General features: G+C 33.8%; 1 protein-coding gene and 1 non-coding gene across 2 annotated transcripts; both read right to left on the reverse strand.

Annotated features, from left to right (window-relative positions):
• Positions 1-14,474: 14,474 nt before the first annotated feature.
• LOC111877813 (uncharacterized) lies at positions 14,475-19,422 on the reverse strand. The gene is made up of 14 exons (XM_023874320.3): positions 19,211-19,422; positions 18,239-18,412; positions 18,078-18,129; positions 17,884-17,991; positions 17,695-17,779; positions 17,100-17,604; positions 16,743-16,802; positions 16,475-16,573; positions 16,284-16,394; positions 16,138-16,209; positions 15,945-16,061; positions 15,581-15,730; positions 15,073-15,173; positions 14,475-15,002 (listed from the first exon to the last, which is right to left on the reverse strand). The coding sequence occupies exons 1-14, from the start codon at positions 19,271-19,273 to the stop codon at positions 14,675-14,677; spliced, it is 2,025 nt and encodes a 674-aa protein (XP_023730088.1). The 5' UTR covers positions 19,274-19,422; the 3' UTR covers positions 14,475-14,674.
• Positions 19,423-52,087: 32,665 nt separating this feature from the next.
• LOC111877827 (small nucleolar RNA R71) lies at positions 52,088-52,194 on the reverse strand. Its single transcript, XR_002845541.1, has one exon. It is a non-coding gene; the product is annotated as a small nucleolar RNA R71 (small nucleolar RNA).
• Between the last annotated feature and the right edge of the window lie 19,895 nt (positions 52,195-72,089).

Raw genomic sequence — 72,089 nt, forward strand, 5'->3', positions numbered from 1 at the left:
AAAGAACTTCTGCTGTCGAGGATTCTAGGGTTACAGATGATAAGAACGTGTACACTATAAAATCTCTATCAAAACATTACTTTCCAGAATGCATGCAAGCATCTTTATATAATAAACCCTATACGAAACTCAAGGATGGACAGGCCCATACCGGAGACAAAACTTGGACTAGCTAACGAGCCCAAAGACGCAACACTAAACTGGACCTAACAAATTTCATTCAAATACTTTTGTGATATTTCAAGGACTTTTGGAGGTAGGATATTGTTGGAGGAGGTAAATGAAAGTTGCAGACAAAATTTCAGGAATTACGGAGCATTGAGGAGCAAGATACCACAGAAATGAAGATTTTGGCTTTACAGAGATTTACACGGCCGTGTAAATGCAAGCCTTGTGTTTACGCGGGCCGTGTAAACGTAGATTTCTGCGCATTATATTTTTGCGTTTACGCAGCCCGTGTAAATGACAGTGTTAATTTACGCAGGCCGTGTAAACGTAAACGTGAGTTTTAAAGCAGTTTTTCACCATTCTTAAAAGGGGGAACCAACTTTTTACTTAGGGGGGGGGGTTCGACTTTTAGAGTAGAGAAGGCGAATTTCTTGAGGATTTTGAAGTTGATTAACACTTGGGAACATTTGATTTCATTTTGTAAGAACTTTAATTTCATATTCTAGATTTGTGATCTTGTTCTAGTCATGAGTGGCTAGAACCCTAGATTCTCCAACTTTATGTCTTGACTTCTAGTTGTGATTTCAATCATATGACTTGATGTTTTCTTTCAATTTTCTATCTAGTGAATTTGATTTTGTTTCAATCGAATGTTTGATTCTAATTGTGATTCTTATTGGCCATTTGAATTAGGGTTAGATCATTCAAGTTATCTAATTTCAAAATCCGTAATTGTTTTGTAAATTGGACTAGGTAACAAGCACTAAACTGATTTTTATTGAATGGATTTAGTGTAAATCTTATTCACACATTCTTATGCTCCCAAACTTATGAGGAGTATTGAGTGTTGTTGGGAACATTCACATAAAGTTTAATGCAATCTTTCAACCTAATTCTAAGAGCTTGTTTAGATTAGATTGGTAAGGTTAGGATTAATCAAAGAGCTTATTTTGGTAAATCAATATGGTGAATGGGAGGTGCTAGATCTTGTTAGCATTTCCATGTACCAATTTAGATAGAATTGAACAAGTATCGTTTCATCCTTGGAATCACATTGCTAATTTGTCTTGCATGGAGTTGGAGTCCTTACAAATCTTGAATCTACTTCATTAATCAATCATTTACTTATTGCTTTATTCTATAGTTTAAATCATTGCTTATAAATTCCCCCTATTCAGTGACCATTTTTGTACCTTACGCAAAAAGGTATAAACACTTGTCCCGTGTCTCTGTGGATCGACCCTACTTACCTTGTACTACATTATTAGTGCATAGTAGTAGTGTTTAAGGAGTCATTTGTACCCTTTATTTGTTGGGTTTGACACGCCCAACAAAGGTTAAGTTCATTACGATTACTTAATCTATCCTATGTTAGTCTAATGGGAGGAATTTTGGTACACCTAATAGATCTTAAACTTCTCAAGTGTTTATATCTCTCTTCGAATAACATGGTAGGTAAAATTCTTTTAGAGCTAAGGACTTTGACATTCCTTGCAGTTGTAAATTTTTCTAAAAATCAGTTTCAAGGAAGCATACATCAAAGGGGACAGTTCAAAAATCATTTTCAACTATATTTTATCTCTACTTTTATGCTATTATTTATGATATCAGTAATATTAAGCTATAACTATCATTAACATCAATATTAATTATATTCAAGTATAATTGTTATTATTAATAGTATTAGTTATATTCGACTATAGTTTCTATTAACAACGATATTAGTTATATCCAACTATAATTATTACTAAAAGTAAATTCAGTTGTAACTTCTCTCTACTTCTTACAGTAATCATTAATCTTAACTACCCATTGCACAATATAGTAATAAATAATTTTGATTTAATAGTTATTATAACTTACTTCTCCTTGCAACAATAATATGTTGTAAACTACAAATGTACCACACTACTATACTATACATCATAACACGTTAATACTCTCAACTGTATAAACTCAAGATATGATATAACAAGGATTAACTAGAAGTTGAACAATATAAACTCATTCTCTTTAGTTAAGAATAACTATTAGTAGTTTCTATAACACAGACTTATCATATCATACAACAATCAACAATAATAGTATTATTCACACTTCTTGGCCCCATTTCTTCTTCAAGAAACTGTAAGTGTATGGGGGTTAATATTAGTTGATTGTTTGAATTTATTACATTCACCATTCCTCCTTACATGTTATTTGTACACTAGATAAACTTATTGGATTAAGTGTCTAAGGTCTTAACTAAATTTGTATAATCTTAAAAGAATAAAATTAAAGTCTTTTTGGGTTGCCCTCATAACAAGGAAATAGCTTGGATTGATATTAAGAGAAAGATAAAATAATCTATTATTATATTACGTGATTAATATATTAATTGGAAAAAGTAGTAATTAATGTAGAATTTAATCATAATTAATTGTAATTAATTTTGGGTTAATTAGAATTAATTAAAAGGTGCAAGGGTTAAATTGCAATTGTTGAATAATTAAACAAGGAAGGCAATTCTAGAACCTTCCTTATGTATGGACAAATTTAATAGTCTATAGAAGGGTTCTAGAAGCCTCCTTGATCAAATAAGGAAATTAGATTTGAATAGGTACAATATACCAATATTTTAATATCCAAATATAGGGTTTTAGGTTATCTGGAAGCTATATAAAGGGTCCTAACCCTAAGCAAAATTGATCCCCATCCTTTCCTAAAAAGAAAACGGATTTATTCATCTCCCTTCTCTCCAAAATATCGATCATAAGGTTTTTTGGGGTTTTAGGTGTGACGCATTAGATACTACCATACTATTGGAGGTAGTATTTCCAGGGAGATCTACAAGAGGAGTTACAACAGGAATTCTTTATTGCTAAATGTACGGTTTATCCTCCTTCATTTCAATTTTGGTAGGTTAACTTGATGTTTCTTAAAGTATGTAGCTATAATAGTGAAAATGCCATTGAAGTTATAGGTTGCATGTGCCCGTAAGAGTTTATGAGTAAAAATACATTATGCAAATCTTATTCTTGTAACCTAGGAAAGCCATTAGTGGTATTAAATCCTAGGATTTTCAATTATTAGTGCATGTTATAAAACTAGAATCAAAAACCTAAAAATCGATAGTCTGTTAAGACCATGACGTGGTCAACCCATCTAACACGTTATGGTGATCTCCTATAATTAAAATTTAGGATTTTCTTGCCTTTTTCAAAATTTAAGATAATTATTAGTAAATAGATATTATTTTAAATTGTTAAAATCTTATCATTAAAGCTAGATAATTAAGAAATCATAATTTGAAGATTAAGGAAGTTATAAAAGGTAATTATCCAGTTATAAGATAATTAGATAATGGAATTATCCTTAAAATATGTAATAGAAAAATAATTATTTGTTTAATTAAAAGATTTTTTTTTAAATGACAAATCTAACCTACTCCTAAACTACTCCTTAAATCCACCTATGTCCACAACGGGATTCGAACCCTCAACCTCAAGGAGGGAGGGCAACACCGGATACCGCTGGGCTAGAAGCCCTTTGGTTTAAAAGATAAATATTAAAATCAAATGGTTTAAAAGATTAATTAATTAAATGTTAATTAAGATAATTAAATTTAAGTCTTATATTTTTAAAAGGTTTTAAAATACACTCTATACATACATACGTGTGTGTGTGTGTATATATATATATATATATATATATATATATATATATATATACATACGTGTGTGTGTGTATATATATATATATATATATATATATATATATATATATATAGGGTTCGGTTCCAGTGAGTACTTTTTTTTCGGTGAGGATTCGTGAAGACACCTTTAAATAACAGAAAAAACATTTTAAAAAAATAAAAATCATAAAATCGAGCATAGTATTATATTGGAAAGAAAAAAAGTTGACAAAAATTTTGGATCATTAAAATGGAATCATGAATCATAAAAATTAAATCATGGATCATAAAAATGATCCATGCTTCAGTTTTAATAATCCAAAAAAAAATCCTAATTTTTTTCTCTTCGATTTTATAATTTGTATTTTTTAATATATATATATATATATATATATATATATATATATATATATATATATATATATATATATATATATATATATATATATATATAGGGTTCGGTTCATATGAGACGGCCTAATTTTGTAAGACCGTGAGACACAATTTTTTATTTTTTTTAGTTAATTCATGTTCCGAAAATAATATTTAAAAAAAGAATTTTTGGATTTTTCCATTTATTTTGCATTTTAAAATTATTTTTTAGAATATGTACAGTGTAATATTCTATTAGAATATTTCACGTATTTTTAAAAAAAAATGAGATTTATTTATTATTTTTTTTAGTTAATTCAAGTTCCGAAAATAATATTTAAAAAAAAAAGAATTTTTAGATTTTTCCATTTATTTTGCATTTTAAAATTATTTTTTAGAATATGTACAATGTAATATTCTATTAGAATATTTCACGTATTTTTCAAAAAAAAAAAAAAACAGGATTATTCTTTTTTATTTTATTTTTTTTAGTTAATTCAAGTTCCGAAAATAATATTTAAAAAAAGAATTTTTGGATTTTTCCATTTATTTTGCATTTTAAAATTATTTTTACATTTGGTCTTACGGTCTCACAAAATTAGAATGGTCTCAAATGAACCTGAACCTATATATATATATATATATATATATATATATATATATATATATGAGGTATAGTATTATATGTATAACATATAGTTAGTTGAATAAATAGTATGCATTATTCACAAAGCCACACTATAAGAGATGTATAAGGAAACGGCCTGTAAAATGACCGTTAAATGGGTGTCCTTTTCACCCACCGCTTTATTGTGTGGAGGAGGGTCGTTAGCCGAAAGGGTTTACTAGGACACTAATCTCATTAAAAGTATAATATATAAATAGTATGACCTTCAATAAAATCTTACTCTAGTTACTTAAAGAGAAATGTGAAATTGTATATTAATCCATGAAAACGCACATTGTTTCTTTGTGGGTCATTAATGGAGCGTACATGGTTAACCAACACACTAATGTGGGACTACAAAAATGAAATGATGGTACAAACTCGAAATTTATGGTTGTTGATGGAGCATGTATGGTTAACCAGCACATCAATGTGATATCATAAATGACCTTAAGGGTGTCACTCAAGTTTGTATGGTTATTTTCATGTTGTTTGTGCTTATCGGCATCCCAGTCACAAATCGAAGAGCATAATATGAGATTAACCATGTCATTGAAAGGTTCAATGAATCTCGAAAGATCTAGGATTTCATAATAGGTTGAAATTGGTAAAGCGATTTACCTACCTAAAATAAATTCGCAATTAAATTATGGTATCCCCTTCTTAATTTTGAATTGTATTTATGGATCCTAGCCTTAGATATTAATTTGGGTTAAAATAATAAGGATTAAATCAACTAAAAAAACCTTATCTCTTGTTTTAGATGTCTAGAAAATGTGATCTTCCTCCTCCTCCACCGCTCACTCATGACTTCACTCTATTGTCGATTTTGTCAAAAAAGAAGCTTACTGGTCTAAACTATATGGACTGGATGCAGAATTTAAAGATGACACTTCTCTACAAGAATAAAGAGAATGTTGTTGATAATCGTGTTCCTGAAATTGATAAAGAAACTACCACTCCCGAGGAACTTGTTGAATACAACTAACACGTTGATGGCACTACTAAGGTTGCTTGCATTATGATTGCAATCATAGCACCTGATCTTCAAAGTCGTATGACAACTACTGCCAATACAAAATGAGCTTGGCTCTTGCTCAAATGTTCCACAAGAAAGTGAGGCATGAGCATTATTAAGTCATCAAGGACCTAACAGTGTACAAGTTGAAAGATGGATAATTATGTGTGCTTATGTGCAAAAGATGCAGAGACACATAGAAAGATTGGAAAAGCTCAATGTGAATATCGACAAAGAGCTTACCACTGACATGGTGCTCAACTCCTTGACAAGTATTTATGATCATTTTATCTTAACTTATCATTTGAACAATACTGAAACCACATTGATTGAGCTTCATAATCTATTGCAAACTGTTGAAGCTAGAATGAAGAAGTCTCATTCAAACAGTTCTGCTATTGCCCTAGTCACGGCTATTCAACAAGTCAATAGGAAGAAAAGAAAGGCTTATTTCCAACCTAAATGGAAAGGAAAAGCCCATATTTGAGAGTCCAGTGGTGGGACAAAGGGAAAGGTCAACTTTGATACTCCTCCTGTCGGTGATTCAAAAGAAGTTGTGTGCTTTCATTGTGGGCCAAAATGGACATTGGAAGATAATTTTCCCCAAGTACCTACAATAAGTGAGAGAATCAAAGGGCGAGGTGTTTGGCTCTACATTTGGTATATAATTCATCGAAATCAATAAAACTTATGTGTCAAACTCTTCAATCCTTGAACATGATGTTGTTTACACATTTGTTATGATATACAGGGGATAAGGGAAAGTGAAGAGGTTGAGCATGCAAAGTTGAACCTAATCATGAGGAATAGGAGTAAGTCGGCTGTTACCAGGATTGGAGTTTATGAGCTTATGTTTGATAACATTGTTAGGACAGATTTAGAAAATTTTTGTTACTTATCGGAAATGACAAGAAACATGAATTCATTTGACACAATATTTAAACACGGTTATCGTATGTGTTTGACAATAATGATGGTTCGATTTGGTTTATAAAACTAGTGTTTTTATTTTTAAAGCTAATCCTTGTAATGGCGTGTATGAAACTGTTGTGTGTGTGAATGAACTTGGCAATAGTGTCTTTAGTATTGATTCTTCTAGTGGTTTAGAAAAGACATGCTTATGGCATTGTCACCATGGGCATATTAACAAGAAACACATCGCCCAACTATAAAAGAATGGAGTGTTGGAATCGTTTAACGTAAAATCAGACGATGAGTGTAAATCTTGTTTATTAGGAAAGATGATCGTGTCACCTTTCACTGGTAATTATGAAAGATGATGAGTGTAAACCTGTAGAAAAAAACCCTACAATTGTCGTCTTTAATTTTCTTCCTCCATATCTCTGTTGTCTTGATGATCCCTGCGATTCTTCTTCTTACTCCACCACTAGCGCAAATTAGAGGACTCCACCACCGCCGCCACCCTCCTTCTTCCCTACGGTTACCACACCATCTTCTTCTTTCCTAGAGAAATAAGCCCTCTAATTTCTTCTATTCCTTCATTCTGCAAACCATTTGTTTCAATCCCCCACACAAACCATCTTCCCCCAAGCTCTCTTTATTTCATACTAGATTAAAGAAAGGCTTTTGTGTTTAAGGATTATCGCACCCTTCTTCCTTCTTCATCAGGAACCTTTAATTTGGTGAGTAATTGTTAATCTTTCTTCTACTTGATTTCTAACTCTAAACTCGACTTTGGGGATGAAGGAAAAAAGAAACCAGATTATGGGGTTGGTTGGAACTTTTTTTTTGTTTATGTTTTTAGTTTTCTCTCTAACAATAAATTTGAAGGATTTTTTCTCCAACAAGAAATTCAAAAAATTAAAAGTATAATTTTTATGTACAGAGCAGTGGTCTTGATTGGATAATTACCACAAATTTTTTATTATGGGTGTACCTGACAGCAATTCTGCCGGAATGGAAGATCAAATTCTAATTCTGTCATAATGGAATCTCGATTTTATAGCATGGAATCTCAAATTACTCGTTAGTATTTTAAGGTATGCACTCTTTTATTGTAAATTTAGTCACATTCATGTATTTATTAATTATATATGTTGTATGTTTCATCAAATGGAGTATAAAGATCTGAGCATCCGATTTTCCCCGCCAATTGTTTGATAAAATGCTTGAATCAAATATTTCAACCAATTTTTTTGTAATCTTTGAACTATCATATCTCTCTCATACTAGCTTGGAATGATTTAATTTTTTTTTCATGTTCTCATTTGTGTTAGCTATAAGTTAGGTTCGGAAGTCATTTTAATTGGATTAATATTGGTTGAGTTACAGTCCTTAGAACATTGGATGTTACAACAATATTTTTAGCACTTTTACTTTGTTCAGAAATTTTTGTGATCTTTGAACTGTCATATTTCCCACATTCTTGCTTGTAGTAATATGACCTTTTTCCAACGTATTTTCCTCTGTGTTAGCTTCAATGTAGGCCCTAGAATCATTGTAATTAGATTAAGTTGATTATTTGGATCAAGTGACTCGGGGAATACTTGATCAAGTGACCTGAGTATTACATTATGTTAGAATAAATTAAAAGCCTTTAATGTCTAACACATTCTGTTAGAATTTATAGTTTTATTCTTTTAGAATATACTAAAAGCTTTAATATTTTAAAGTTGATTATGTTTTCTTTGTGGATATAGATTTTTAAGAGGCTGTCATTGATGTGGAAAAAAAAACATGGAGAACAAAAGTATTCTAGCAGAATGTATTATGCCATAATGTATAAGGTGTTTCTTAACAATAATATTCTTTCAGAATGGATTAGTGTTTTTGTTAGATTTTGATGTTTTTATTTTTATTTTTTTTAACCATTCTTAGTTTTAATCTTTAAGAATAAATGTAATTCTTAAACCATTATTAATCATTTTTTTTTCAGAATGAATGTAATAATTGTTTAGTTTTATTCTTTATGAATTAATGTAATTAGTGATTCTTAAAAATTAAAATCTGTATTCTTTAGAAAATTTTATTCTTGATAATATGTTGTATAATTCTTTAAGCATGTTAATTATAAAAAATATATTGAATGAACCATATTCTGCAAGAATAAATCGAAAATATATTTACTAGTTTATGTTTGACTCTCTGTCATTCTGACAGAATAAAATCGGTTAGTATTAGAAATTATAATAGAATTAAATTTGAATTAATTTAAAATTTTCAGATTTAAAAAAAGAAAATTAATTATCCCTTAAAATCCGAAAATTTCATTTTTTAATGTACGTTAATTGACCAAAACATCCGTCTGCTGAAATTTGTGCGATTATATGGTACATGTTACCCTATTGTAATATCATAGACCCTCAGATCATGACCATTGTTTTATTCATCCATTGGTCCATAATTGTGCTTACGGGCACACAATAGATGTAATAAACAAAATAACCTAGCCCTATATATATATATATATATATATATATATATATATATATATATATATATATATATATATATATATATATATATATATATATAGGGATGAACATTTGGACATGTGGACCGAACCAAACCGAACCAGACTGTTTTTGGACCTTCGCATCGGTTCACATTTCTAGGATTTGAGCAAAACAAATACAATTTTTGTATTGGTACGATCCAGCTGGTTCTGTGTAAAAACCAGTTTTAGACCGGCTTATTTTTCAAAAAAAAAATTGTATTTTGTGAAACTTTTTAAACAAGCATATCTCATTCATTGTAAGTTGGATTGACATACGGTTTTTTCCAGCGTGTAATTGAGAGTTTGTATATGATTTTAGCTATAATTTTGTTATTTTGGGTGTTATATTCGATGAGGTATAATCCTTCAAATATAAGATATCAAAGCTGCAATATTTTAGTTTTTCAGCAAGACATTTTAACTTTTGTATTTTGTGAAATTCTTTAAACAATCGTATCTTATTCATTTTAAGTCGGGGATTGACATGTGGTTTCTTCCAACGTGTAATTTGTAGTTTGTAGATGATTTTAGATTATAATTTTGTAGTTTTTGGTCTTATATTTGATGGGTTATAATCCTTCAGAAATGAGATATCAAAGCTGAAATATTTCAGCTCTTCAGCAAGAAATTTAAACTTTTGTAGTCTGTGAAATTCTCTAAACAAGCATATGTTATTTGTTTTACGTCGAATTAGGATGCAGTTTTTTTCCAACGTGTAATTTAGAGTTTGTAGATGATTTTAGACTATAATTTTGTTGTTTTGGTGTTATATTCAATGAGTTACAATCCTTCAAACAAATGGTATAAAGTATAAACAATCAAAGTTTGACTCTAAAAGGAACAAGAAATGGAAACATATTCATTTTTCGAGTTGTACCGTATCAAACCCAAAATCCCAAAAAGTATTCATTTTAATGAGTTGTAATGTATCAAACCAATCAACGTATTCGTTAAACCCAAAAACATATTTTAACAAGTTGTACCATATGCATGTAAGCTTGTACCAGTCCAAACAGGCCCAAGAACTGGAAAACCCGGACATGGACATGAACATGGACTTGGACCCGGTAAGTCTCCTCTGGTCCGGTCCAGTCCATGGTCCAAAATATTCTCTGAAACCGGTCTGATCCAAATGCTCACACACACACACATATTTTACACTTTTACACTTCTATAAATACCTCATTACTTTCACTTTCAAATTCACACATTCTTCTATCAATTTCCCTCTATTTTCTTATAAAAAATGAATCCTAACATCCGATAGAAGAAGAAAATCCAATGTTTCGAGTTCAAGCACCCCAATTCGAAACATTTTCGCCATCAATCCATCTCAAGTGGTTTATCGTCCCCAACTGGATGCCCTCATTCAATCTCCTCCACAATTTCAATACCAATTTTTTATGCAATTCTACCCCATGCAACTGCCAAATGTTACTCCAAATATGTTCACAAACTTTGTCGTTTTTCCCGATCAACTTTCACCGAATTAACCCCAAAGCCAAACCCTACTCCATCAATCGCAAACTCAAAGCCAAACCAACCTCTCACTCTCAACCACTATACGAAAGCCCCGATGAGTCGGAGGAAGAAATTATACGGAAAACTCTACCTACACCACCCCCACCATACCACAAAGGAAAACAACCGGTGCAGAGACTACAAGGCAGAGGCTGACAACATGGAGTCCCCAAGATGAGCTAGTGTTGACAAAAGCTTGGGTTGACATTTCGGAGGATTCAACGAAGGGAAATGCACAACCATAGATCACTTTTGGGTTCATATTCTTGAGAGATTTCGCAAGGCGTTGGGTAAAGAAGATGAAGAGTACCATCAACTGAATTCAAAGTTTCGAGAAATAGCAAAAGTCATCTAAAAAAGGAACGGGTTGTACAACAACCTAAAAACTCAAAGGAGGAACGGTCAAGGAGATGAAGAAATTCTTTAAGAGGCTTTGCATTATTTTTCGCAAGGAAACGGGAAAGGCATTCAAGTCGTATGAGTATTGAAAATTTTTAATTCTTAGCCCAGGGTGGAAAAAATACGAACAAGATTTTATACTATGAGAAGAAAGATAATCAAAAAGAACAAAAACGGGCTCCAGTAGATGTATAACTTCTTCCGTTGCTCGTATCGGGCTAGATTTAAATAACGATGATTAACTCGAGTTAGAAGAAATTGTTCGGCCGATGGGTAAGGACAAAGCAAAACAAAAGGGGAATGAGACTTCTTCCGGTGCATCAGATTTCAGCATGGACGTAGATAAAATGCGGAAAATGACTACGACATTTGATCAATACAATCTGAATTTCTCTAAAAGTTTGCCATTCGACAAAGAAAAAGAATCCGAAAAAAAGGAACGGGCGGAAAGGCAAGAAATGAAGGATATGAAGTTTTTGATGGAAAACACCGATCATCTTTCGGGACCGACCATCAAGCTAGTTTTGAAGAATAAAGAGATCATAAGAACATATATATTTCTTATGGATCGTTTCGTTTTTTTTAATTTAGGTTATGTTTTCTTAAATCTTGGTTGTTTTCTAGGGTTTTTTTATTATTATTAATTTGTTTTTATGTAATTTTTATTTTAAGTAATGAAGTGTTTTTATTTTAATTAATTTTTGTGTTTATTAATTTTTAAAAAATTATGTTTATCTTTTGAATTATAAATCATAAAAACCAATTATTTTTATTTAAAAATAAAAATAAAACTGAAAGACAGTAAAAAGTGAAAAGTCATTATTTTCCGTTTTTTGATGAGGAAAAGGAAAGTGCAGAAAAATTGTTTTTTGACGAGGGAAAGGAAAATAAGGAAAAATTAATGTGACAGTAAAAAAGTAAAAGATTTCTTATACCTTAGAGAAAAGGTCATTGTGTATGTTTTTTTTACAAAAATGGTCCATATGTTTTAATAGTATACTCTTTGGTCCATCTGTTTAAAAAAAAATAGAAAATGGTTCTAGCTAATAGAAAATTTTGCAAATTACACAAAACAGAAATAAATAAACTCCGGCATTTGTACTCCTCAAAACGAATGGGCGAAACGAATGGAGGCAATTTCTAGTTTGTCTAATAAAATGTAAACAAAATGAATGAATATAAAAAAAAGAGAAAAAAAAAAAAGACGTTTACCACAAAAGGGTGTGTGAAATAACTCATAACCACCTACCTTGTCTGCCTATTATTGTGTGTGCTTTGAATTTACGACTGAAATTTACTGCCATTACATTAAGGGTAAATGACAGTTGTACCTCTAGTCATAAAAGGAAACAAAAACTGATACCCCGTTTCTTATCAATCACGTACTTACTTAATTGCAACTCTCTTTTGGCCCCTTCGGTTTTAGCCTTTAAGTTATAAGTTAGGACTTTAATGCTCGGATTAATAAACTCACCAATGTAAAGTTTGAAAATCTTCAAGCTTTATTTTTGTAATATAATGGTAATCATATCATTTAATAATGAATGATACCGAGTATGTATATGTTAATATGCATCCAAGGGTGGCCAGAGTGGTTCGGTTTGGGTTGGTGGTACCACTAGGGATTGTGGATTGCCCAATCAAGAGTGGTGCCACTTATTTGCTCTCTCTCTCCATGTGCTTAAAATTTATATATATATATATATATATATATATATATATATATATATATATATATATATATATATATATATATATATATATATATATATATATATATATATATATATATATATATTGTTTTGTATGTTTTTAATGTGATAAAAATGTTATTATTTTTATACGTTGTGTCGGAAAAAGACAGAATAAATATTCGAAAGAAAAGTTGATATGAAACTGATGTGAGAACAAGTTGACATGTATAAGGTCAAACAAATTCGATGGGCAAGAATGATACCGGCAGCACCAGTGGGTTACAATTCCGGCAACAAAAAGGTATAGTGGGTTGGAGAAATTAATGTGGACCCCTCAATAAATGCAATGCATTTTACATATGAGAATTTCTTTGATGCAAAAAAGGATTCCACTGCTTTTTCTTGAAGACCTTTTTTTTTCTAGATTTTAAGCGAAAAGTCTGCGGTGTTTTGGGGGATATTTATACTAGTAGTATTTTCTAATATAACTTAATTTATTTAGTTAAAATTGTTTTGTGATTGATTCAATTGTTTATAAAAATACATAAGTAATTTGATAGAGTTAAATAATCAATTTTGAGTAATTAATTCACTTCCGTTTAAAACCAGAGCTCAATTGTATGAAAACAAACTTCCTACACCTAGACCACCTTCCTTTTTGGTAGCTAACACTCTGCCCCAACTAACCTAGTGCATGCATCTTTGTCCTAAATCAGCTCCCCAAAAGAATCTAACTCTAAGAGACTCAAAAAACACAAAACCGAAATAGAAACCGGAAAGAAAGACGTGATACATCCCAATGGACCCTAGAACATACTTCAATAAAATAAGGTGTCCCCCAATAAGAATTAGATTTAGCTTTCCAAACCGAAAGCCTGTTCCCAAACCGATCCAAAAGCCCTGACCACGAAGAAATATGTGACATACAATGAACAACCGCGACACCCAAATGCATGAAAGGCAATGCACTAAATAAGTTGATATTAAAATATCATATACTAAGTGTTCTTTCGGTGTTGGTATTGAAAAAATACTATCGTGTTAACAAATCTTCCATTTAAAGCATCTCCAACCATAACATCAAAATTTTATTCAATTTGCATATATGATATTCTATTTCTCACAATACCGTTTCTAACATGTGTCAGATAATAAAACACCATATTTGATGTTTCACCATCTATTTACACCATGCTTAAAGTGTGATTCTTTTACATATACAATTTGTTCCTACAAAGTTTGACTAATCGATCATTTCAATTGTAACATATGCTATATATTCAAGACTGTTAATTTAAATCGTTTATTAGCTTATTGTTTTGACGAAATATAATACACTGTCCATCGACTTAAATAAACAGGCATCAATATATTGTTTTTCTAGCTCATTTAAAAATACTTGCTAACTTAATGGCAACCAATTGACCATTTTACCACTGTTTTAACACTAAGAAAAATATGTATAAGCATAATTTGTCAAACAATTTTACCAAATTAACTGCATGTATGTAAAATTTATTTTTTATGTTAAACAACATATTTAGAACATTTTATGATTAAATAAACTGAATATACACAATATCCCACAACTCCATCTTTACCACCAGTCTTGTATTTTCACAACTTGCAAAATAAAACAATTTTTTTTTCAAATATCAAAATTAACATTCCAAAAACAAATACTTACCTTGATATTTCCTTGGTTCTACAACACCTCATCATCTTGCTGTTGATATATGGACGCCTCCGGAATCGGCAATGCCGGGGGAGTTCCGGGTGGAATTGAAGCCGCCCCATTTTCACCGGCACACACACATAAAGCCTCGGCATCACGAAGAACCGGGTCAAGCTCGATTTGACCACTCAATTCATTTATGAATTTCAAAAGGGTATCAAAGTCCATTTCCTCCCCCATTATTTTGCCTCGGTGTCTTTTGAGAATTGCTATGCATACGTATAGGTGAAGGTGTTCGCTTAGATAGTGTGTCCATAATACTTCCCATAGCCTTAATGTTTTATCGTATTCGAATTCCCTGAAATCATGTGGTGGAATTTAGTTAGTATTGTGGCTTTGTGAGGGTAGAAGAGTAATTTTACACTTGCCTTTTGAATTGGATGAGGATCCAGCGGAAACAGAAGAAGTAATTCAAGCAGTCGTTTTGTTTGAAGTAGTTGTGTAATGGGCTGTCGAGGAGTTCCACCAGCTGCCATATTAAACAATAAAATAAATGTTAGAAACCGCAACTAAGGAATGGAAACGCGGATTCCGGCGGAATTGGAATTCGAGATTCCATTTTCATGACATGTTTGGTCGACAATTTGGACTCAATTCAACTCTTTTCAGATTTCTTGGAATTCCATGTTCGATAATCGCAGCTAAGAATTGGAATCGTGGATTCCAGCGGAATTGGAATTACAGATTCCATTCCATGGTGTATTTTGAAAAATTGGATAAAAATCAATTCCGTCAAATTCCTTCGAATTTCATATTTGGAGTTCAACCATTCATAGGGGTGGCCGGGCGGGTGGGAAGGAATTCAGTTTTATTCCTCCTTTTCTTTTATTAAATGACCAAAATACCCTTGTTATATATTTGAGAAAGAGAGTGGACCTTTGATAGTGCAAAGAGTTGAGAGTGCATGCCGTTTTGATCACGGTTGAAATTTGGTCCTAATCTTTCCATTAAAGAAACAAAACACCAGAAAGCTTCTGATTCATCTTGCATGATGAACAATATAGGAGAGAGGAGATCACTCATGCCCTGTGAGAAAAAAGACAGGGGTAAAATAGTCATTTTACTTGGACTTCACGGACATTTTTTAACACCATCAGTACCAGGGACAAATCTTGCAACAAAACTAAACTTTATCAAACACTTGTGCAAAAAAATGCAATATCTAGATGAAAACCATAACTTTTGAAATACCACAAGGACGAAATTGTAATTTACTCTAAAAATAATAGTGGCATGTTACCTGGCAATAACCAAGATCAAAGTTGTAGAATGAGTAAGTCAGCAATATATCATGCAAAAGGCGTACATTTGGATTATCATCACCCTCATAGAACGATAATGACCTGTCAGTCCTTACCTTCAAAACAGAAATAAAAACATTTAAATAAAAAACCAAATTTTAAATAATATGAAAAGTATGGCCATTTTCATACCACATCTTTCTCAATCAAACCCCTCCTTTCTCTAAATTTTGTAAACCTTTTAGCCTGTTCTGGGGAAATACTCTGCAAGATGAAATTGCAATAAATATAATAAATATGTGAGTGATACAAGTTGGAAGGGCAAAATAGTCATTTACCTGCCACTGGTTTTTGATAGTCATGTACTCTGCTGTTTTAACTGAGACAACATACTGCCTCTCTGCATATGTGGAATCGTATGAATAATACCCCAATAAAAATGCCCAAACCTGGAATTACATGTCATTAACAGATTCAGTTAAAATTAGCCGAAAGGGTAAATGTGTAAATTGTACCAAAATATAAAAACCTCTTTTCGCAAGTTGTGTTCCACTCCCCCGTAGAATATTCTCTTTTTTAAAGCATCTGGATCCATGATTCGGCCTTCATAATCCAAAAAGCTTGACCACTGTATAACAGAAATAACATTACTTGATTTATTTTTCTATTAATTTTATATAAAAGGGCAACTTACATGGAAAAGCAACATACTTTACTTTTTTTTACCAAAATAATGAAATGTGTTGCTATTTCCTGAAATTTACCATATAAAAAATTAAAAACAAATGTGTATTTACCTCTTCAACCCCCAAAGGATGCTGCCTTGGTTTTCCCCATACCAGTGATAACTTATCAAACTGCCAAAAATAATAACTTTATAATTAATACATATAAAAAAATTTCAAATTTTCAGAATTGATCCTTGAGGTATACACAATTTTCAGATTTGGTCCAAGGGCATTTTGGTCATTTAGGAAAAAAAAACCCTGACTACTCAAAAGTTAAAGTTAACACCAGAAGGACCATTCATGCAATTTCCGAAACCATAGGGACCAGCGGCGTGACATTTTTCATAGAAGTCTTCAAAGTGCAATATTTTACAAACCAAAGGGACCCATTATGAAAATTTATCTTTATTTTTTGATATTAATTACCTCGATAGGGTCAGAAGGTACAGGGACTAATTTGGGAACTATTGGGTCATCAATGGGGGCCATTTCAAGAGGCTGGTGGTCTTTAGAAGCCCAATTATTTCTCCTCCTTTCACCTTGACTTTGACTTTGACTTTGACTTTGACTTTGACTTTGACCATGACCATGACCATCAACAAGGTTGTCACGGAAGAGTTGGGAAGTTGTTTCCCGGGCAAACCTTGTGACAAGAGAGAATTTTTCTAAAACTTGAATGGAAAGATCTCGGGCAGGGTCATGAGTTTTTTGCCTCTGCCTGATGTTTAGCTGCCCGCTGCCCGAATGATTGTCTTCTGAAGTGGTGACTGTATCAAGTCTCTCCTGATTGTTGTTATCAGAGGGAGAGCCTCTGAATGAAGATGAAGGTGTTCCATTTGCAAGAGATCTTGGAAGCTCCAATGAAGACAAAGTTCTTTGAAGAGGGTCTTGAAAGTTATTTACAAGAAAGACATTCGCATCTTCTGATGATCTGAAAGTTTTTAAAAATATCATATTAGAAGATAATGTTTTTAAGGACCAAAACTGTAAAAAGATTCTTTTTTGGACATAAACCACCAACCTGACAATAAGGACATGCTGTTTAACTGTAGCAAGAAACTCCCGGACTCCTCCACTATAGAAGTAAAGAGGAGGGAATGCTAGACCTGAAATTAAGTAGATAATATTTACAAAATCATAAATATATTTTGCCTTATTGCATACACAAATGCAAACAAATAAATAAGATCAAATTATAGTGACAACATACCAGATGATAAAACAACAATAACATACTGCCACCCAATTGTTGGTGTATGCCTACGAATTGACTGGATATCAGAAAATGGTACTGCTCTTATGGTGTACAAATTTTTATCTGCAAAAATCAACATCAAAGAGTCAAAAGACATAATTGTATACATAATTGCATATACATATAAAGAGTCAAAAGACGAGACTAACCTTTCTCAGAAAGCCTTGGATTTGAGCTTTGGCCTTTATAAGGTATCCATGTCTATTATGACAAAAACAAGTATATCTTACAACTATAATAAACAACCTAAAAGAACATGAATTATAAAAGACTAAAATAGAACTTTAGAGGAATAGGAGTAGGGCATTACCATATATAGTGAAGAACCTTGTTTGATCAACTTCAAACGCCCACTGATCCTTTCTGTGGCATATTGAGTTGGATGAATTGTGACATTATCCTTGAGGTAAACTATTTGTGCATCTTCTGGATCACTAGAAGAGCTTTTCTTGCTACTGTCACTACGGGTCACACTTGATGAGCCCTAAAACATATTGAAAATAGGTTGAACCTAAGGATACAAGACTTGGGCTTCTAAATAAATTCAATGTAAAGCAACACGAACTGATTAAATGAACTGATTAGTAATGATTTATCACTCTAAATCCAAAACACAAGCAAGCATAGCTTAATCATGAATTTCACATCAATAACTTTAACATTAAGTGAACTTTTAACATAAAATAGTTGAATTCTATGAAAGCAATTTTGATCAAGTCAAACATAGATATAGACACAAAAACTTTTAGAAGTTTCTCCCTTGACCTAGTTACAGTTATCAACTAAGAAGATCACTTCCAATCAATATGAAGTAATTTGTTAACTTATCCAGCTACTATTACTAACAGTGCTTAACCAAGCCCTAAAACACAGATCAAGCCAACAGCTTCTGAATAAATCCAATTGAACTACTGCCTAGCGAGTTTCGCATAAATATGAGTACGCATCAATAGCTTTCCAATTAGACCACTACAAGTACAAACAGTAACAGATCATGCTACCAAAGTGATCAAATGATAACAGATCGCATTCAATCACCAAACACGATTCAACTTCTATCACTAACAAACTTGATCGCAGGAGCCCTAACTTACTCGAAACCAATAACCTTTAACCTCGCCGCCTAAACACTCAAACTAAATTCAATTCGCATCATTACCATTCAAATCAATTCACAACTAATTCTCAACTAAGACTACAAGACGCAATAGTTTAGAAAGAAACGACAATTTACTTCTAATTTCAGGATTGATATTACATATAGTAAGATGGAGTTGCTTACTTGTTTCGACGCTGCAGCATAATCGGCGTCGTCGGACAAATCGTGAATATCAGTTTCGTGCATCGCTGCCGGCGATAGATGCAATTAGGAAAGAGGAACGCGGTGATGAGCTGGATTTCTTCCGATACGGAGAGAATTAGAACAGAGTAAGGTGGAGATTGGGGGTTAAGATGAAACTCTAGAATCTGATATAAATGTTGTGGAATAAACCGTTTTGTTTTATGTTTTTAGATTTAATATATACTTATAACAATTTACTTTCACTAAAATAGTTTTTATTTAACTGTTTGTTATAGCAATTGATTTAATTTTATGAGTTTGTGATGATCGGTTACTAATACAATGAATATTTATATATTGTTTGAATTGCATAATAATTGTATTCATTATTATTGTTATTATTTATATAAGTATATATCTTAACAATGTTCCACTTGAATATAAAACCAAAATAAGGATAATTCAATAACTTAAAGGCTAAGAATAGCAGTTATATTCCATGACGAAGGAATTGCCTCTTAGCGCGTTTTCAGTCCCTCGGTTGGTTACCTGTGGTGGGTGATCATTAAACGTTCTCTTTTGTCGACGATATCAATTAAAATCTGTTGTTTTTTAGTAATTTGTTTAAGTATTTTTAGAATATGTTAATTTATCACTTGTCTAACAATAAGTGATGAATTTATTACTTGTCTAACAATAAAATGTGAGTTATTTTGACAACTTAAACGTGCCTTTAGTTACAGAAAAATGAGTCGCTTTTTCGGAAAAAAAAAATCAAGAAAAATTAGAATTTTGAAGACACGTCTAGCTCGACAATTTTTCTAAATTTTTCATTAAGAATTGAAAATTTTCCGTTTTTCAAAATTACAAAGAACTTAGAAAATTTTTAAAAACCGATAATCATTGTTTTTCATATTTATTTAATTTCAAAAAATTTCTAAAATATAAACACATACCCACCCCCAACCAACTACACCCCTACCAACCCACACTCACCCCTACAACACATCCATCCACCACTACTACCGCAATCATTGATGGAAACATTATGCTCTCTTGACATACTTGATGTCAAAGGGGGGAAAAAGACAGGTTGTTTGTCATCTCTCTATATTTTATGTATCTACAATGTTTCTAACATTTGACATTTTTCTTTTTTCTTTCAGATGCTTAGAGTTCGAAAAGGCAGAAAAATAAGTCGAGTACAAAGTATTGTCGAGTACAAAGTATTCTGATAATTTTTGACTTTTTGTTGACCGGGTATTTCAACATTAATTGATGTGGATTGATTTTATATATGAATGAATAGCATGTGATGTAGCTTAAAATGGAACTAGGAGATGACAAACAAAAGTTTGCTGGTTTGTTGGTTGAACTAGAAAAGCAATTGCAATGTGGGTTATTTCTTTCCTTACTTGATTATATCATTAACAATATTTGTTATATTTATTTTACTACAGTCTAATATATTAGGTGATATCAATGATGCAAGTTGTGAGCTTTAGTCTAAGTTTCTGCAACAATAATTCTAAAATGAAGACTTTAGGACATGTGTGTTATCTTTTGAATTACAATGTTCGTTTATGAACATATGTTCATATTTATAAATATATGTGCAAAACCAAACATGTATGAAAATCACCAAATTTTAGGTTTAAGTATAAATGTTCATAATTGAATATTACCAATTTCTATGTTTTTGTAAAGATGTTCATTTCTAAACATGGGCACATTCATACATGTTCGGTAGCGAACATGTAAGAAAATGACTCATAACTGAATATATACTTAAGCTCAGAATTTAACAATTACAGTAAGTTTATAAATAAGCAGGATATGTATTTTTGGAATCTAACAATTACAGTAAGTTTATAAATAAGCAGGATATGTATTTTTGGAATCTTCAATTATTTTGGGATCTTGATTTCTAATATTGCTGATAATTTGATATTTTGGATGTATATTAATTAGAGTTAATGAATTCTTATTTTTATGGGATTTAATATGTTTTTGTTATTTCTTGTTAATTAAATACTATTTTATGTTTTTACCATCATAATCTTAATGAATATAATTTGATCTAATGGTAAAAAAATTTGGTGTTAAAGTTCTACGAGTTCTTTTGGTTTTGTGTTGAATCATATATATATATATATATATATATATATATATATATATATATATATATATATATACTTATGTTATTCTATTAAAACTAATTATTGTATTAATGTATGAATGATTGTGGGCCAATTATTTTAGATATTTTAAGAAAGTAATTAATAAATATTACTGAATTAAAAATAATTGAAAAATACAATATAATTTCACTATAAGGGTATTTTAGTCAATTGAAATAAATTTAAAAAAGGAAAATTCCATATTTTTAGGGATAATTAATTCTCCTGATTTAAAATTTCTTATTTTTTTTAATCAATTCAAATTTAACATAATTTTTAATTATACCGGATTTTATTCCGTTGAAATGACATTCTTTTAGAATGGTGGTTTATGACATCTTTTAAGAAGACATAAATAAGAAGAAAGCATAACGAAATATATTATGAAGGAATACACAAAATCGATTCTTGAAATAATAATATATCAAATAATTACATTGTATGATTGTGATGCAAAAAAACATTCTGAAAAAATAACAAGTGTAATTCTTAAAATAAAATAAAATAAAAACATTCTGATATTTTGTGTGTGATGAATCTTTGATTCATTCTTCAAGCCATTTCTATAAGGTCTTCAAGTCATTCATTCGTGCCTTTGACCATAACATTTTATGAGAATAATTGTCATGAAATCATATTCTGTCAGAATAAGTGGCATTTCGACATAAACATCTATTACAAAAAAAATTAATAAGAAAAAAAAAATTCTAAAAGAATCATTAAATCTAAAGTGCAATTACCATTTAATTCTAACAGAATATGGCATTTTAAACTTTGGCAGAATGCATACAACATTTAAAATTAGCAATGTGAGTTGTAATTCTGACAGAAAAATAGGGCAATAGAATATGATCATAATACGTAAGGACAATTCTAGACCACACGAGTTGCTAGTAATTCTGACAAAATGCATACCACATGGTTAGATTCTTTTTTAGGCATTTTAACAAATACTTATTTGACATTATCATAAAACAAACCAAATGGTAAGTATCGATTTCTTAATCGTAAAAATTACCAAACCCTTGTGAGATACAAAAACGTGATAGAGTGAATTATAAAACAGTGAAACATAAAACAAATACACTCACTGTAATTCTTCCATTAGAATTCTTCCATTCATATTTACCGGGTCTGATGAACATCAAAGCATAACAGATCATCCACATAATTCTTCAAAAAATGGCCTTCAATTTAGAAAACAAAAAGTATGAATGAATCATTACAAAGATATATTAACATAATCAAACAAAAGATCAAACATGTGAAATTAGTAGAAAATTTCAAGGGTAAAATTAAATTACAATTTCTAAATGTCATTATCAAAATGTGAATCAAATATTCAAATTAAATCAAAGTTTCAAAAGTTTATCAACTTAAGAGTAATATTGTGTACACATTCATCTAAGTAAAATTAAATGTTCAAAAGTTATCAAACTAGGGAGAAACCAAGCTCTCAATAAATGTATATGGTTCAAGACATTCATTGAAGTTCTAAACTTTTGACGTTGAACAATTCTTAAATTAACATACAACCAATTTTGACCTTATATGCAGCAAAACTTTCCTAAAATTTGAAATACAAGGGCACATAAAATTGATACCACCAGGATTAGTAAAATACGGGATAGAAACCAATTTAGTCCAAAAATCTTTCATCTCGTCATCATTCATCGATTTCATATTTGAAAGTTTGAAAATCGATTCCAGATTTCAATTTCAGTTTCAGAAAAATCGATATCATAGATTGAGCATAGAAACTTACTAATTTTCTGGAGGAGGGGCAGAATTGGCGGAAAGGCAACGACTGGAAGATTGGCAAGAGGTGGGCGTCACTAAAGAGAAACGTCGACTGGAAACTTAGCGTAGAAAGGAGGAAGCAGGTTCTTCTTCAGGATGAGGTGGAGACATCACGAGAAAGTTCCCCACAAAACTTTAAAATTGATTCTAAAAATCTTTCCACCGGTTACAATCCCACCGTCGACCACCGTATTGTAGGTTGTTGGATCTCTGTGAACTACTGATCACCGATCAGATGCAGAAAAACAAGAATTGAATCCAATGGGGAGGTGGACGACAATGGTGGCTTGGTGGAGGCTGATCCGGCGCCTCCTAAAAAGATCGGAGCGTAGTTTAGATTTATTGAGATGGAAGCCATATTTAAGGAATCCATCCCTTAAATAAAGGATATCAGTTTTTTATTTTGGATATTAATTAATACGTATATGTAATATTACTAATCTATCCTTATTAGTATATTTAATTATTTGTTTAATTTTTATTGGCTCACATTTATGCATACAATCACACAATAAATACTTTGAACACCTGAACCTATCTCTCTCTCTCTCTCTCTCTCTATATATATATATATATATATATATATATATATATATATATATATATGATCAAATGAGAACTAAAAAGGTTAAGAACCCTAAGAACCTCTAATATTTAACTTATCATTAAAGGTTTTTATGTGACTTCTCAAAAATGTTTTTCAAAAATGTTTAAAAAGTTGTTTTTGTTGATTGTAAAGTTGACATTATATTTAATGTAAGCGGTGTTTACGTATTTTACAAATTCAAACAAAAAAGTTATTATCTAATTAAATATTTGTTTTAAGATTTTTTTTATCTTAAGATTTATTGAGAATGACATATTTGAACTTTTCTCCTTATCTTCATCAGAGATTCTTCATGATTCCTTTCGAGATTTTTTTGTGATCTTCTTTGTTGCTAAAGGTCATCGATTCAATTAATTAAGCATCATAAATTGATTGATTTTCATTAATATGTAGTTTAGATGGAACCATTCTCTAAAAATGATTGTAGTGGATTAGGATATTTGATTAATCAAATTGACTAGTCTTCGTTGATAATTCGATCTAATTTTAGTTCGTTTTAAGATGAATGATCATCGGTTTCTCTTTCTGAGTCAATACGTATTGATAGTGGTGTACAAATCATATCAGAATTAGGTCAATTTAATGATCAATCTTGAGGTCAGTTTCATGGTGAAAGTTTTGCTATGGATTTCGATGTTGATATTGAAATCGAAGTTGAATCAGCATCTGGTATGTCGATTTTTGTTTATAAATCCTCTATAAGTTTCGTTTTGTTCTTTTGTTCCTAATTTAATTTTTTGTAGATTTTTTTGTTGCAAAAATAAAATAAAATAAAAAATAATCATTTTTCTTCATTTTAGTTATAAATTTAGTGTTTAATCTTTTATTTTTCTTCCTAGTTAATAAACTGGGAATATTAATGTTTTATTGTTTCGATTATTTAACACGTGAATTGACATGTTATGTTGTTGTTTTTGCTTATATTCCTTTTATTAATTTTAAATTTATGTTTGTTTTAATGTGAATTTAAGTTACAATATCTTCTATACTGTTATTGTTTTTCAAATAATATTAAAATGGTTCTTTCTTTAATTTGTGATTTTTGATGTTTTTTGAAGAGACCAAGGTCTCGACAAACTTAATGATTTATGATGTTTTAATATATAAAATATTGTTTTGATGTGTTAATGTTACTTTGACTTGTTATTAAATTATGAATTTACATTTTTTTCTTTATTTAGTTATAATGTGTCTTTTAACTTATTATGTGGTTTCTTTTGTTAATTAGATGAACATATACCTTTTGAGTTTTTCTTTTTTGGTGGTACTCATATAATCTGGATTCTTGAGAATGTTGATGATGTTAAACCAAAGTTGAAGAGAAAATACCCAAGCATTGATGATTCAATAAAATGTATAAGGATTATGTTGCTAAATTTGATTTTGATGTGAGGAGGGGTTCTACAAAGAAAAGAAACGAGACTAGTGCTCTTACTCATCAATACATGTTATGCAGTAGAGAATGGCCTCTTCAAAGTGTTTGTGTACACACGACTCGTCATAAAAAACAAAGTTCATAGAAATTCCAATATCAAAAGGAAAGAGTGTCTAGCTTTTGCATAATTTTGAAGAGTAAGAAATTCAGAAGTGCTTGAGTTATACAAACTTGAAGAAAGGCATAATTCTGATTTGGTTAGTGAATAGTATATGCACTTTTTAAGGACCAACAGACAATTGGATAATGTTCCTCAAGAATTCATTGAGAATATGGGAATGGTAAACATTAGGCCAATGAAAGCTTATAGATTGATGCAAGAATTACGAGATACATATAACATTGATGGAGGGATTCTTGTTACATATAAGAATCAAGCTAGGAAAGTTAATTGCTTTATTGGAAATGATGATGCTCATATGGTAGTTGATAAATAATTAAACAAAATGAAAGATGATCGAAACCTTACATTTGAGTTTTATATGTGATAAGGGAAAATTGATGCCGTTATTTTGGCCTGATGAAGTTGTGAATGCCAACTATAGAGAATTTGGGACATTGTTTCCTTTGATGCTAAATTTCGTACGAATAATTTTTTTATATTTTGCTTTCTTATATTATTATTTTTTTGTGTTTATATTAAGTTTTATTTTATGTTTATTTGTAGGTATTGTATGGTTTTTGTTCCTTTTACAGAAATTGATAACTATAGAAAGATTGTGACTTTTTCTATTGGTATTATGAGTAGCGAAAGTATAGAATCTTATGTATACCTCCTTTAAACTTTCTTGAAAACATTTGGTAAACAAACAACATTTGTTCTCATATAGATGAAGATGCAACAATGAAAATTGCAACTGAAAGAGTTTTTCATGAATCACGACATCGTATTTGGTATGTAGCATATTTATCAAAAGTTGTCTGCTAAGGTATGTATTTTTTTATTTGAAATTATTTATTTTGTTTTCATTTTATTTTATATATATATATATATATATATATATATATATATATATATATATATATATATATATTATTGTTGTTGTTGTTATGTTTTGTTTATTTTACATATACTTTTTTTTATTAATTTGTGAATTTTCTTTATTTATAAGTGAATTTATTTGTTATTTATATTTACATGTGAATTTTATCTATGTATAGTTATATTATATCAATTTTATTTTATCCGTCATTATTTTTCATGTTCTATGTTTTTATTAAGGTGGTGTTTGTTTTTTTGGAAAAAAAAAATTAAGCACTTATGTTTGCGGGTGGAAAGATATTTAGGTATGCATGTTCTTGCAAATTGTTTGTTTTTAGAAGACCACAAACATCAAAAATGTATGTGTGTCCTCTTCTCCATAAAGACATGGACAAAGTCTGGGAGGAGGAATACATTTCTTGTAGACATGTCTAGACAATAAATAAGGATTAAATTATTTTATATTTAATTAAACATACTTCACTTTTTCCTTTTTACATTTTTTGGGTATATTTTAATTGATTTTTATGCATTGTGTGTAAATATCATAAAACCATAATATGTTATATACTAATTTGTGCAAATTAAAATCATTTCTTTCTGAAACCATTGAATTATCTTTTTAAATTTTTTTTCAATAAGATTTCTATATTAGATTGTAATTTTTGTTTATTTCTTGTGTTTAATATTAGAGGGTTTTCATGTGTATTTATGTGGAGATTATAATAGACACAAGTTAATATAATGTTTTTTATGTAATTATAAAATTTTGTGTTTTTTCTTGAAATTCAACCATGTCCCTATATTTAAGAAGGTTTGCATGTGTAAATAATTATTTGAAGATTATAATAGACACAAAGTAATATAGTGTTTTTCATGTAATTATAAAATTTTGTGTTTTTTCTTGAAATTCAACCATGTCCCTATATTAAAGAGGCCGACACCATTTATGTTAGTTACACGAAGGAACATTACCATTACAAGTGTTGTGCTTCATAGTCTTATAAGGAAAGTGGGTTTAAACGATGAGTTCCTTACTTAATATGGGCAACACAATGTGTCACTTCGAATTGTACGGAATGAATAAATTCAAAAAACGTTGTTATTGTTGTTGTATGAATTATATTCCGGTGTTGTAATGTTAAAATTATTTAAATTTTAGCATTGGAAACTCTTTTAATATTAAAAAACTAGTATATTTATATTTCAGTTTATTTAACAGTATGTAAACGTTAAAAAAACAAATATACTTCTTCTTGTAGACCGAAGACACCCACAGAAATCCGTCAAGTCTTGGGTCTCGCTGGCTACTATCGCAGGTTCATCCAGAATCGCCTAACCCCTAACCACTCCGACACAGAAAGGTGTACCCCGTTTGTTGTAGATTGTGTCCTGTTGAAGGTCTTACCCCGAAAAGGCATGATACGCTTTGGAAATCGCGGGAAACTTAACCCTAGATACATAGAACCTTTCGAAATCCTCGTTAAGATCGATCCCGTAGCCTACAAACTCCGACTACCTTCAGAACTTAGCAACATTCACCCTGTCTTCCACGTCTCTATTCTTAAGAAGTGCATATCCGATGAAACCCTAGTAATCCGTTTGATGAGACTGAAATCAACGAAAGTCTGAACCTCATGGAAGAACCAATCGAAATCATAGATCGAGAGATTAAACATACAAAACAAAGTCGTATCCCGATAAGTGAAGGTTCGCTGCAATGTCATGCGAGGACCCGAGTTCACTTGGGAGCGCGAAGACTCGATAAAACGGAAATAACCACGTCCCTTTCCAAACCCATGATTGTGTCTTAATTCTAAATTTCGGGACGAAATTCCCTCTAACGGGGGGATAATGTGACAACCCATAAATTATTTCGTCGCTGTAACCCATTCCCGTCAGTAAAACCCGTTTGTCTTTCAATTTTTCCGTTAACATTTTGGATTAGGTCATTTAATTTAAGACTTTTATTATGACCTCGTGAGTATCCAAACCCATTAGAAACACATGAAAACATCCCAAATTATTATTTAGAAAATTTTTAGTTTCGACCACGTCGCGTTACAACAACTAAATCGGGGACGACCAAAAGCTTCGTTTAAACGTCAGTATCGGGTAGATTTCCATCGGGTCTCAAACTAAAATCATATATAAAGTTGAGTGGACCTCATTTGAGGCTTTTCCACTCTCTCTCTCTCTCTCTCTCTCTCTCTCTACAAATCCAAGTTTTGATCCAAAATCATCCATTTCAAGCTCCAATTTGGTAAGAAATCCATCCTAGCTCATAGTAAAACATGTTTGACTTTCAAATTCGTGTTTAAATCATGAAATAGGACCAAGAACTTGTGTTTACAGCCCAGGAACTATCCCAAACCGTAAACACCCATAAATGGGGTTTTGGAGCCCCAAAACCCTTCCAAAACACTTCTGGAGCCTAGATATGACTTAGGGGCTTACAAGATTGGATTTAGAACACCAAAACCTTAAAATTTGAGGGGTAAACATGAGTTTATGGCCCAAGAACATGCTTGGACCGTAAACACCCTTTCTTAGGCCGCAAACACCTTTTAAGGTGTAAGATGCCCCTTAAACACCTCCTAAGCCTTGGAATAATTTCTAGAACCATCCACCATTGTGTTAGGGACCTTAAACATGAAATAAACCATCCCTTTAGTAGATTACGGCTATAAACCCCTCAAGGAATGGTTCCTCGGCCGTAAACTCCTATAAGGTGGTCAAATGGTGCCCTAACTTCCTTCCATGACTTGTACTTTGGACTAGAAACACTTGTGCTTAACCTAGGACCTCCAAAACACATAAGAAAAGGGTAATTCAGAGTTTACGGTCGTAAACTCCTAGTTTACTGTCGTAAACTCCTTAAATGGTCCATATGTTGATCAAATCCCCTTCCAATGCCTTAGAACTAAGCCTAGCATCATCCCACAAGTGTTGTAAGACCATTTAGCAACCAAGAACCCACCACCCATGAGTTTACGGCTGTAAACTCATGGGGATATGGTATTAGGGCCTTAATCTCCATTAGGAGTTTACTCTTGAAGAGCAAACTCCATGTCTAGGCCATACACACCCTTAGATGCTACCCGGATCACTCGTAACACTTGAAATGAAGTGTTTTCGTGCCTCGAAGTGTATATTCTATTCTAAATAGTAGTTCAAAGTCTAATTAGATACAATTATGTATCTCTTCATATTACATATGAACCTCGCGCGTGTTCAAGCCCTGAACTGACACTTAGCATCCTAGTCGACACATTTCTCGACTGGTGAGTTCATACCCCTACACCTTTTTCCGTGTTTTTCAATGTTTTCAGGGGGGGAATACAAGAAAAAGTACAAGGAAATCTTGTACTCAAACTTATTATTTCATTTGAAATGTTTTCATATTCCTTATGCTTTTAACACTGAAACTGTATTGACCAACCGTTTAACTTGCAAAGTTAGCTTTAAGATTAATTGTAGATCTCATTATAAAATGTTATAATTTATGTTATATTTTATAATTTACGAAGGATTCATGCTAATCATAAATTAGGATTATTACTAATAAAACACGCCTTGGATAGCACCGGAACTTCGAAAATACAGCTAGTGCACGCCTTTGGATGGCACCAGAACTTCGAAAATACAACTAGTGTACGTCTTTAAGTGTCACTAGAATTTCGAAAATAATTCGAAAGTACGCCTTTGAATGTCACTAGAACTTCGAAAATACAGGTAATGTACGTCTTTGAGTGTCATCAAAGTTTCGGAAATACGTCTAAAACACGCCTTTGGATGTCACCAGAACTTCGAAAATACAGCTAGTGTACGTCTCTGAGTGCCTCCAAAGATTCGAAATTTCGTATATTAATATATTCCTTTGAGCGAAATTAGAGTTTCGAAGATAACATTCTTGTTAAGTATAGTAGATATTCGACATTCGTATATAAGATAACCAGATTTTCAGAATACTTATCTTAATACTACAAGTATGGTAGATACTAATACATTGCATTCTGAATCGATAACCAACCACCGACTTTTAGGAAAATAAGGGTTTTTCCTAGGATAACATAACTGTTCTTAATCAAACTGTGTAACAAATGGATAACAAAACTTTCTTTATAAGAAAATATGGGATTTTCTTGGATAACGACTTTTTCAGAAAACCAAAGAAAAGTTGTTCTTTTACGAAAACAAACCGCTTATGAACTCACCAGCTTTATGCTGATTTTCAAACTGCTTGTATTCTCAGGTCCGCATTAGACAGGTACCCCGCGATCTTTTAGAGAAGACGGAGCATTTTAGCAGTGTCGTCTTTACTTTTGTTCAGTTTGGATGTATATATCTATATTCATGTATGTATAACTTTACTTTCAAACAAATGTAAATACTTCTATGTAATGTAATGGTTGTGTTTACTACGCTTACTATGTACATTGGTTGTGATACTTTACATGACGTCCTCCGCCTCGGAACGTTTCCGCCATCGGTTTCGGGGTGTGACATATAGTATATGTGACATGCATTTCATACATATAAAGAACGTTGAAATCTAACTTCTTATGAAGAATTTATGCTTCTTTGGAGTTTCACGATTAACCGGCACGATATTCGCGTCATAAAAAGTGAATTTTTGATAAAATAATTTTTAGCATAAGTGACCTAAATGAAAGTCATAGTAGTCGTCGTTAAACTGAGAGCATGCATAGAGACAATGTCCAAATCTTACTTCGTAAGAGGAAGTTATGATTTATCTAAGTTTCAGCATAACAGTGCGGGCAAAGAAATCGAAATTATAATCGGTTGATTGTTAACCAAAAACATCTAAACAAGGGTTGAAGATCTCATTAGTATGAGCCCAACGATATAAAGAAAGTCTAGAACAAAGTCCATCTATAAGAGTTATACTTTCTGCAGCGACTTCTAACAGCTTAAGCCTATCAAAATATAAATTTTTGATAAGGTAAGAATTAGCTATTGGGGCCTAAAGAAAAGTTGTAGATCTCGTCGAGAGATTTTCGGGGATATAAAGAACACCGAAAATGAAGCTCGTATAGTCACACCCTCGAACCAGATGGCGGAAACGTCCAAGGGCTCGCGTGACTTAAATTGAATATCATCACAATGAATATACATGAATCATAACATAAACATCACCATGCATCAATACATCACAACTGACATTGTTCACATCAACTACATTGTTTAAACATTACATATCTATAACATAAATCGTTTGAAAGTTTTCAAAAGCATAACACCCTAACATACTTGGTACTACTCCTCGGCTTGCCTGTTACCTGAGAATACAAGTTATTTTGAAAAAGTCAACATATGGAATGTTGGTGAGTTCATAAGCATGGTTGTTGTGAAAACGTTTTGTGTAGTTTATAAAACTGAGAAAATCCGATATTTTCTGAAAAAGACAATTGTTTATACCAAAGTGTGGAGATCCGTAGGTTTATGCATGAGTGATTTCAAAGCGTGTACAAGTGAAAACTTTTGCCTTATAGCTATCGAAAAGTACAAATGAATGATGTTGATTTCCTCGAAAAACCCGATGTTTTCCGATCAGAAAATATAATTGTTTCAAATTGTTATACCGTCACAACGAATGCTTATGATTTTTCCTTGATTACTCGGATAGTGCTAGATTTGTTTATGTGAGCCGTTATAACCATGCATGATAATGACTAGTTCATCTGTCTTGGCATTCTAACGAACGCCGGAATTGATCTTAAGATTTTGTCACCCTAGACTGGCCGAGTCTAACTATAGCGAACATTTGAGGTGTGTGGGAGTCACCCCCGTATAAATCTATACACAAACTCTCGCTCTCCCTCCAGGAGACTTTGATTATAACTACAGACTACAAACGACTCATAGAGGTGCCACCTGTTATAACTCACTAAATCTAACTTGAATTTGATTACCATTGATTAACGACCTGTATATGTTTACTAAATTGAAGGTAGGCCTAATAAACGAGAAGAAGAGGATTACAAGGTCCTACTAATCTCACGTATTATTTATGGCTATTGGGTGTACGAAGGGCACGATGGACCGTTTCACATTTGATTTATTTGGACCTTACTAGCAATGCTAATGGGCCACTGAGGCCTAATAGCACTTGAAAGCCATTGAGGGTCCCTTAAACATGTAATTGGGTCACAGGAGGCCCAATAACATTGATTTTTATCGTTGGGCTCAAAAGTTATGTTAATGGGTCACGAAGGGCCAATAAGCATGATTTGAGATTTTCAAGCCCAAAGATTTGAATGTTTACTTGTTTTAGGTATAGTATAATTGTTGGAAGGTTTGATTGAACGATTGTTAATTTCATATCGACACGAGGCCGGTCGGTTGTTTATAACGATATTTGGAATTTCACATATATTCATCTTTCTATTTTTATGAGTTGTAGATTGGTATTTTTGACTCAAATATCTTAGTTATAAAATAATTGGTTCAAAATATTGGTTTGACCTTTTCAGCCCTTCTTTAATAAAAATGACAAAGACATTTTAGGCACTTAAATCATTTTCTTGACATTTTTGACCCATAGACTTGTTCAAGTGATGCTTTTAGTTCAAAATTTACTCTGTGGCAGTTTCAGACCCTCCAGTAAAGAGTTTTTCAGTTTAAGCCCAAAACTTTTTGCAATTTTTACAATTTTGGCCCAAAATCCAAAAAGTTTACATTTTTTATCCTTGTTTGGAAAATACATCATTTTAACCCCTAAATTAGTTTTATTTACCCTTTTAACCCCTGTTTTGAGAATTTTACCATTTCAATCCCTTGAAAGTTGTATTTTTTGCAATTTTTGGCTCAATGGGCCGAAAAGCCCAAAATTTGGCCCATTAAGCTACAAATTACATTTCTAGCCCTTAAAAGAGTATGATATTCATAAAAACATTTATTTTTACTGTTTTGACTCTTTTAGTCCTTAAAAAACCGTGAATGACAATCTTTTCCCAAAATTTTGCTTATTTGACAAAAATAACCCAATAATGAGTCTTATGTTGTAACTTGTTTATTTTAACCCTTATATGGTAGATTTTCTTAACTAGTTATGTGTAATACATCCTAGATCACATAGTTTTCCCTCATGAAATATAGATCTCGAAATATCTTTCATTTTTGGCACATATTTACCACATAAGCACAAGAAATCACACATAACACACAAATACACATAGATCTACACATTTTACTTCTATTCTCCCCCATAAAACATATGAAAACCGAAAATAGAGGGGTATGAACTCACCTTGCTTAGTTGTTCTCGGTTTGAAGAAGAATTGGAAGAGGTGGAGGTGATTCTCGGCCCTAGCAAGTTTCTTGAGAGGTCTTAAGGCTTAGATGGGTTCTAAGAAGCATGATCATGAATTTGCATGAGTTAAGATGAGATTTTTGATGAAATACAGAAGTTAAACCATGGATTCAAGTAAAGACTTACCAAGAATGATGATATTAACTGATAAAATCCTTGAAGACACACACCAGTGCTTGAAAATTTGGAGAAAAAGGGAAGGGTCCTTGAGAGTTTTTCTTGTAAGAGTTTGATCAAAATGAAAATGGTGGTGGTGTGTGGTGCTCTCGGCCGTAGATAAGGAGAGAGGGGGGGGGGGGGGGGAAATGAGCTTGCCTTGATACATGAACTTGGCATGGATACATGAAGGATATAGCTTAGAGGTATGTTGCATAATCATGAGGTGTCAACATAAAAGTCAACTCTCTTAATCTCTTTATATATATATATATATATATATAGATGGTCGAGAGGGAGAAAGAAGAGGGATGGAATGGGCCTTTAATGCTTGGTTCCAATAATAGGAGGCCCATTTTGATGGTTTTCGGCCCATTGGGCCCTTAGAGGTGTTTACAGCCCAATTAGAATGAAAGAATGGGTTTCATAGCCCATTAAAGCTAATTAGGTTAGTTGTGGCCAAATAAGGCCTATTAAGGTAAACCAACTCATTTTTGGATACATCATAGCTCAAAATGTTAAATTTCATGAAAGTGGGTCAAATTAGGGTCCATTTAAGGGTCCTAAGCCCAAAATAATCAAATTGGAAGCTTATTGGTCCATTAGGCCCATCAAGAAAATCCTAGTCCAAAATGAACTTAAACCGGGATTTTTAGGGTTTACAATTCTTTGTTGACTATTTGAAGTGTTTGTATAGATCGTTTGATGAAATTTTTGTTGTCATTGAATAAGCATCATACATGCTTTCAAGTTTTAATCACCATGTTATCATTGTTCAATGTTTACAAAGCATCAAAATTCCTAGTTGTGACATGTATGAAGAAGTCACGACATTGTGAAAATATGAAAAATCGCACGCGTCCAAAGTATGTCGCGCGCGCTGAAGACGTGGCACCACGAGAGGGCACCACGTAGCATGGTCGGGAGCTGTGCTCCTCTAAGAGACACGTCAACGTGGCTCCACAAAATGTGACACATGGGTCTAAAAGAATGTGATACGTGTCACCTTCTAGAAGAAGGAGGTATGGATGAATGTGAAGCGACACATGGCAAGCAACCTGAGGAGCTAGCAGGGTCCGTGTACGCGGCATGCATAGTATAAGGCATGTCTCACCCTCCTATTTATCCTATAAATAGGTTGTGAAATGTGTTCATTCTTCCTCATCAACCCTCCAATTCTCTCTTAAATACTCTCTCACCCTTGAGCCTTATCTTTCCCACCTTTTAGGGTATATTAGTAGAAACTTTGAATCTCTAGGAGATCAGCAAATAAGAGTATTGGGGTCGGGATTCTGCTTGTGCATTTTCTTGGTTATCGCTAAAACCTCTATAAGTTAAGCTATGCTCTTTTACTTTCATCGTAACTTATATTTATAGTCGTAATTCGTTATTGTGAACCTATAAATAACATTTATCACTGATTCCAAGTCATAATATTGATTGATCTACTTATAGGAGAGGTGACTAGAATGGTGATGATGGATTGGTTGTTGGATTTCAAAAAGACTATACGCCAAAATGATCATGCCTCCCAACTGTCTTGCCTGACTGATCCTTACTTAATAGATCTTCATGTAGACATTCGGATTAATGAGGAATCTAGACTAATGTTAGTCACCAGGATCATTAGACTAAAACTATGTATTAATCATACTTAGGTTACATTAAGGGAATATCTAAGGTGTTAGGCGAAACTCTGCCTAGATCATCAGTCGCCCACCTAAGACAAGTGAGTGCATTGTTACTTTCAGCTTACACATAGATATGAAGTATCTATTAAATGTTATATGTAAGTGCTATCTATTTGTGCTATAATATTATTTGATTTTATTTATATAAATTACTTTATCGTATTCACATTGAGTAGTAAAGGGTAAAAGGGAATAAAATAAAGTAATGGTGAAAGGTCATGCATTGTATTATCGGGACCAGTCATCTAACAGAGTATAAATGACTACCACTGACTATTCTTGGTAGTCTGGTGGAACAACAGTTAGGGGTGTTAATGAACATTCGGATACTATATCCCCATCATGGTTTCCATATTAACATATATTACTATGGAACCCCCATAGTAATATTATCTACTCACAAAGATCCTTTAGGATAGGTCCAATAAGATCATCATCTTGAGATCAGGGAGTGAGAATAACAAGAATGGGTAATCGGGTTAATTGTGTAAAATAAAATATAACAACATTATTGTAGGTTGAAAACCCTATGTGCTCATCAGGTTTCCTAACCTGACTCACTCAGTTTCTTTGTATCACAGGTAGCAATACGAAGGTGCTAATAGATAATGTAATTATCTGTTGATAGATAAATGGAGTTAGTAGGCTACTAGAATACCATTGTGGCCCGTTTATGCTTATGTTTTGTATCAATTATAGCATCCCAAACTTTAAAAGATATTAATGTGGAACACTTCTTTGGAAATGTTCGGTATTAATATTATCTCACATCGAAATAATATTTTTGGGACAAGTTTTCATACTTATAAAATACTCTGTTTTAATAAGCATAAATAAAAGTTTTAAAATGGCCGTGAAATTTGGAGATGTCACAGTTGGTATCAAAGCATTAGTTTAAGCGAACTAGGAATTTAGAGGATTTCTAGTCATAAACTTAGAATACTAAGCAATGATCAGGAGGTGTATGTGTATTATATTTTAGGTGTTTTATCTAAATTAACACACGCACTAGCTTACTTAGGGATAAGATGCCTAATTTGCTTTTATGTGCTAATTGATTATAAAATAGCATGCCTTAAGTTGCCTATCTAAATTGCTATTATTAGATTTATGGTCTATTGCCAACCAGATCTAGAAAACTTTATGTGTTTAAGATTCTAAAAAAATAAGTAATATATTAGACCTGGTAGATAATTTTTGGGAGTGATAAGGAGGATGTATGTGTTAAAGTATAACTAAAATCCTCCTTATTTATATTCTCGCCTCATGACATTGAACTCCTGCTTCGGTGTATAGAACGAAATGACGATTACAAGGAGCGGTAGAGTCGTCAACAACGAGGGAGGTCCAACACCTCAAAACAACAGAGGAGAAGTTACTCAGCTCACTGTGCAATGAGCTCGAGCGATGATGGAAGATCTGATCAATCAACAAAGACATGAGTTTAGGGATTTTCTAACATAAGAGCTAGCTTGCGCTAGGGATGAAGCACCAGTGGTCAACGAACCAGTAGTTATGGAGCGAGTCAACAATGGACCGATTCCTTCTGACGGAAAAATGGTCTAGGAAGGAAAAAATAACTCTGAGACTTATTAAGGACCAGAGGGATCAGAGGTCCGAAGGAATGATGAACCCAGAGTTTACTGGAAGTATAAAGACTTCATGACTTGCAAGCCATCATATTTCAATGGAAAGAAGATCCAATTGGAGTTATGGATTGGATTTCACAAGTGGGACAAGCTTTCATCACATGCAGTTGCACGAGAAAATTGAAGACCACTTATATTGTGAGACAATTTAAGGGCTTAGTTGTTTGTTGGTGGAACATATTGGGAAAGATAATAAGCCTAAATGAGCCATTGCAACTAACATGGGCAGAGTTCCTAATGCATTTCAAGCAGAAGTATTGTTCTTCTTAGAACATACTGGAACTAGAGAACCAATTCCTGACTTTGAAGAATATGACTATTGGCGAGTACACCAATGCTTTCACCGACAAGATAGAGTTCACTCTGCACATTGTCTCGGACGAATTAGCCAAAATTGACAGGTATGCCAAGGGGCTACCATGGGAGTACATTGTCCCATTTAATTAGTTTCCTACTTTTGAGGCATCTGTTTTGGCTGCAAAAGCTGTTAAAAGCATGATTAAGGTGAAGGTTGCCTACAAGGCTGAAGTCAGAGAAAAGAGGCAGTTTGACGAGTCTCCAGGAAACAAAAACAACAAAGGGAAGAAGAGTATGTTTTCAAAGTCCCGCCCCAATAATAAGTTTGGAGATAAAAAGGTGGCAAGGTGGTGCAAAAAATTGTAAGGTAAAGCACGCAGGGAAATGCAACGAGGTCGTGACCTGCTATAGATGTAGCAAAACTGGTCACTATGCTAAAAAAACGCACTGCTGCTCAGAAGGTATGTTTAAGTGTGGAGAATCCGGGGCACTTCAAAGATGATTGCCCAAAGAAAAAAGAAGTTGCATGGCCAAATGTCCCGCCAAATCCAAAACCGAGGGCATACCATATGATCTTGGATGTAGCAAAGGGTGAAGAATGAGACGCTTGAGGAAAATAAAAATAAAATCCACTTCTCCAAGATCCAAGATATGAAGCAGATGTTCTATATGGATATTGTGTAGCCAGACATAATAGGCATATAGTATCAATAATTATTGTAACCGCTTTTTAGGAAGTAATGAAACCCCTAATTATGTTCATTGTTCATAATTATGGTTTCAAAATAATGGATTGGTTAAGAATAAATTATGGCATAGTGTACCTTGAAGACATGGCATTACATGAAAAAGATTTTTTATGGAGAAATTGGAGATAGGACGACAGTTGAAGTTACAATCACAAGAAGACGAAGTTCCTATAGAGTCTAGGAATAATTATTGTATATGCTTGTTTGAACACATTAGTATATGTTAAATTTGTATGTACTTTTAGGAATGGCAACGGGGCGTGTTCGGGGCGGGGCATGGTTTCCCAAACCCGCCCCGATATTTTTCGGGTTTCTTATCGGGGCGCCCCATTGGGTTTCGTGTTTTCCCGTCGGGTTTCGGGTATCTTATCGGGTTTATAACAATTCATAACAAAATCTTTATTCCGTTTTAGGGTACCCCGATGTCTTATAATAATTACATGTTCTAGCCTCCCTTTTCAATTAAAAATATGATGCATCACTTTAATAAAATAAATTGTACGTTATATTAAAAATTATTTGATTTAAGTTTAGTATAATACGTCAAAACATAAATAATTGTTAATATCTAAAAAAATTATTTGATTTAAGTTTAGTGTAATACGTCAAGAAATAAAAAAATGATCATTCACACTATATATATATATATATATATATATATATATATATATATATATATATATAATCGGGGCGGGGCGAGGAGAGCCCACTCCCTGCCCCAAACCCGATAACGACCCGTTACCCGACCCGAAATGATCGGGTTTCGGGTTTCCCCGTCGGGTTCGGGCTTTTTTGTCATCCCTATGTATTTTCCTGGACAAATTAGTATGTGTTAATCTGCTAGGTTATTTAGCTTAGTGAACTGCGAGACAATACTTGGACGAATATGAGTAGGTATGAAAGGTAGTAGAAACCTATACTACAAGAAACACATGACTCACACTTAGATCAAGGAAAGTCACAAGGTTACTAGGTCTAAAAGTAGTTGAGCTATTTTATTCATTTCCATCATTACCTTCATTTCGATAATGACTACGAAGATAAATATTATTCCGACCTTATATATATATATATATATATATATATATATATATATATATATATATATATATATATATATATATATATATATATATATATATATATATATATATATGACTGTAATCTGAACGTTCAGCGAACTATTCGTCAACCGCTCGACGGGAAGTTTGTTTATGTTTATTTATTTAATAAATAAACGAACATGAACACAAGTTTTTGTTCTTTTTGTTAAACAAACGAAAATGAACAATAGTCTCATTCGTTCAATTATGTTTATGAACGTTCGTTTATACTGTTTTTTTACGTTATTTTATATAAGTTTCTTTTAGTTAAACACACACACACACACACATATATATATATATATATATATATATATATATATATATATATATATATATATAGCAATGAGCATGAAAGAGCTATGAGATAAAGATTATTATAACGAAATGTATATGAGATGTCTTTTTATATATATATATATATATATATATATATATATATATATATATATATATATATATATATATATATATATATATATATATATATATATATATATATATATATAAAGACATCTCATATACATTTCGTTATAATAATCTTTATCTCATAGCTCTTTCATGCTCATTGCTAATCATGGTTGATGTAATTTTAAAAGAAGTATGTTAGGTTGTAAAAGAAAGCCAACATACCCCAATGAAAAGGCTAAACATATGACCCAACTTGCTTTTAAAATAAGAAACATTAATACTGATGGGTGTTTTCTTTTTGTTATGAAGGAGATCATTGGACTGATGAGGAAGTTAATGGGTGTTGTTTGACAAGTTTTTTGGTTTAGTGTTATTATCTTGACAATAAACTATCTTACGATATTCATTTTGATTTTCATAATTTTCTTTGTCACAATAAGTATAACTTCGAGTTCAACTCCTCGTTTTTGTTGTCTCGCGCGGCTTCCACCTTACAGAAAAATGTCTACGTATAGCAGCCAACATATATAAATAGTTGACGTGAAAGGTAAGTTTTATAAGTATTTGTTGACCTAGATTATTATTATTATTATTATTATTATTATTATTATTATTATTATTATTATTGTTAGGGAAATTTAAAAAAATGACATATGTGGTTTCTAAAAAATCGAGTTCAGTCCTTAACTTTTTAAGTCATCAACGTTGGTTCATGTTGTTTTAAAACTTTTAATGGTTGGTCATTTTGACTAACTATGATAGTTTTTTCTGTTAAATCCTAACATGTGAAGGTAAAAACATCTTTTCAATACCTCGGTGATCATGCTTGAAGTTGTCTGATTTTATTAATAATAAAAAGTAATAATAAAATAACCCCACTAACCCCCACCCTATAGCAACTCATCCTTTTCATTCTACTCAACAACCACCACCGCCATCATCCGTCACCGGACTGCCGCCAGCCTCCGTCACCAGAAAATCACCACAATCTCACCCTCTTTATCTACCTTATCACCAACCCAGTCTACATGCACAATCTTTTTTACAATTTTTTTTAAACCTACATAAACCATCTTATAGGTTAATGAAAGCATTAAACACTCCAAGCCACTAAGCAATAAACACTCCAAGCCACTAAGCGTTAAATACTAATAGTCACTAAGCTACCCTTACAACTTCCTACAACACCTACAACCCGTCATTTGTCAAAGAGAATTAAACACTAATAGATAACCACTACACAAATTGAATCCATTCAATCATCACCCATCTTTTCGTCTGCATGCATGTACCTTTACTTAAGAAGTAAAATTGGTGTCGATTAGTTATAACTAAAAGAGAAGATCACAAATTAGCCCAATAAATTATTAATAAATACAAACGTCACTACCATACCAACCACTCATTACAATCACACACTCTAAAACCCTATATAACATACAAGTCATTTCCCCTAACATCCACACTCTACAATAAGATGAAATCAAAAGATACGGAGATGATGATCAACACCTTCTGATTTGACAACTAAAAATAACGCAGAAAGTCATGACATCACTACAACACGAAATCACCTAACACTACAACACAATTGAAGAAATCATGCTAAACATCTCCACCACTCCAAGCTAGATAAACTACCTCATCTCCATAGAAGTCCTCCACAATGCAAAGAAAGTTGTTGCGACTGCATCTCCAATATGCAAAACACCATGGGAAAGACCATCAATGCATATAAGTACATAATCAAACACCTCCATGACGATTAAGTCAAATGACCTAAATCTTTTGCAAGTATTTCTTTTGATGTCTTTTGGTACATGTGTCTTTTGCTAGAGTTTTGGTGTTTGTCTGCAATTTCCTTTAATGTAAGTTTGAGAGAGTATTCACAGTTGTTTGGTTTACTAAATGATGTCTTGTTTTCTTGAAGTATTTAATAAAAAAATTGGTAGTATGTTGCTATATTTGGTTGTCATTTTATGTTTTATATTGTTATATATAAGTATTTAATCATCAGATGTTAGTGGTTGTATATAGTATCTTGGTATTGTGAAGTGTGATACATGGAATACATATTTCATTAACCCATAATATCATAAAGTGACATTAAAATAGTCGATGTGTGATGACGAAGGGTGGCAGCTGTCCGATGACAGATGGTGACAAAAGTCTGGTGGTGGTTGTCGAGTAAAGTAAAGACGATGTTCTAGAGGGTGGGCATAGGGGTAAAGGGTTATTTTTTATTTTCATTATTAATAAAATCAGACAACTTCAAGAATAATCCCTAGGGTATGGACAAGACACGTTTATCTTCACATGTTAGGATTTAACAGCTAAAACTGACGGATTTAGCCAAAATGACAAATCATTAAAAGTTTTTAAACCATAGGGACCAACGTTGATGACTTAAAAAATTAAGGATTGAACTTGATTTTTTTGGAAACCATTGGGACCACTTTTGAAGATTTTCATCATCTTCTTCGTCGTCGTCTTCGTCGTTATTATTATTATTATTATTATGGCAAATTGCAATAAAATCATTAAGTTAACTGAATATTTTGATTTTGACACCATGTTTTGTTTTTCTCAATTATGTCATTACATTTACAATTTTTTTTTGTAATATCAACCAATTGACCGGTTACCATCGATCTAATAGGTTACCAAATAAATGACATGAAAATATTGTGATGTAGAAGTCACGTCAGATCTTATGTGGCAGGATTTAGTTTCAAATATAGGGTTTGCATCCAACCCAATTTCATATATCTTCTTCTCTTCTTTTCCTGTCGTCGTCAAAATATTTATTCATAAACGACATCTAAATGTCGATCTAATGGTTAAAACTCACTTCAAAGTCAGCAAAAAGGGCATACTCACCCTTTTAGGAGATGTTATTGTAGTTTAGATGCTCGATTTGTACAACAACTAAATGAAGACCCCTACAAGGTCGATCATGGAGATACTTGTTAAGTTTGAACCACTGGATCAACCTTGTAGAGTTCTTCATTTACTTATTATATAAATCGAGATTCGAAACCACAATAGTATCTTTGGGAAGGGTGAGTTCGCCATTTTTGCTGACTTTTAAGTGAGTTTTTACCACTAGATCAACCTTTAGACACCATTTATGAAGAAATACCCTCACGAAAATAGGAGAAGAATAGATGATATATGAAATTGGGTTCAATGCAAAACCTATATTTGAAACTCAATCTTGTCACATAATATCTAACATGGCTTCCACATCACAATATTACCAATTTGCCATATCATTTATTTGGTAACCTACTAGATTGATGGTAATCGGTCAACTGGTTGACATTGTAACAAAATTGTAAATGTAATGACATAATTGAAAAGAATAGAACATAGTATCAAAATCGAAATTATATTAACTTAGTGACTTTATTGCAATTTGAGAAAAGTGGTTACCGTAAGAATAAGTATCACCAATCATTTTATTAAATTAGTGACTTTATTATTGTTGTTGTTGTAGTTGTTGTTGTTGTAGTAGTTGTTGTTGTAGTAGTTGTTGTTGTTACTGCTACCAGTCCACCACTACTACTATTGTTATTAACGGCGACCATCAAGACACCAACTAACAAAGTACAAAAAACAAAACAAACACTTATGTTGTTGTTTTGAATCGAATATGAAAAAAAAACACCACAAACAGCAAAGTGGATTTTGTTGTTGTTTTGAACCGGATATGAAAAAAAAACACCAGAGACGGCAAAGTTGATTTGATTAACAAAAAATAGATAAGTACGTGGTAGATCACAACAAAATGGGATGGGTAGTGTTCACTAAGTTCTAGGTTTATGATGTAGGTTGTTTTGGGTTGTATAAAAATTGATTGAAAGCATGGAAGTGGATTTTGAAGGGAGCATAGATTGGAGGTCGTCGATGGTGATGGTGGATGTATAGATCAAAGGGTTATTAAAAAAATGAGTGGATGTAGATTCTGGTTGTTATTCTTGTGGCCCGCTTTTAGGATAATGGTCGGTGGTGTTAGGGATTGTGTTCAGAAAACTAAAATAGAACAAACAATCAAATAAACATAATTAATCAATTATTCATCTAACTAGGCAAGGAAACTCAATTACATATGTTGATGAAGCTGAAGCCAATAGTCTCATTTGTTATTTTTGTCTTTAATGAGTGGAATGAGATTCTTGAATTCATTAAAAATTGTAAGGTTGTTGTATACAGTGAACTCAAAACCATTTTGATAAATCTTATAGTAGAAGTGTCTAAATGATGCTAATTCCTGATGAAGCTGTTATCAATTTACCTCAAAGACCCAAGACAAAAATACAGAGGAACAAGCCATCAAAATTTCAAACAACTTACATGATTGGGTTGTTATGTGTTGAAACTTGAAACAAAGATGATCAACTTAAAGCATCCATGTGACATCCCCATTTTCACGGCCAGAGAAAACCGATTTTGTTTATGCTTTATAAAAATCAGAGTATCTCTTTCAATAAAAACGTTGTGGAATTTGTTCCCAGAAAAACATGATAATTTCATTATCAAAGCATTTTCGAAGAAATGTATTTTTATTCCTTTTAAAACATTTGGGATGTCATCGTCAATACAGAAACATAAGCATAAACAGAACTTATATTCATTTACACTAGTGATCTATATCTCCTTAATCTCTTAGTGTAATGTAACTTCACATCGTCACCTGTGATACAAGTAAACTGAGTGGGTCAGGTTGGGAAACCTGGTGAGTACATAGGGTTTTCAACCCACAATAATATAATTATTATGTTTAATCATCAAACATTTAACCCAATTACCCATCCCCATTATCTTCTTTATTCCTAAGTACCTTCCCTAAGGATTTATCCTAAGGGTCGTCTCCTACATCGTATTTACCTCTCATCTCCTTAAGTCGCATTTCCTTATATGTTTTTTCCTAAGGACTCTCCCTAAGGATCATCGCCTACATCGCACGGACAGTATTGATTCAGGGATTACTCCCTCAATACGTGCCCAACAAGGGTTAGGGTATCATCGCATGAATACGTAGTTACAACATCGCCTGAACTCATAATTCATAGTAAGGGGTTAGAGTATCATCGCATGAATACGTAGTTACAACATCGCTTGAACTCGTAATTCATCACCTACAGGTTATGAGCATGCTGGTGTTGGTCGCCATCTATACTCCAGTAGATGACTACATCTCCAAATTGTCGGACAAGGTTATAGTATCTTTCATCCTACATCACCGATTCATCATCACCTATCTATCCTCACCTAATTATCATCACCTATCTCTCATCATTTTATTTCATCACACATCAACTATTTCATCTACCCATGTTTTATCCCAACATATTTGTAGATATAAAATAAATATATATATTTAAATCATTTAAAACATGTATAAAATCATTCATCCATCATAGACAACAAGTACTCAGATAATATGCACACATAACACGTAATTTATATAAAATACTTCATATCTATGTGTAAGATGAAAGTAACTATGCACTCACAACACGTAATATATATAAATATTTCATATCTATGTGTAAGATGAAAGGGACCATGCACTCACTTGATTAGGTGGTGATTTCGAACTCAGACAACGCTTCGTTATCTCAAAACAATTTTCCTCGACAAAACCTAGTATTAATACCACTAGGGTTTAGTTTTTAACGTTAACCGCAACTAATTAATAGTCTAGCTATTATTACTATTATATAAGCATTAAATAACACTCAATATAACTCATAATAATAGCCCAAATAATTATTTTAAGGTCCTAATAATGTTACTATAATTAAATAAAAGCTATATTAAATATAATATAGGCGTAGTTCACTTACAGCGGGTTTTTATTAAAAACCGGGCTTCGCTGGAGCAGCGTTTCCGAACCGAAAGCTTTTCTTCTTGGAGCTGTCGGGCGCTCCGGGGCTTTCTTCTCGTGCTAGGGAGGTTCCCTAGACTTGGGAGGGGTTTAGGGAGGTTAGAGAGAAGCTAGAGAGAGAAAGAAAGACTTATGGTGTGAAGAAATTATGAAGAGTTCATCTCTTATTTATAGGAATTTTTATAGTAAAGTAGTCTCCAAGCATCGTCCGTATCTTTTGTGTACGAGCTCCATTTTCTATATTCTTTATATACACGCATAGGTAAGACTAAAATCTACAACTTTCCTTTTTACTCCGTCGGCTAATTCTCGACCGATCTTAAATTTAACAGTAGGAAGAGATTAGATTGTTAAATGACCGCGAAGAATTCGTAACTCCTTCATACGGACTCCGTTTTCGTCTGTCTTTTTACCGTTGAGTTCCTATTAATGAGACCTTCAACTCTCATTTAGGTCGCGTAAGCCAAAAACCGCTCGAACTAAAATTCGAGTTTCGGGCCATGCACCGCTATGTCAAATTTTAGAAAAATCATAACTTCCTTATACGAAGTCAAATTTGGGCGTTCTTTTTATGGACACTCTCGGTTTAAAATTTTCTATGACTTTTGTTTAAATTGCTAAGGCTAAAATTCGCTCTATCATAAATTCACTATTTACATTTCCCGGTGTCGTGTCGGTTCCGTCGCGAAACTTCGACGGGTCATAACTTCTTCGTTATAACTTGGATTTCGGCGTTCTTTATATGTACGGAAACCTTGTAGCATATACTAAAACTTGGTTAAGATTATTTATTCTAAATAATCTTTTGCCGAAAAGTCGTTTTCAACCCCTATTATCTCTAAATTGACTAGCCCGGTTCTACGGGCGTTACAATCCAACAAGCGTTTAGCATATAATACATTTATTTGTAGAATTCATTGAGCTTGGAATATGCATAACAATGATTTTAATACGAATATGTGTTTCTATTGAACCATTGAGCTTCCTTAGGCACTATTCACCACTTGTTTAATTTGATTGTGTTGTGTGCCACATCATTAAGTCGTGACACAACTATGTATTGTTCACGACGGGTGCCTGCAATCAATTGAAATCCTAATCTCGGGTCTTGGCCTCTACATAAAGACATTAACTTCTATGGTTTGGTATTTTACAGCCTCCAATCCATCATAGAGAAAACCTTAGCCCTTGTGAGTGTTCTTGAGTGAGTTTAAATGTCCTTTTTCCTTTGGTGTGATCACTGAATTATGAGGATTGAGTTTTGGTGAAATAAGGTGCATTCTCTAAAGAATATCCAACCTCTTCTTCACTTCTGAACCCTTAGAAGGTATAAAGCTTCTGCCTTTACGGTTTTTAGTTCATAAATTGTCTTATTATGTCCCTTTTGTTTCTTTTGGATGAATATTCTTAGAGTTTGATCAACTCCAAAACCTTAGAGGTGTATTAAGATGAATTTTGGACTTAGGATGACATAAAAGAGGGCATGAATGGGCTCCCTTTGAGCGATGTACAATTTCTTGGACATTTGGACCATTTATGAGTTAGGGTTTGAGTTTGGATTTGATTGGGGCATAGATCTATATAAATTTGGAAACTCTATCCATTAAGTCCCTTGTGAGATTTAGATCTGAAAGTATAAGCCTTGGTCCGAAGGGATTAAGTGCATAATAAGAAAAAGGCTTCTGCCTTGAAAAGTTCAATGCGACCAAGGAGAGGTCGTGACACATGTATGTGAAGGGAATCGCAACCGTTTTGTTGCCATGTGATCGTGACGCGACCAATAGCTAGGTTGCAATGTACCGATTATTGATCGTTGACTTTGAATGATTAACCTTTTCCTTTGACCAGTTAACCATTGACTTTTTGAATTTTGGTTAAACTTTAAGGGTTTGAGTTTTAGACTGAGGTTTGGCCTCTGTTTGACTTAGGTGGTTCACGTAGATGATTTGTTTAAGAACATGCGTAAGGGTGTGAATTCAGTTCTTCAGATTCAAGTGAGTCTTCTTTCTATATTACGTGTGCCATTATTAGATTCATTATGTGAGGATGCCTATGTAATGATAGTATATGATTGTATGATTTCTTATACTAGTGGAGTCTTACTTGGTTGATTGATATCTATTTGATGTTTATATATTATATGTATGGGATAATGACGATACTGTTGCTATGTCATGAGCGTACAATACAAAAGGGTTCGAGGTTCATGAAAGGGATCCTAAACCGTTAATCGCGAAAGTTTGTGCGAGCTCGTGTCATGAAAGTGGTCATGGACAAGTTGTCACGAAAGTGCTCATTGACCGATCTCACAAAAGTGGTCGTTGATAGATCTCACGAAGTGGTCGTGAATAGTTATCACAAAAGTGGTCGTGATGTCTATAATTGTATGCATACTTGTTAAAATGTTATATGTCGTATCTTGAGGAATACACTAAGCTTTATGTTTACATTTTAAAGTACAATGTTTATTAGGCAGTTTTGTTCACAAATGGAAGAGCCTAGCATGACTATACTGCATCCGCATCGATGGTAATTTTATGATTTAGACATTCGTTGATTTTTTGATCATTCTCATACAATTTTATGATTTGGTTTGGTGATGTCAAAACATATTATTATCTTGGTTTTTTATGAAAAAATGGTTTTAGATGTTGTACTTATGTTTTTAAATTGAAAATTTTAGTTTGAAAATCGAGACGTTACAATATTGATCAAAGATGAAATATAGGATGAAGATTATTGGTTTCAATATTATCCATAAAATTTGAAACACCCCTCACACAGGTTAGTTGAAAAATATATTTAAGTCATCCTTTTTTAATATAAAGTTAATTTATGGAAGATAAAATCCCAAAAGTCTAATGTTTTAAGAGTAAATGGGTCCGAGGTTTGCAACACTTGTCGTATAAAAGGTTAAGGGTTACAATCTATTACAAGCCAAAAGTCTTCTTAAAATCCAATCTTTTCTATATATTGCATACTCAATTCCCCTAATTTGAATATATGTCAAAATACAATATTAGATTCGGAAGGTCTAATGTTTACTCACAAAGATCAACTGTTAAGGGTTTTAGAAAATGTCAATATTCCAAACATAGTCAAATCTCCTAAAAATATTTTCAAAAATCAAAAGATTAGTATAATATTATTTGGGGATATAAATCATTTTTAGAATATACACATCTCTAAATTATCATCATAGCTTTAGGGTTTCTTTCTCCAAGTGTTTTGCCACTTCTCAAAGTTATTGCACTCACATTGGGGTTCTTATTGGTTTGAGATGGAAGTTTTCCCCTTTGTTCCATCTTGTTGAGAGCGGTGGCCAAGTCTCCAATTTGTGCTTGAATGTTGGAGAAGGTGTTCTTGGTCTCTTGTTGAAATTGACTTTGGCTTTGAGCAAGAGAAGTAACGAGTTCTTGAAGGCTCATTTGATGGTTACCACTTGATTGGCCTTGTTGTGGAGGTTGTTGGTAATTTGGAGGGTTATAAGAACTTTATGGATATGGAGGTTTTTGAGAGGGGTATTGTGGATATTGAGGTCTCATCAAAATGTTTGGTGGATTTTGCTTTGGTGGGTATGGATTGTTTGGGTTATTCCTCTAATTTAGGTTGTAGTTATTTTGAAAGCCCATGGGTCTTGGTTGACCTTGATATCCTCCCATTGCATTAACATCCTCCGGTTCACTACCAAGTGAGGGACACTTATCAGTATAATGCCTTGTCATTGCATAAATGCCGCATACCACCAATTGTTGACCACTTTCCACCACCATTTGACTTAGTACATTAGTCAAATCCAAGAGCTTTGATTCCAAGTGTTGAGTGTTGCTAACTTCACCAACCACTTGTGGAGAACTTCTCTTCATTTCATTTCGAGTCCCAAAGTTCCTTTGATTTTGAGAAATGGTGCCAAAAAGTGATCGGATTTCATGAGGTGTCTTGTTGAAGATGTCACCACCACTTGAAGCATCAATCATCCTTCGATCTTTTTCATTCATACCCTCATAAAATTGTTGAAGAAGTAGTTGTTCGGGTATGTTGTGTTGAGGACAACTTGTACATCAGTTGTTGAATCGCTCCCAAAAATCATGAAATGTCTCATTCTCCCCTTGACGAATCCCCAAAATGTCACTTCTTTGGCTTGATGTCCGGGATGTGGGATAAAACTTGCTATTGAAGGCCTTGAGTAACTCTTCCCATGTGTGAATAGATCCTAGTGGTAAGTTGAATAACCACTCTCTAGCTTTGTCTTCCAAGGTGAGCGGGAAGGCGATTAACTTGAAATCATCCAATGTCACATGGTCGGGCAACATGCTAACACATATCATATGGAAGGACTTTAAATGCTTTTGAGGATCTTCTCTATCCAAACCAAGGAACATGGTAAGTTGATGTATGAAACTTGATTTCAATTCAATTCCTCAGCGGTTTGCGAGATAAACAATAGCAAGAGGTGTATGAGTAACATCTGTTTCCATCATTTGTCTAAGTGTCAACTCTTGAGGGGGATTGGGTAGATTGGGGTTGTTGGGATATTGTTGCAAGTAATTGGGATGTTGTTGGTAAGGTGGGTATGGGTATTGTTGGGGATTGTAGATTGATGGTGGATAAGGTAGGTAGTTAGGGTATTGGTTGTAGAGAGGTTGTTGTTGTGGGTACATTGGGATTTGGTACATTGGAGGGTGTTGGTAATTGGGTTGATTTGGGTAATGTACTTGTTGGATTTGAAAAGCATTGTTTTGAGGTTGGTTGTTTTGGTGGAATTGTTGGTTGTGTGGTTGTCGGGGTTGATAATTGGGTTGGTTTTGAGGAGGGGTTTGATTCCAAGGTGGCATATCAACGAGAGGTTCTTGTGGTTGTTGTCTTGGTTGATGGGGTGGGGTATTAGCATCTTGATTATTTGGGTTTGGGTTGGGATTGAAAGGTGGAGTGTGATTCATGGCTATGTAGTTTTCAAAAGGAATGTCTTCAAAGGATTGACCAAAAATTGGAGAATTCGGCTCGGTGTCGGTATCACTTGAAGTATGAACTTGATCTTCTATGTTGATTAGTGGAGAAGAGGAAGAAGCTTGAACGAGTTGTTGTTGCTTTGCTTGTTTAGCTAACTTTTTCAATCTTTTTTCTTCTTTTTCAATTTCCGGATTGTAGAGTAGTTCACCGGTTCTTGTAGACCTAGGCATAAACAATCAAATAACAATAACCAATTTCCCCGGAAACGGCGCCAAAACTTGATGGGATGTCAAGTCCACCAAGCAAATTACACCCTTTGTTTGCAAATAAAACGTAATATAATGGTAAAAAGGGGTATCGATCCTCGGGGAAATAGTTGTATTCAATTGATCGAGGTCGTTGTCTCAATCAAAATTTGGTGTCGTTGCCGGGGAGATTGTGCGCTTGAGCTATTGTGTTTAAGTAGTTATAGTCTTTTACTTTCATTTTCAATTCTCGTTTGCAGTTCACGTTTTGTTTTATTTGTGTGGTGTAGGCACACCGGTGCATGCATACAAGACATAGCGGACGCTCTTCACCGCTTGCATTTGATCCAGAAATCGAACGAACAACTCGCTCAAATCGGGTCGCCAGAAGGAACATCAACACCATGAGTGTAGATAATGTTGTCATGGAAGATGTGATCGAGGGGCATGAGGATGCAGCCAACAATCCTCCACCACCAGTTCCACCACTAGCTCCTCAATTCCCAAACAACAACAATGGGAATAATGGGAATAACAACAATGGCGGTGCACCAATCATCCAACCAGTGCAACCACAACCAAATAGAAACAACCGTGGCCAAAATGGTGGGAATGGAGGAAATTGGGCACAAAATATGGGAGGCAATGCAGGAAACCACAACGGTGGTAATGTTAGAAATCAAAACCAAAATCCTAGAAATGTCGGTCCTCAATTTGGTAATGGTGGTAATGGTAGTAACGAGGATGACTAGGATTTTGATGATGGAAGTGATAATGGACTTGGTTGGAATCAGAACCACAACGGTGGTAATAGACGGAATCAAGGCAATCAGGGTGGAAACGGGAACTAAAACAATAACTGGAACAACCAGAATTTCCCTAATGGTGTCAACAATGACTACAACGATGGATTCGGAAATCAAGGCTTTGGGAATCAATATCGAAGTAATCCAAATGGTGGATTCAACAATGCAAATGGAGGATACTACAACGAAGGTAACCAATTCCCTCATCTTTATTTTCCGCAGCCTAATAGACAATCCGTGGCGTCTCATTTTCAGCCGGGAGAGTATGATGATGCTTCACCTATACTCTTTGCGGAAGGAAATGAGCATCATGTGGAAGTAAGACCATAACTAATTAGTGTCTTACCCGTCTTTAGAGGCCATAAAACTGATGATCCATACAATCACCTCTATGAGTTCTTTGCAATTGCTAACGCGAATACCCCGCGAGGAACTAATAGAGACTCCTTTAGACTTCACTTATTTCTGTTCACTTTAAAAGAAAAAGCTAAGTATTGGTTCACTTCTCTTACCCCCATAGTATTACCACTTGGGAGGAATTAAAAACTAAATTTTTGCAAGAGTTTTACCCTGCTAGTAAAACAACGGAAATAAGAAAAGCTATACAAGATTTTGCACAAAAACCCAATGAAGAATTTCATGATGCATTTGAACGCCTCAAGGAATTGTTGTGTTCATGTCCCCATCATGAATTTCCGCGTTGGCAACTTGTACGTTTCTTTTATGATGGAGTCGACACTGCCAATCAAACCATGATTAATGCCTCGTCTGGCGGCACTATTATGATGCAAGATAGTGAAGACGCTTGGCGATTCTTGGAGCAGTTGATTCATGGTTCAAAAACCAATTACTCAGCTAAGAAACGGGACAACACAGTTTCATCTGCTGCTTCAGTTGGACTAGACAAAAACTGGAAAAATGAAGTCAAATCTGATATTAATTCTTTAAATAAAAAAATTGACTTACTACTCTCTAGCCTAGGCAAAGAGAAAGGTGTGTTTTTTTCGCAGGGACAGAAGATATGTGTAAGCTGTGGAGATTCAGGACACATTGCAGATGAGTGCATGAGAAGTCAAGAGGAAATCAGTCAAGTGCACGGCTATGGTCAATTCACAAATAATCCACGATCATTCAATCGGAACTACAACCAAGGCGGGAACTACAACAACAATGGGAATTTCAACAACAACAACCATCAAGGGAATTACCAAAACCAAAATCAGCTAAAATAGTTCCAACAATCCAACTTTAACCAGGGTGGAACATCAAAGAAGGAGGAAGTTGATCGCAACAAGTTGGACAAAATCATGGAGTTCATAACCCAAACATATCAGAAAACTGACACTAACTCCAAGTCCATTGCTGCGATCGAGAAGCAGATTGCTCAACCGGCGGAGCAAATTGGGAAAAGAGAAGATGGAAAGTTTCCAAGCACTACAATAGTCAACCCATCTCATACCCATAGACCCGGAAAAGAGCATCAAGTGAATGAGGTAATCACATTGCGTAGTGGGAAAAAGGTTGACAACAAGGTAAGTGCTCCTACTTTAGATAATGACAGTGACATTGAGGTCATTTTTGATGAAAAAGAAGAGTTTGAGAAAGGTTTCAAATCTGAAAAACAAAAAGTAGTTAAGGGTAAAGATGACTCTAAAGTTAGGGAGCATAGTGTGGAGGTTAATACCGCACCAAACCCTTCGGCTTTAGAGAAACCGGCATCCTTTCCTTTTGGGAAGCGAGGGCCAAAAATGGAAGACATGTGGGATTTATTTAGTCAAGTTAAAATAAGTATCCCGCTAGTCAAACTTATTAAGGAGGTACCTTCTTATGCTAAATTTTTGAAGGATTTGTGTGTTCAAAAACGCAAACTCCAAGCACACCTCCCTAAAAAGATTGACTTAACCAAGCATGCGAGTTCCATAATATCAAATAAACTTCCACCTAAGCTTAAGGATCCCAAGGCACCTTTAATTTCTGTTACCCTAGGTAATATTAATATCAAAAAGGCGCTCCTTGATCTTGGAGCTAGTGTTAATATAATCCCAGGAAATCTTTTTGATCAACATGACTTAGGCACTTTGGAACAAATTGATATTATTTTGCGATTGGCCGATAAGTCAACCAAAATTCCTCGGGGTATATTATCAGATGTCATCATTAAGGTTGAAGATTTTTATTACCCAGTTGATTTTCTTGTTCTTGACACTGAAAGCACCTATAAAGAAAGTCAACCTTCTATTATTGTGGGTCGCACGTTTTTGGAAAAAATAAATGCACAAATTAATTGTAGAACGGGTGCCATGGATATCTCCTTTGGAAATAGGAAACTTAGAATTAATATTTTTAATACGTTTCCTAACTCACCATCAGATTATGAATGTTATCGTGTAGATGTGGTTGATGACTTAGTGCATCAATTCACTCCTAAAATCTTACACCCCGATCCGTTTGAGTTTTTTCTTTCTAATGACAGGGACGAAGTTTTAGAGTTGGATGACATCAAGATGGTTGAGGAGGCATTTGAAAATGCTATTGAGCAAGAGAGGCCACCAAGAAATTATCAAGTTGAAAAATTGCCAACAAGTTTTTCGGACCCACTTAAGCCATCTCTGGAGGAGCCACCCTCTCTTGAACTTAAAACTCTTCCTTCACATCTTAAATACTCTTTTTTAGGATCTAATGAGAACTTACCAATTATCATATCTTCTGATTTGACAGGTCCACAGGAGGACGCATTACTGAAGGTGCTTTCCAAGTACAAGGGAGCATTTGGATGGACCATAGCAGACTTGAAGGGAATTAGTCCAGCCACATGTATGCATCGAATCATCACTGAAGCTGGAGCAAAGCCATCCCGAGATGCACAATGAAGGCTCAACCCAAATCTGCGAGAAGTTGTTAAAAAGGAGGTGCTGAAATGGCTTGATGCAGGTAATATCCACCCAATATCTGATAGTGATTGGGTGAGCCCGACACAGACAGTGCCAAAGAAGTCGGGCATTACAGTGGTAGATACAGAAGATGGAGAGAAGATCTCAACAAGACCGGTCACCGGATGGAGAGTTTGCATCGACTATCGCAAACTCAATGCTGCAACATCAAAGGACCATTTTCCTCTCCCTTTTATTGATCAAATAATTGAGAAATTGTCTGGTAAAAAGTTTTATTGTTTTTTGGATGGATACTCGGGGTATAATCAAATTGACATCCACCCCGAGGATCAATCCAAAACCACATTCACGTGTCCCTATGGCACCTTTGCTTTCCGAAGGATGCCATTCAGCTTGTGTAATGCCCCCGCCACATTCCAAAGATGTATGATGGCTATTTTTTCAGACATGGTGGGGGATGCATTACAAGTTTTCATGGATGATTTATCTATTTTTGGATCATGTTTTGAGACATGTTTTGACCAATTAGAAAAAGTTTTGAAACGTTGTATTGAGTCTAATTTGGTTTTAAGTTGGGAGAAGAGTCATTTTATGGTAAAAGAGGGAATTGTACTTGGCCATGTTGTCTCCGAGCGTGGTTTTGAAGTCGACCGGGCCAAAGTACAAATTATTTCTACTCTTCCCCCACCAACTTCGGTAAAAGGCGTCCGTTCTTTTCTTGGACATGCCGGCTTTTATCGAAGATTTATCAAGGATTTTAGTGCAATCTCAAAACCTCTTTGTAATTTACTTTTAAAAGACGCACCATTTTCCTTTGTTAAAGCATGTTTTGAATCTTTTACCACATTAAATAACAAACTTGTTGAAGCCCCTATCTTGCAGTCGCCCGATTGGACTTTACCTTTCGAAATTATGTGTGATGCGAGTGATTACGCGGTAGGGGCAGTTTTGGGACAACGGGTGAATAAAAAACCCGTTGCAATTTGTTATGCGAGCAAAACTTTTTTGGATGCACAATTGAATTAAACTACCACCGAAAAAGAGTTGCTTGCGGTCATGTTTGCGCTTGACAAATTTAGATCTTACATATGGGGATCTAAAGTTGTAATTTTTACCGACCATAGTGTCATTCGCCACCTCTTGGAAAAGAAGGATGCCACACCACGTCTCATCAGATGGATCCTTCTTCTTCAAGAGTTTGATCTTGAAATTCGCAACAAAAAGGGTTCCGAAAATGTTGTGGCGGATCATTTGTCTAGAATAACTAATAAAGATAACTCAAAGGAAGTTATTCAAGAAAACTTTCTGGATGAGCATATTCTTGCTGTCAAAACTATACCATGGTTTGCTAATTTAGTGAATTACTTTGTGACAAGGGAAACTCCATCGTATTGGAATGCTCAACAAAGAAGGTTCTTCCACTCTCAAACAAAATACTACATATGGGAGGACCCGGATCTTTTCAAAATTGGAGTGGATCAAGTGATTAGGAGATGTGTACCACATACGGAGCAAGAAGACATTCTTCGACACTACCATTCATATGCATGTGGGGGACATTTTAGTGCCAAAAAGACAGGGCACCGAGTTCTACAAAGCGGTTTTTTTTGCCCTCTATTTTTAAAGATGCACATACATTTGTTAAAGCTTGTATTCGTTGCCAACAAGTTGGGGGGATCTCACGACGGGACATGATGTCAATGAACCCAATTTTAGTAGTTGAAATTTTTGATGTATGGGGAATTGATTTTATGGGCCAATTCCCCATGTCTTTTGGCAATCTATACATTCTTGTAGCCGTTGATTATGTATCAAACTGGGTTGAAGTCGAGGCTACACGTACAAATGACCATAGTGTTGTTTGTAAATTTTTCAAAAAGAACATCTTTTCTAGGCATGGAATCCCTCGAACGATTATTAGTGACGGGGGTTCCCATTTTAAAAATTGGCATTTTGCAAAGTTGTTTAAACATTATGGTGTCACTCATAGGATTGCTACTCCATATCACCCACAAACAAGTGGACAAGTAGAGGTGTCAAATAGGGAAATAAAGCGCATCTTGGAAAAGATTGTTCGTCCCGACCGAAAAGATTGGTCCCTAAGATTAGATGATGCAATATGGGCATATCGAACAGCCTATAAGACACTCATTGGAATGTCCCCGTATCGGCTTGTTTATGGGAAGCCATGCCATCTCCCGGTGGAGTTGGAACACCGTGCCATGTGGGCCATAAAAATGCTAATTTTGAATTGAGTGATGCAGGTACGGAAAGAAAACTCCAACTTGTTGAATTGGAAGAAATTCGAAAGGAAGCCTACGAAAGCTCAAAAATCTATAAAGAAAAGACGAAAGCATTTCACAATCGACACATTGTCCGGAAACAATTCTTTGAAGGACAATTGGTGTGGCTATTTAACTCTCGTCTCAAACTCTTCCCCGGAAAGCTTCGGAGTAAATAAAGTGGACCATTTGTGGTGACAAATGTGGCGGATCACGGTGCCATTGAAATCAAGGACACGAAAAGCGGTGAATCATTCAAGGTAAACGGGCAAAGACTCAAACCATACATTCGAATGGTAGATGGTGAAACGACACTCGTTGAGAAAACATCGCTCGAGGTACCTCAATATTCAGATGCAATTTAGTCGAGGTAAACCGTCCGGCTGAAGACGTAAAACTTAACGCTTTTTGGGAGGCAACCCGCGGTTTGGTGTGTTTTTACTATTATTTTTCGTTTTGTGTGTTTTAATTTTTTGTATCGAGGATGATCCAAGGTTTAAAGTTGGGGAGGGGGTATTTAACTTCTTTTTTTAATTATATATATATATATATATATATATATATATAATAATAATAATAATAATAATAATAATAATAATAATAATTAAAATTTGTGGTCCCCAGCAACGGCGCCAAATTTTGATCGAGGTCGTTGTCTCAATCAAAAATAAACCAACTAACCTAAGTAGATATGGTAAGTCGGGTCGAATCCACAAGGAGTTCGTGGTTAAACTTTGTGTCAAAGCAGTCAATAAAAAGAAAAGTATTACTATCAATTGTCACGAAAAAGATTAAAACAAAATTCAAACAAAAGCTTGGAAATTTATTAATTAAAAATAAAAATCTCAATGAGAAAACTAGAGTACTCCCGGTTTAGTTATGGACAATTTAGATTCACACACTTTCTTCCCTAGGATCCTAATTCAGTTACATAGATGCAATTGGGGTTTATTAACTTGTAACACATAGTTTTGGGTACACTAGATGTTCATTCAACTAGTTGTCTTACTCATTTATGTCTAAATGGATTAGGGATAATTAGTGAACTAGCAATAAAATGTCTTACAACTACCTATTACCGCGTTAACATTCAATATCATAAGTTGGAATAATATATGTTGTTTCAATCACTTGTCTTTATTTCTAAACTAATTGAACTTGGAACAAATGATGAATTTGACAATAGACTATCTTAATTATGACATCAAACAATTCATACAACCCAATTTCACTTATCATTACCAAAGATCATCATATGAAGCATAAAATAACAATTGAAATTAATTAGAATCAAGTAATAATCAAGTGTGTTCATCCAAAAGTCATAAACATCCCCAGAAGTAACCCTAACGGTTTAGCCTTCCATTGAGTTCATAAAACAAGTAACTTGATTAAAATGAATAAAATACATAATAGAATTCATAAACAAACGTAGAATCATCAAACAAAGGTAGCGTAATGATTATCAAAGTATAGAACAAATAAACCTTGGGGAAGAAGAAATAATTCTGGAAAATAAAGAATTGATGAAGATTAACCAATGAAACGATCTTCACTTATAGCTTGATGATGAATTGAATCGAATCTTGCCTTGAATCCCGATTGAAATGGAATGGACTTGTGTTTCCAAATGTTTTCAAGGGTTTTAGAAGCCTTAAAAACGTAGGAAAAAATTTGAAAATCACAGGTGGTAATCCTAAAAACGAATGCACAAGTCCCTATTTATATTATTTGACAGAAAAGAGTGAAACTAGGCGATGTGGGACGTTGGACGTCCTAGGAGACGTCTTAGATGTCGTGTACAACGCCCAAGCGTTCTTTGTACGTCCTAACATGCCTTCTGCCGTCCTTGAAATACACTAAAAAATGGCCAAAAACGTCAAACGTCTTAGGAGACGTCTTAGACGCCTTCTAGGATGCCCTTCCTTAATTTCCAAACTTTCTGAAACACATTGTTCCAACACGGGACATCCCTAAAACGCAAAGACGTCCTAGGGGATGTCTTAGACGCCATGTAAGACGCCGACGGGGCTCTCCCTTCTTTTCTTCTCTGAAATAACGACCCAATGCTGACCGTTTGACCTGGACATCCTAGGGGACGTCTTAGACGCCTGGAGGTGTCCTTCATCTTCCGTTCAAGTTTTGGTGGTCAAAACGACATAACTAGCAGAAACACAAAACACGAAAGTTGTAGCAAATCTTGTCTAGTTTCCAGAACTTCTTTACTCATGTCAATCGAAGCTCCAGAAGTTGAGATATGATCAAAACATTGAAGCATGGTCAATTTTCCTAGCAACGTTTCATCATTCCTTTAGCAATCCGTTTTACTTGCAGGTTCCGCCCACTTTTAGTACAATATATTGACCTGCATATGAAGTTTAACAAATCATCAAAGTAGTGCCATTCTTGGACAATTATACATCAATTCAACAGATTTATGACAATTTAGTACATTCATAAAATGGACTTATCATCAATCACCAATGCAATCTAAAAGAACTATTGTAAATAAACTAACTAACTACAATTAAACTAAAAGGGGGTGTTTGATTACTTGAAAACTAAAAGACTTGAATAACTAAAAACTTTCAATTAAGCATAATAGTGAGATGATCAAATATTGGAGAGAGTTGGTTAACTAAGGCAATTCAACACAATGAACATTTGTGTGTTTATCATTAGGATTCAACATGAAGCTTATCATTCATCCCAAATTGGTTATAGCAATCATGAAGCATGATATGCCAAGATTCCTTTTAGGTAGTATGGAGGTTGGGGAAGCCCACAACACACCTTCTTAATCAAGATCAAGGGTTTAATTGAAGCAATTGAACCTAAGAAGTTAATTAGCCTTAAGAAAGAAGGAATCTCCAATTCCTAGAGGATGTCAATGCTTACACATCCATAAAGGAGGTATGATTCATAAACTAGAGATGATTTTTACCATCATAAAGCCCATGTTCTAAGTTAATTCAATGATTCAATGCAAAACCAAAGAAATAAACTAACAATAGCTCATTCAAGTGCCAAGATCATGATCAAGCATTAAACAAGCATAAGAAATATAATCTAGAACCACAAACATAAGATAATTGATAATCTAGCATGAATCCTTCACAAACCCACAAACATTCAAAGGTTTTAACCAAAGTTAACCAATATAAAGAGTTTAGCCACTCATGACAATAGAAAAACAATCACAAAAGTCTAATTGCATAAAGAAACTACCAATATCTTGTAAAGATGAAAAGAAATGAGTCTTCAAGCTCCAAAATCGCCTCCTACAGGTCTCCAATGGTGCCAAATCGAGAATCTCGCTGATGGATCTGATCCCCCCAGGTTATGGTGTGCCAAATGACCAAAATGCCCAAGCTGGGCAGTTGCGCGGGTATCCGCTCGACGAAAATTCCACCCGCGCAAATGTTGTTGTAATGCTATTGGTCCTTCATTCCTCCAGTCCACCCTTCCACTACCAAAGATTCCTTTGGTCCCCTCCATGTCCATATGATTTAAACTAGCCAATCATCTTTTAGCTACAAAAATGGATGCTCCAAGCCCAAATTAATTATCCATGATCCATCTTCACAAGCCCACTTCATCCAAGCCTTTATCTTTTTAAGCCCAAATCTCCTTTTATAGATCCGCCAAGCCCAATAGCGCCTCGAGAGCCCACAAGTCCGTCTTCACTCGAATCCACAATTGCGATAAGCTCCAAAACCCTGCAAGATTCCTCATGCATAATAAAAAGTCTCCGATACGATCCATGATAAAGAAAATAAAGAATATACAATGCAATACTAATAAAAAGAGCAAAAAATCTAAAATAAACTAATAAAAATAAGGAAATAAAATAAGTTATCAAATATAATATGAAAAGACTATATTGCCCCTCTTTTATGTAATTTTTAACTGGTATGATGTATCTCTGTCACTCTCTTAAATCCACAAGAAAATTGATTTGTAGAACATCGATTCATGACACACACATACAAACACTCTATAAAATTGATTCGTCTGTGTGGTGGTGTTCATCTATGTGATGGGTTCGAAATGAGATGATGATGGTTTTGGGTGGTGAAATGGTGATGATTAGGTTAGAACGGGGATAATGAACAACATGTGGTGTTTGGTTGTGGTTATGATAGTTCGCAATCTCACCACCACCATTGCAGATTAACAAACCTCCATAATAGATTTCAGTCAGGAAGTTTATCATCAAATTAACAAACCTCCACTACAAACAATTTCACCAGAGTCCCCATTACTTCACCTCTGTATCAGAAAGAAAAACCAGCTTCAAAAGCTAGTTTGCAATCCATCTTTGACAAAAAGTGAAATGGTAACCTAAATCTAATTAAATAAACCCAAATCAAAATTTGAAATGGTAACTTAAATCAAATGAGAAAAAAGACAAGTTTCTGGATCTGCAACATTTCTTAAAACTCACACACGAACCAGTTTCAAAAGCTTGGACCTCCGATTTTTGGATCTGTGTTTTTTTCGTTTTTCTAAAACTCACTTTTTTAGACCTTTGTTTTTGTATATTGGAGTTCTTTTTTTCTTGACCGTTGTTGGATTTGATGTGTACTTCTTGGAAGAATTTAAAAAGGTAAGTTTCATCGGAGGGAGTGATGCTGGCTTCTTGCACACCTTTTTTGAGATCCGTTTGTTCAAAATTGATGTCGATCTCTTGGCTTGTTTCTTCAAATCTACAAAACTCAGGAACGATTTTGTCATCAGATCATTCATCTTCTTCGTCAATTTGAGAAACCTACATGTGAAACCCTCATTTTTCATTTTTTTTAACCTAACAAAATCAAAAACAAACAAAACAATTCAAATGGAATCACTATAAAATATCTTGTTCGAGTATTAACAGAAATCAGAGATTGATTTCGGGGAAGTATTGAACGTGTGTTCATAAAACAACTTAATAAATATACTATAAGTGGCGATGAAGGAGAGAGAGAGAGAGAGAGAGAGAGAGAGAGAGAGAGAGAACCCCACTGATAAATAACGAAAAATCGCTAATGTGCAAGGCACATGGGGATTGTTAATAGTGCACTCAAACAGACATTCAAGACAATTTGTGTGCAAGGTTTGTTCCGTAAGGATCATTAATGGGCAAAATTCATTGAGACTATTTTAGAGACAAAATGAAAATCATAAGGACCATTTATGAAAATTTTCTATTATTTATATTGGATTTTATAATCAATTAAATACATAAAATATTATCTTATTATAATATTATTATATTATTTTTATAATCCAATAGAGGTTCTTGTCATACTAATTTTCTTGTATCTAACAAATGGTGTGATCTTAATTCAAGATTAAGGTAATATATATATATATATATATATATATATATATATATATATATATATATATATATATATATATAGGATCAAATGAGAACACCAAAAAGGTTGAGAACATGAGAACACAATATATTCATTTGCGATTCTGTGTATTCATTTGTGGACAAATGATAAATTTTTACGTCTTTAATTTCAATTGAAGAGAAAAAGCATATTCATGTTGATTGTGTGTAAAAACTTATCATTTTTCCACAAATATATATATATATATATATATATATATATATATATATATATATATATATATATATATATAAGTTTCAAAAAACAACAATTCGAAGAAAATACATGTGCTAGACAAATGATATCATCTATCAGAAAGTTAAATAAACAATTATTTAAGAAAAAACTCGATTAGAAAATTATAAAACATATATTATATATTAGATAGAAGATGTTCTATGTCAGACATATAGAGATAATGCATTAAGATTAAAGAACAATAATATCATATGCATTAAGATTAATGAACAATAATATCATATGATAGAAATAGAGAATATCGTAAGATTACAATTTAAAAATATCATATGGAACGGATAGAATGTAGTAAAATGATAATAACATAATGCATTCTAAAAATTAGGGATGAGCATTAGAAACGTTGGAACCGAACCGGAACCGGAACCGGAATTGATAATAAGGTCCGGTTACCAGTTCTCCATTTTTATGAAAACCGGTCCCGGTTCTAAAAACCGGAACCGGTTTGATATTTTTTTTCCATTTTTTAAAATGCGCATAACTTATTCATATGAAGTCATAATTATTTGATTTTTTTCCAAAATGTAATTTGGAGTTTGTAATTCATTTTTGACTGTACAAATATATGTTTTGGTTAGATATTGAATCAGATACATGCCCCGAAACAAAGAATATCGATGCTGCGTTTTTTCTATGTTAGTGTATTTTTTTTTAATTTGTCCAATTTTCTTAAATGAGCATAACACATTCATATGACGTTGGAATTACTTTATTTTTTTTTTCCAGCATGTAATTTGGTGTTTGTAGTTCATTTTAGACTATAAAAACACATATTTTGGTTAAATATTGAATCAGTTATAGACCCGAAAGACAACATATCAATGTTGCGTATTTTCTGTTTCAACATTTTTTTTTTAATCTGTCCCGTTTTTAAAATGCGCATAACTCACTCATACAAAGTCGGAATTACCTGATTCTTTTTTCATCATGTAATTTAGTATTTGTACTTAAATTTAGAATATAAAAAGTCTTAATTTGGTTAAATATTGAATCATTTACAAGCTTTGGAAGATAGCATATCATCTATAATATTTTAACTGGTTCTAGCTTGAAAAATAACTGAAAAACTGGGACCGGAACCGGAACCGGCGCTAGAACCGGTGGTCCAGTTCCCGGTTCTTATAATATAGGAAAACCGGTTACGGTTCCGAACCGGTCCGGTTCTAAAGCTCATCCCTAAAAAGAATATAGTGAAATTATAATAACACAATAAAATATAATGAACATACCTTTTTTAAAACGACGATTCTTATAAAAAAATGCCTTAAATTTTGATCATATTATCTTTAAAATCATATTATTTTGTTTTAGTAGTTGGTGACTTAGTTACTTCCTAATATCCAAACCATGGAGACAATTAATGAATTTTTTTTCATTTTTTTTTTTGAAAAAACAAAGCCATTTACTAATTATTAATAATCCCAACATATCGACTTTTATAATATAAAACTATATTTTTTTTATCATTTTGTTAACACAAAAACTATATTGATATAATGATGTGAAATACATTTAATTCATTTTTCTTTTTAGACAAAATTTCACAATTGGTCCCTGTGGTTTACATAATATCGCACTTTGAGGACTTCCTAGCTAAAAGTCACGTGAATGTTCCTTAAGGTTTCAGTTCATTGCGAAATTGGTCCTTGACCTTAACCCCGTCACTTTTGAACCGTTAGTGCAGGGGTAATTTTGTCTTTTCAGCTTGCAGTCAATGTAATAACCCTTCGCACATAACACACGTATAATCTCTGCAATTAAGTACAAAGATCATCTTCCCCAGCTCCCCATTACCCTTTCGCATTCATCTTCGTCTTCTACAACACAAGGCGAGGATCATCTTCCAATTCGATTGAAAACGATAATGGTGTTAACGTTATGGTCAGTTCGTTCAAAATAGACGAAAGCATCAAACTATGATTTAGAAAGAATATACTGTAAGTGATTTACTAAACTAATCATAGATTTTGTCGATATGAAATTACGCCCAAATAGTTGAATTTTTTTTGTTATTCTTTATTTCAGAGGGAATAAGCAACTACTTCACACTGAAAATCCATCATGGTGGGATACTCACGAAAAGCCCTGGGAGAAGGTACGTAGATAGAACAATAAACTATGTTGACTTCATAGATATTGACGTTTTCTCTGTGCATGAGTTGGATACAATGGTTCAAGAAATAGGGTACGTAGAAGGGCAATCTTTGTATTATCATTTTCTTATTCCAGAAGTAGAGTTGGACTTTGGTCTCTTACCTCTAGGAAATGATGGGAATGTGCATGTATTGTCAAATTATGTGGAAAAAAAATAACCTTTTAAGTATCTACATAGAGCATGGACATACAAGGGTTAACAACTATTTTTTTGTCCCCCACAAAGGTTATTATTGAGGAGTTGGTTAATGATGTGTCCCCTGAACTAGATAGGAACCAAAAGAAGGGAAAAGTTGTTGGATCTTCTAGGAAAAAATTAGACTACTCCCAGTCCATTGTGCCATATGGAACATTTGGTGGATCTTCCCAAGTGATACAGGGTAATGAACTAGTCATGGATGATGTGTCAGTTATGAATGATGAACCAGTCATGATTGATGAGCCTACATGAATGATGAGCCAATCATAGATAATGAACCAGTTTTTGATGATGAATATTATTGTGAGGATAGTGCGGATGTTTAACGCCCCGATTCTCAGGTACTGATTAAACAAAAGGTTCCTTGGTTTTAAGTCCTACTCGACGAGTTGGTTGCCCCACTCGTCGAGTAGCAGTGGGGTGGGATCGCGTGTTTAGTGACCTACTCGTCGAGTCCAAGAAGGGACTCGACGAGTAGGAGCTGGCAGATGAAACCCTAAATCTCGGGGTCTTGCACCCTATTTAAAGGAGCCTCAGCCTCCTTTGGCCTCTTTACAGTCTTTGAGAAGCTCAGTGAAACCCTAATTCGTGTGGTACTCTTCTTGGTGTGATCTAAGCTTGGAAAGAAGGTTGGCTAGGAGGGAAAAGCTTGAAGAGAAAAGGACTTGAAGCAAGGAAGGTGTGGGAAGCAGAACTTACCACAGCTAGCATCTTCTGGAGGTATCAAGTTGCAATCTTTACTTCCCTTTCCTTCTAGATCTCTTTTCTTTTGGTTGAGTTTTAGGGTTTTATGGATTTTGAGTTGATATGGGGAGCTATGGGCTAGATCTGAATTTGTAACTTCAGATATGGACCGTTCCTAAGTCCTAGAGTCATAAAGTTACGGGTTTGGGGGTGATTGAAACCCTCCTTGTGCATGAAACCCCATTAAGAGCTTAGAATTGCCATTAAGAGCCTTTTTAGCCATGCATACACGTAAAGTTTGCAACTTTACGTGAAAAAGATGTTCTAGAAGCTTGGATCTGTAATTTGGAGCCATTGCATGGCTTAAATGAGTCTGTATGGCTTAAGGGCCGAAGGAACTCGGTGAGTCGCAAGGTTGACTCAGCGAGTCGTATGAAGATGGACTTGAACTCGATGAGTTGGATGAGTAACTCGGCAAGTCCGATGAAGATTGTCATATACTCGGCGAGTTGTATGAACAACTTGGCGAGTTGTATGAACAACTCGGCGAGTCAGATGAGTTTTCTACAGGATATGTATGCGTGTGTATCCATCGAGTTGCAAGAAGTAAACTCGACGGGTGGCTTAAAAGTGTGATCAAGAAACGGAGGAACTCGGCGAGTTGGATAGTGCTTCAAGGAACTCGGCGAGTAGCCGAGGGTGCTCGGTGAGTTAAGGTCAACATGGACTGTTGACCTTGACGGAGGACTTTCACCTTGGCCAGGGGTTTACTAGTGGGTTATGGAGTACCTTATAAGGTTAAGTACTTATGAGTATATTGTACTATGGTAATCGGTGGTGGAGCCTGTGTCAAGTGACCCGAGAGTTGGAGTTTATCTTCCGAGTTGACATCTTCAAGGTGAGTTATCCTCACTATATTGATAGGGTCTAAGGCACCAAGGCTGGCGCTTTAGTTTTTATCGTTATGGTATGCTACATGTGGATATGATCCGTTAGATCAGAATCAGGATAGGCTATATGTTATGTTCTTATGATCCATAGGGATTGATATGTTAGTGATCTGCTAGGTCAGTGCTCTAGTTATGAGAGATTGCTATGTTTGGTAATCAGTGTGATATATATGTTCGATGTTTTGTATATGCGAATAAATGTTTGTTATGCGCACATGGTTATTTGCGTGTTGCATGGCTTGAGGCGGTCCTGCTTTGTGCTGAAGGCCAACACACCCTAGGAGCGGTCCGGGAAGACTGTAGGCCCACGTGGCGGTCCAGTCATGCCGAAGGCTCGAGGTAGATCCAGTTGGACTGTAGGCCCTGTAGGGCGGACCAGTCAAGACGATGGCCCAATATGCATGTTGATTAATTGGTTATTACCGATATGGTATTATCAGTGTGGTATTGGTATTTTGGGGGTAGCTCACTAAGCCCTCGGGCTTACAGTTTGAAGTTTATTGTTTCAGGTACTTCAGGAGGAGATCATGGCAAGGCAAATGCATGACCGTACCACTCCCCATCCTTATGATCTTATTTTGGGACACTCTGATGGATATTGATAGAAAATGTTTTGTAAACAGTTACTCATTGGTTTTTAAATTATGATTGAAAAGTTTTAAATTTTTGGCGTAAAATTTATGGGTGGTTACAGGATGAAAGTGAATTTTATAGTGCAGATGAAAGTGAATTTCATAGTCAACATGATGCAAAAAAACAGTCTTTGATGAGGAACCTTTGATAGATGATGTGGAGGTGAACATGATTAACTTCTGTAGTGTACTTGATGAAGACATTGACTTGGGGCTGCCTTATCCGACAAACAATAATACAATGGAACATGAAGACATTAAAGTTGAACCTTTAGAAGTCTTAGATAATGATGTGATTGAATCATTTGCTAGTAAACAAGAGCCTAGAAAGAAATTGTTAAAGTCCATTCTAAAACCAGTTGCTTGTTCATCTGGTGAGGTTTGTTGGGTTTTGAACATTCTAACACTCCTAAGTGTACATGCAACCCTAAATACCTTGGATCTATGTTTTCTCTATTATACATGCAAATATGAACATCCAAGGTATTATCCTAATCTAGCATACAAAACAATGAATATAACAAGATAGAATACATACCTCTTTGATGTAGAATGTCCTCATGAAGCTTGAGTGCCTAGTGCCCCAAGTGTGACACCTCAAATGGTTCACACAACACCAAATACACTTGGAAGAATTAGAGAGAAACACCACACTTCATGAAAATCAGCTAGCCCTTCTCTTCCTTACTTAGTCGCCGATTTTTCCAAGAGTATGATCTTTATATAGTTGTTACAATTAGGGTAAACCCTAATTGTCATGGCTTTCCATTTCCTTGGATCCATGGGTTCAAATACACCATGGAGCATCCATGGAGCATCATATGGGTTTTAGCCCAACTTGATAATCCATGGAGCATTAGCCCATTTTACAAGTATGGATGATTTACATAATCAACCCATATATTTAATTAGTCTTCTTTTGATCACTTAATTAATTCTAGATTAATTCTTGATCAATACTAATTAAATAATCTTATTAATATATTATAACTTATAATATATTAACAAACCTTTAAGTGTTATTTCTCTCATTATAGTCTATCCAAATGCATGATGCCATGCAACCCAAATGGAACATGTCAGGTCAGGTCAAGTCTTACCAATTATAGTTATGGACTTAGACATTAATCCAACATTCTCCCACTTGGATAAGTCTAAAACTATTATTGCGTATGACTTCAAGAACCAACTGGCAATCGTAGCTCTCAAAAGCTTACGTCGAACTCTGAACTCGTAGATGAACTCTGACCTTTGTCAATGACTTGTCCATTAGATAAGGGATCATATATTCCTCCATTCTAGATATTATATGGACTGAGACATGGATTGTAAATCATTCTCTCTGTCCATTTGTTGTTTCCCGATTTCCGATTTATGACGACTGACTGATTGAACAAATCAAATCAGTCCTGGCTTGGCCAAGCACTCACATGTGTCATCGCTAAATCATCGAGGGGCCCACAGATATCGCTTTTATCCTGAAGGTAAAAGGAATGGATAAATTTCGACTCATATGGCTTGTTCTGCCACTTGTTGAATCATACAAAAAGACACGTTTTATAACATCGAGTTACCAATGCGGTTTCGTGCAATCAATGTATAACCAACTCATAGTAACAACTATATCTCTAGGTTTGAAGAATATAAGATATTATCGTCTCATGATCACTCGTGATAAAATCCATGAAGTGATTCACATGAGAGCGGGTTGAATCCAATACACAGAACTTATGAGCACTCATGAGCGTTGTAGCACAACTTTGTCCACCAACTTGGACCTCTACAAGCCAACCCATGACAGTCTTGATTCATATCTACTTCCAACATATGACCGACTGTGGATAGTTTTGAATAACTTAGTCATTCCGGAAGAATAACCTAGTTATTATGGAAGTCAAAACATGCAAAGTGAAACACAAGAATAAATGAATCAAATATGGTATCAAACCCTATGAATATAAATAGACCACTTCTATTTATCACCATACTGATTACTCATTATTCATTGTTTCGGTTTTATCAACTTTATACTTGAATTAAAACACTAGGTATCCTATGCTCCAAGCATGTACACTATGTTTTCCTAAACAATAGCTTTGCCATACACCAAGTATGCACTCTATGTTTATCTATGATCCTTACTTTGTGAATTAAACCAATTGACCAAACTTTCAATGATTCTAATTTCACACTCCCGAATCAAAATCTTGTTAGGATTTTAAGCTTAAATGCACTACCCTTCTTGCAATGAATGTGTATAAAGTCACAAAGACTTGTCAACAACCATTACAGGGTATTCCAATTAAGACCTACTCCATGGAATTCATATATATATATTCTTGACTAAAGGTGATTAAAATCTCAATATAAGCTCTTAAAATGATTATAAAATCAATCTAAGCTTTTCATAATTGAAATGAAGTATAATTTCCTCTCCCTTAATTATAGCAAAACAACTTTTTCAACCCCTGAAACCTCACGAATTGAAACTTTTGTTTTCTATAATTAACACTGCTAACTTGCAATACTTATCATAATTATCATGCTCCCACTAACATGATGATTATTAGCATAACACTTATGCTCCCACTAGCTTTGACATGTACTCAGAAATCAGCTATTGACTTTTTTACCAAAGTTCAGATTTCTGATACTAGATTGCTTTGATAAGACTTTATCAAAATCATACACCTTATCTTAGATAGCTCACAGGTGTGTCTAAACAATTTCAGAACTATGAAAAGGGATTCCGTAATCATAGTCTTAATTGTTTAGACCTTTGCTATTTCTCATAAGTCCATGTTAGTGTGCCTACTAACAATTTTGAGAATGCAAAGATTACTATCTACTTACAAATCTACTTAGTGGAAGTGTTTCCTCACCATCATTTTCATGAATCGGAGAGAAACCTTATGACACTTAGATTTTTATGGTGTATGAGTTCCTACCCATATGAATTTGTCAAAACCATAATCACAAGACAAGATTAGTGACAAATCCAAACTCATATGGATTGAACTTGTGCAATTTTAACTTCTTGCCACCTGGCAGTACAGGGCCTACCATTGCTTCCAAGTTGTTATGCAACCAATTGAGAACTCTTTGAACTCATATGTAGAGCCAACTTTAACTGGAATGGGCACAAAATATGTCAACACAATAGGTTATAAACCTCAAGTCGTGTGCTAGTGAAGAACCTCAGGTTTTATTCTTGATTAGTTCTTGAGACTTTCAAGACCTTTAAGACTCCCACTGTCCTCTTGACATATAAGACTCTCTTGTCAAATATTCAAGGATAGTGCGAATTCTTTATCAAGACAAACACTTCACACAATTGGTCTAAGTTGGTCTTTGTTTTATCCAAAACATCACAGCTTACCAATTTCAAATGTACAAGAGTAGATAACCTTTTTACTCTTACATTTGACTAGTGTTAATAAGCCTTCTTTAAGATATGTCACTCAAGTTATAGTCTTGGAGTATGACTCTAAGAATTGTTTTGGAACAAAGTATGACTCATCTTCTTGATTTGACCACTTCAACAATTCATAGCTCCTCTTCTTAGCTATCAGAATGCACTTAGAGGATGAATTGTGATAAGGTCTCTTAATCATTAAGATGATCATATAACATGATACTAAAGTACTCTCCCATCTTTTCAGATTTGAGAAACTTTTATCCTTCTTCCTAATTTTGATTCTTCTCATTCGTTCTGCCATACATCGAAAATTTTCCAATGTATCAGAATTACACTTAAGCCTGTAAGTATAACCATATTTACTAAACCTTAGTAAATCATGATGAATAGTCTTATCCATCTTTTATGGTGGACTTTGACAAGTGCACATGAATGTGTACTCGATCCCTTAGTCCTTTACTTGACTCACACATCCATGTGAACAAGTAATTAGTCTTAATTTTCAAATGCTTGAAAGTTCTCATTCATCATAGTATACAACCTGCATGATTCCAAGTTTCGGTCCAATTGAAACTTGGGTGATGAGAATCTTTCCTTATTTGGTAAATTTAGACATTACCACAAATGAAAGAATCAATTTCATATTTCCAGTCTTGCTATTAATGGAGTCTTATAAGCAACATAAATTTTCCTAGATGCCATTGTAAGGATATTTTAAAATAAATAAAATCAAAAACTTTCCTTTTATTTTAAAAACTTTGCGGAAGAACTTATCCTTACAATCCATATGAAAACTTGTTGTTATCTATTCCTAAGCAATATCTCATAACTCCTAAGAAGTAGCTCAAGAATCCAATCTTAAAACTATGCGATAGAAATCCATCTACGCGATCAGATTCAACATATTCTTTCTTTAAGTTTCTTTACCTTTCTTTGATTCTTAAAACACCAAGATGTGACCCAGTCAAATCATGTAATAAGAATCTCCAAATAGGAGCTTAACAGAGTTAGACAATGGACTTTACCTGAAGTAGAGTCAAACTTATTGACTCTAACATTCTTAGGTAAGTTTGGCAGCTTCGTAACCAAAACCCCTTCCTTTGGCAATAGAAACATATGGACCCTTAGGTAATAGTACATGGGACTATCTCAGACTTAGCCTTTCTCTTTACCATTCTGTCAATCAAGTTGACTATGGCCAATCCCTTTCCATTGGGAAGAGAATGCTTTTTCTGGATTTCCAGTGTCACTATGTTCCTTTCCATAAAGTTTTGGGAAATTGATCTTCTAATAAAATTTGCTTTACTAGCCTTCCAAATCATTGTTGATTCAGTAGTACCAAGCAAATAGATAAGATTATTAAGGGTCATGTCATAGTCTGTTTCATAGGAGTTCCAAAGGAACTCACTATGTGACTTAGAAAGTGATTTAACCACCAACTTTCTCAAGACTTTGACACCCAACTCTCCCGGCTTGTTAATATGTGACTTCATCTCCAAGATGTGATCACACCTAGACCTTGTATTTCCAATAGGGCTTGAGTGACCTAGAACTTGTGGGTTAGGGAGAATAATTGGAGGAGGTGGAGGAAGTGAAGTTCCAAGAGATTTGGGAAGATCATAGATGTCTGAACTAGACATCTTTTGGGAGATATTCAAGTTTAGTTGATTTAAAAGTCCTTAATATAACACCCAATATGAAATATTAGGGCTAGGACCCAACAACCTATTTATA

Source organism: Lactuca sativa, chromosome 7, assembly GCF_002870075.4.
Source record: "Lactuca sativa cultivar Salinas chromosome 7, Lsat_Salinas_v11, whole genome shotgun sequence".
Lineage (NCBI taxonomy): Eukaryota > Viridiplantae > Streptophyta > Magnoliopsida > Asterales > Asteraceae > Lactuca > Lactuca sativa.

Excerpts from the sequence above, each read along its gene's own strand:
- LOC111877813 (XM_023874320.3), bottom strand. The coding sequence starts at position 19,273 with ATGCACGAAACTGATATTCACGATTTGTCCGACGACGCCGATTATGCT. Across the intron at positions 18,130-18,238 it reads AAGGTTCTTCACTATATATG|ACATGGATACCTTATAAAGG; the intron begins GTAATGCCCTAC and ends TTGTCATAATAG. Across the intron at positions 15,003-15,072 it reads ATCCTCATCCAATTCAAAAG|GGAATTCGAATACGATAAAA; the intron begins GCAAGTGTAAAA and ends ACATGATTTCAG.